The sequence below is a fragment of the Arachis hypogaea genome, chromosome 18 (assembly GCF_003086295.3).
Source record: "Arachis hypogaea cultivar Tifrunner chromosome 18, arahy.Tifrunner.gnm2.J5K5, whole genome shotgun sequence".
Lineage (NCBI taxonomy): Eukaryota > Viridiplantae > Streptophyta > Magnoliopsida > Fabales > Fabaceae > Arachis > Arachis hypogaea.
In genome coordinates this window covers 128,395,862-128,467,950 of record NC_092053.1, presented here as the reverse complement: position 1 = coordinate 128,467,950, position 72,089 = coordinate 128,395,862, and the positions used below count along the sequence as shown (strand labels likewise).

General features: G+C 35.1%; 4 protein-coding genes and 1 long non-coding RNA gene across 5 annotated transcripts in view; 2 read left to right on the top strand and 3 right to left on the bottom strand.

The window, feature by feature from the left end:
• The window catches only part of LOC112770511 ((-)-germacrene D synthase-like), a 7,503-nt gene extending 7,426 nt beyond the window's left edge, over positions 1 to 77 (bottom strand). Inside the window, exon 1 of the mRNA XM_029294954.1 lies at positions 1 to 77. This exon is cut by the window's left edge and continues 58 nt beyond it. Coding sequence (XP_029150787.1) covers positions 1 to 77 — 77 coding nt within the window.
• A 32,898-nt stretch (positions 78 to 32,975) lies between these two features.
• On the top strand, positions 32,976 to 33,481 carry LOC112770654 (uncharacterized). The gene is made up of 3 exons (XR_003186615.3): positions 32,976 to 33,115; positions 33,207 to 33,296; positions 33,431 to 33,481. It is a non-coding gene; the product is annotated as an uncharacterized lncRNA (long non-coding RNA).
• Positions 33,482 to 34,231: 750 nt separating this feature from the next.
• LOC112770509 (alcohol dehydrogenase-like 6) lies at positions 34,232 to 35,413 on the top strand. The gene is made up of 4 exons (XM_072225090.1): positions 34,232 to 34,294; positions 34,633 to 34,707; positions 34,948 to 35,109; positions 35,297 to 35,413. Exons 1-4 carry the CDS (start codon positions 34,232 to 34,234, stop codon positions 35,411 to 35,413), a joined length of 417 nt encoding a protein of 138 aa, XP_072081191.1.
• A 335-nt stretch (positions 35,414 to 35,748) lies between these two features.
• On the bottom strand, positions 35,749 to 37,502 carry LOC140181184 (SH2 domain-containing protein A-like). Its single transcript, XM_072224505.1, has 3 exons — positions 37,305 to 37,502; positions 37,073 to 37,162; positions 35,749 to 36,610 (listed from the first exon to the last, which is right to left on the bottom strand). Exons 1-3 carry the CDS (start codon positions 37,491 to 37,493, stop codon positions 36,572 to 36,574), a joined length of 318 nt encoding a protein of 105 aa, XP_072080606.1. The 5' UTR covers positions 37,494 to 37,502; the 3' UTR covers positions 35,749 to 36,571.
• A 4,218-nt stretch (positions 37,503 to 41,720) lies between these two features.
• Positions 41,721 to 58,036, bottom strand: LOC112770650 (probable terpene synthase 2). Its single transcript, XM_025814975.3, has 7 exons — positions 57,781 to 58,036; positions 57,411 to 57,693; positions 56,950 to 57,322; positions 55,987 to 56,205; positions 54,744 to 54,882; positions 42,260 to 42,508; positions 41,721 to 42,156 (listed from the first exon to the last, which is right to left on the bottom strand). Exons 1-7 carry the CDS (start codon positions 57,913 to 57,915, stop codon positions 41,860 to 41,862), a joined length of 1,695 nt encoding a protein of 564 aa, XP_025670760.1. The 5' UTR covers positions 57,916 to 58,036; the 3' UTR covers positions 41,721 to 41,859.
• Positions 58,037 to 72,089: the final 14,053 nt, after the last annotated feature.

The following is a 72,089-nucleotide window of genomic DNA, read 5'->3' as shown; positions in this document are numbered from 1 at the left end:
GCAGTGTTCCGATCACGCGTGTTGAATTTTGCATCAGGTTTGAAGCAATCAAGTACTGAAGTGTTAGTATTAGACATCCTTGATTTTTTTATGAGGATTGGATTATTCTATGTTATGGCTTCTATAATAGATACCCTTAATATATATAGCGATGGAACAAGTTTTAAAATTCCGTGCCATACAGGGTATAAAATTATAAGAGGAATGATAAAGGGTAATCAAAATTTATTATTTTTATCTATTAATTAGTTATTAATATTTAAAAATATGGAATAAAGTATATTATTGAATTATTAGACTAAAAAAATCTCATCTTGCGCATGTAATAATTTATTGGTTAATGGTAAATTCTTAAATGGAGTTCAGTACCGTGGCAAATTAGTCTTTGGCCTGTCGAACTGGGAGATACCGTAAGAAATCAAAAAATAAATTACTAGACTAAAAGAACTATACTAAAAGAATTGAGTTGATAGCTAAGTAATGACTAAAAATAAAAAATTCTGATAGTCTTTTAGTATTTCTCTAATTATAATTTATAATAGATAAAATAAATTAATATGCCTTTTATATAAAGAGTTTGTTTAGGTGTAATTAAATTGTTAAAAAATTATTTTATTTTATTTTATTTTTTAGTATGTTTGATAAATTTTTAATGATAAAAATAAAAATACTAAAAAATATTTTTTTTATAAGCTATAATTTACATCTTTTTTAAAAAGATCTTTATACTTAAAAAATAAATTTTTTACATAATAAATAAATAAAAATATATTTTAATATTATTGTACTTAAACATAATTAATAGATAAAATGATCTATTTATATAAAATATTTAAATATAAAATTATTTTTATTTTTTTAAAAGAATACCTCAAAAAAAATATTTTTTAAAAACTCAACCAAGTCCAAATTATAACTACATAGGTTTTAAAAAATGTAATGAGCATTTTTAATAGAAAACGAAATATATGATATATGGTCGTTGGAAACAATAATTAAAGTAGAAGTTGTTATAATTTTGTTGGTATATGTACAAAAAATATATATTAACTTACATTACTATAAAAAATTATTGGAATAGCGACTGATTCTGATAGTCGCTAAAACTTTGGTCATTAATTTAAAAATAGCGACCAATTTCGGTTGGTAGCGACCAATTTTCTACCATTGCCACCAAACTAGTACTAAACGATATTGGTGGCTAAATCGGTTGCTAATAAAATCGGTCGCTAAATAGCGACCACTTTTTTTGTTGCTAAATTGGTCACTGAGAGAATCAGTCGTTGATAAAATCAGTCGTTAAATCGGTCGCTGATGTCTGGTTTGAAAATCTAAAATTGGTAACTAAATTGGTCACTGAATGTAATTTTGCGACCGATTTAGCGACAAAAATTTTTTTGCTCCTAAAAATTCTATATCAATCGCTAAATCAGTCGCTATTAGCAACTAATTTTTTCGGTCGCTATTCTGATAATTTTTTGTAGTGCATAAATTAATTTTAATTTATTAATTGAAAAATCAAATAAATAGAAATTATAAAATTTTGAAAAGAAATAGAATTCATTAATGATAATAAATTACAATTATTTTTTTTTAATATTTCTTTAGTTAAAATGTTCTATTTTAAAGAAAACTAAATAAAAAGAATATTTCATCTCATACTAACATATGATATCAGTTATGATTTACGTTAGTACGTCATGTCAGCACATCTTTAATGAAAAATATTAAAAAAATTAATTTAAATAACAGATGTTAATTTTAGAAATTAAATTGACTAAATTAACTACTAAACTAAAACTTTAAAAACAGTTTAAAGCACGAATAATTTCAAACACCAATATTAATATTTACTCTGTGGAGATTTTATCATAATTCACACACATGTTTTTTACTTCAATATTCAAGACATGCCTCCCATTTAATTTTGAGTACCACTTGTTGTTTCGTATAAGGAATTTTCTATAGCACTAACGTGTCTATCATTTAATGTTCATCTCGGATTTATATTTATAACCTAACGATGTTTTCTTCTTTTTTCCACCATCATTTCATCCAAAAAATTCTATTGGTAAAAAATTAAAGGATAAATTACTAAAAATACATTTGAATTTTATTATTAACAAAAATATCTTTAAATAATTTAAAAACGTGTTAAAAATATCTAATATTAAATATATATTTCTAAAAATATTTTAGAAATTGAATTTTGATGCGGTTATTTGTAAATATGATTAAAAAATTACATATTTTTATCTTTAAAATTTAGTAATTTTTTCGTTAAGTATATTTTTGTGACTTTTTGTTAACAATCAATAATACTTTTTAAAAAAAATTCAAATAAATTTTTTATCTAGGATTTTGTGTATATTTTTTAAATAGTTACCTAAATATTCCTATAAAATTTTAGATTAAATGTATATACAATTTGTCAAATATAAAAGTCATTTTCTACTTAAAAAAATATTTTTTTTGAGCATTTTTGTCGAGTTTTTAAATTATTTGAGAACATTTTTGTCGATAAAAAAATTCGAGTACATTTTGTCAGCGACAAAAGTATTTAGGTGCATTTTTAGTAGTTAATGTTGCCAACTTTAGATTTAGGATTAACTTTTAAAATAGTATCCAAAATTTGCATGGCTGAAAAAAATAACCTAAAAGAATACAAACGATAAATAAACTTTTAAAAACGCGATAAAAATAACTATATATTCATATATATATATATATATATATATATATATATATATATATATATATATATATATATATATAAAATTTAGATATTAGATTTTGATGTAATTTTTTTTAAGTATTATTAGAAAAATAAATTTTTTTATCCTTAAAATTAGTAGTTTTATATCAAGTGAATTTTTTTGAAAAATTATTGTATTGTAAATGACTAAATTTTTATTGGAAAAAATAGAGATCAAATTTTGTCCCAATTTTGCGTATATTTTTAAATAATTATTCAAATATTGTTATAAAAATTTAAATAAATGGATAAGTTGTTTGTTAAATACAAAAAATTTTGTTGTTTATAAAAATATAGTATTTATTAGTTATTTTTATCACATTTTTAAATTAATTTATTGTTTATATCTTTAAAGATTATTTTTATTAGCAGTCTAAATTTTTAAATATTATTTTAATAGCTTACGGTTAGATTTAACAAAAACAATGAAGTTATATTATGATCTACAATAAAAATAATATTTAGGAGACTACTAAAAGAATCGAAAATTATGTGTAATTTAATTAAAGTATCTTATGTAATGAATAGAAAATTGTAAATTTCAGTTCAGCTGGTTTAATTTATGACTTACAATAATTTAATATTAAAAAATTTTATAATATATAAATATTTTATTTTAATTAATAATTAATTAAACCATATATTTTTTATTTTTGTCTAAAAATATATTTATTTAATATGTTATTATTTTAATATATCATGTAAAAATAAATAAATATTAAAATCATTTAACTTTTATGTATATATTTTTTTATTATTCAATTAGGATTTATTATAAAAATTAAAGCCTTTTTCATATGATAATAGATGCATGAAAGAATTAAGGGGAAAAAATAAAAAATAAAAGAAACAATAAAAAAATCGTTGAATAAAATGGTTAGAAGAAAAGTTAAAAAATAGAAGAAATAATGAAGATAAGGTTCATTGAACAAAATAAATGCTCCATAAAAATTTACCAATAAGTCAATTATTAAATTCGGGACACGTATAATATATACTAAGTTTCAAATTTTTTGGGGCCCATGGCTCCCACTCACTCGCCCTTGAAATCTGTATGTGTTTATTCTTAGCTTCACGTTTTGTATATGCTAAAATTAAAATCTTAAGGCGTCTAACTCATCGGTTTTTGCCTCTTGAGGTACCAGACATAACAATTTTATGTTTCCTACCTATTTGTATTATGTATGGAGAGATTATCTCAAACTATCTCGATGTCAGTAAATTATAAATTTTAGAAATCAATTATTCTTAATAGAGGTAGTCTAGAATTATCTCACATTTACTTTGCATATGATAAATTATTGTTTGAAAAAATATTCCTGGATCAAGTTGAGATAGTGAAAGGTATTTTAAATTTATTTTGCCAAAGTTTAGGTCAGAAGGTATGTTATGAGAAATCAAGTATCTTCTTCTCTGACAATGTATGTTTAGCGAAGAAGTTGGAATTGAATAGAGCTTTGGGGATAAGGCTGATGTTCAATTTGGACAAATATTTGGGAGTCCCCTTACTGCATGATCGTACAAAAAAAAAAAAAAGATTTTCAGTTCATTCTTGATAGAATGGCATCTCGACTTAGCACTTGGAAAGCCTAAAACCTCTCTCTTGCGGACAAGGTCACTTTGGCTTAATCAGCCTTGGCAACTATCCCTATCTCATGCAAACAATGAGGCTGCCACTTAGTGTGTGTGACAAGATTGATCAAGTCTGCATAATTTCGTGTGGGGCGGTAGCAGAGCTGGTAGCAAAGTCCATTTGGTTAGTTGGGAAAAACTATGTTTGCCAAAAAAGTTTGGCGGCTTAATGTTCAGACCGGCTAGAGTAGTAAATAATGTTTTTTTTCAGAAAGAAGTACTTTTTGCTGAGAAAAACCGTCTCTATCATCAAGAAGTTTCAATCTTGTTCAAATGCTTGGAAGGATATCGTTCAAGTATGGCCCAAATTTGAAAGGAATTTGGTATGACGGACCGATGATAGTGATAGTCCTCGGATTTGGAAAGATCATTAGATCCCGAGCGTGAATAAATTTAAAGACTTTGCTCAACCAGATATATTGGAGGATATGATGAACGACATTGTTAGTGATTCTGCGATGAACGACAATTGGGATTTGGGTCAAATTGAGGCAGTTTTAGGAGAGGATTGAGTCCCTGTTTTCTCATCCTTGAAGAAGCAAACTTAGGAGACGATCAGGTAACGTGGCTTCTTAATTCTAATGGTAAATTTAGTATTAAGTCAGTGTGCTCCTTCTATTTAAATGCCCAAGAAGACTCTAAGGTTAATTTATTTTTGAGAATTTAGAAAGCTGAACCTCCCCAAAGACTGCGCACCTTTCTTTGGCTAGTTGCTAATGAAGCCCTTTTGACAAATGAGGTTCGAGCTTGCAGGCACATGACCTAAGAGGATACTTGCCCGGTTTGTAGTTCCTCTTCAAAGTCTTTGCTCCATGTACTTCGCGACTGCATAGCCACAAAAATACGTGGAAGAACATTGACGTTTCATTGAGTTCTAGTACATTCTTTAGTCAACTTCTCTTTCTCTGGTTGTTAAAGAACTTATCAACTCAATCCTATTACCAAGGTTTTTCTTGGCCATTGTTGTTTATTTGTACCCTATACTCTCTTTCGTCGTAACAAGCATATTTTTAAGAGGAACAATGCAGTAGACAAAGATAAGATCCATGATTTGGATGTGCACATAACCAAAGAGTATAACTCAGCACATGAAGAAATAGCTTGAGTAAAGAAAAGGGTCGGTTGCTTTTCTAAAAAAAACAAATCCGTTGGATCCCTCCAAACCTTCCCTTCATTAAGCTGAATTCTGATGACTCTGTTATAAAGAAAGGTCATGCGGATTGCGAGGTCTTTTAAGAGACCATGAAGGTAAGTTTTTGGCTTGTTATAGTGCGAATCTAGGTAGTTATACAGTGACTTTAGCAGAGTTCTGGGATATTCTATTGGGTTTGGACTTGGCTCTAAATCTTGGGTACATGAATGTTTGTATGCAAGTGAAATCTAAACTAACAGTAAGTCTATGCCTACAAGAAACTGTCAACTTACACTCTACAAGAGCGTTAGTTTTGGCTATTAAAGAATGTTACAGTAGGCTAAGTAATTGGAACATTCATTATGAGTTCCAAGAAGCCAATGCTTGTTCAGATAGATTGGCATGACAAGAAAATGAACTTTAGCTAGAATAATGTCATTTTTCTTTTCTATTCTCTTGTATTTCTTTAAATTTTCATGAAGACTTCATTGGAATTATTGCATTTTCTAGAATAATTTCTGTCTAATTTTTCTTTTTTCTGGGCTTTATGCCCGTTGTCTATAAAAAAAAATATTTTAGCATTTCATAAGTAGCAAAGGTTTGCACATTTTATTATTACAATATCTAAGTGTAAAAACTAAATAATTCAAAGGGTAATATATTAAAGAGTATATATCTATTTTGGTCTCTAAAAAATTTCAAATCAAATTCTTTAGTTTCTAACTAAAATTAATTAGCTTGTTAGTTCTCAATATTTAATTTCATAATTCGTATTGGTCTCTGACCCACTTTGTCCTATCAATTTTTAACGAAGTTGTCCTACGCGTCACGTTAAGTTACTGCATCAAATGTTAAGTGTCACGTGTACAAAAGAGGCAAATTGATCCTTCGACAAATTACAGTCAATTTGGTTCTTAAAATACTAATTATCAGATAAATTAGTCTCCAAAATTATTCATTATAGAACAAATCAATCCCAAAAATATTATCAAAAAAATTATAGGCCTTCTCATTACGAATATATCTTTCCCTTGCTAGTTTAAGAGTTTTGTAAATCATTTCGTCATTATAGATTAGATTAAATTCAATCTTTATGTAATCAAATACCTCTCCATGTGTCAAGTGGGGCTGAATAAGTAGCATTGGTACTCCACTTGGTACTCCTTGGCAATGAACCAATAAAATAATTCTAGAATTAACAATTAACACAGAGAATCACAGTAATAAGCAATAACATCAAATAAGAAGAATTAACAGAAATATGTGTGAATTATATGGACGGTGGAGATAACTAGATAAGACAATAATTTTCTTTTTGAGTAAGGGAGACTCCTCAATGATACATGATATTTTCTACATGCCTTTTGTGGCTCCATTTCCTGCTATATATGACTCTCTCTACTAGGTGGTTACATAACTAACTTTTGCTGTTGTCTTAAGCATTATTCCATCGCTACGCATTCCTTCATGCTTCGTAGTCCTTCATCCAAACTAGATGCCTCCTTTCTGTTTTGTTCTTCTGCTGCGGACTTGAATTACTCGACCCAATCACCTCTTCATCATCCATAGTTTTCTCCATTGGGCTAGGATTGGTACTTGGTCTTGTATCAATCACTCCCCCATAACAATGAGCTTGTCCTCAAGGTCTTCATTAGAATACAGCCTTCAAAGCTCATCCCAGCTAACCCAAGTTGCCTCTTCTCGGGGAGTACCCTGCCACTTCACTAAGACCTGCACTTCTTTGGTATTATCATCTAGCTGTAGGATGTAACTATCAATAATCGCAGCAAGCAGTGGTTTGAATGGGAGTGTCAGCGGAAGGTCATGAATGGTAATACCAGGGATAGGTGCACCCTTAAACTCTTTCAGCAGGGACACATGAAAAACTGGGTGAATGGCACTTTCTTCCGGCAATTCGATCTTATATGCGATTGCTCCAACCTTCTATAGCACCTTAAAAGGACCATAATACCTCTTGCTTAGCTTCAAATTACCATGAGCAAGTGTAGAACCCTGCCTATATAGCTGAAGTTTCAGAAGAACCCAATCTGGCAATCTCCCACCTCAAAAACCTTTTCACGACAGTGAGAGTCAGCCCTTCTTTTCATGCATTCCTGAATCCTCTGTAGCTTATACCCAAGCTCCATATCCAAAGCTTTCCACGCACACATCAAATCATCAACATCTTGAATAGGAGATGTGCGGCCTATATATTCCAAAATGGTGGGGGCAACAACCCCATACAAAGCCTCATGTGGAGATATTTCAATAGTGGAGTGGAAAGAATTATTATAACAATATTCAACCCAAGTGAGGTATGCAAACCACTTATTTGGATAGGAATGTGTGAATAGTGGCAAATATTGTTCCAGAGTCCTATTAACAACCTCCGTCTGTCCATCCGTTTGTGGATGGTATGTTGTACTGTACAATAGCTTAGTACCACAATTATGAAATAGATTTTTCCAAAAACGGCTCAAAAAGAGTGGGTCGCAATCAGAAACTATGGTAGTGGAAAAAGCCATGAAATCAGACCACTGTGTTGATGAACTTCTGAGCTATCACTTTCGCTATGAAACTGGTTTTCAAGGGAGCTATGCGAACTATCTTTGTAAAATAATCAACCACTACGAGCAGTGCAGTGAAGCCGGATGAGTTCGGCAATTTGGTTATGAAGTCCATACTCAAATCATCCCAAGGTCGTGCAGGTATGGGAAGTGGTTGGAGCAATCCTTGAGGGTTAGCAGTGACATATTTGGTGCTCTGGCATTCCACACAATGATCAATGAAGCATATAATGTCTTGACGCATACCTGGCCAGAAAAACAACTCTCCCAACCCTTAAAAAGTCTTTAAGATACCTCTGTGACCCGCAATTACAGCACAATAAAAGTGTTGGCGGAGAAGATCCCTCAAATTGGCAAACTCGGGTACCCAGATTTTCCCTTAATACAAGGGTAACCCATCATGAAAGTTGTAATCTGTAGCCAACTCCTGGTGCACGAAATTTGAACTCGCACAACTTAACCGGCAAGTGCACGGGTCATCCAAGTAATACCTCAGGTGAGTGAGGATCGATCTCACAAGGATTCTTGGACTGAGCAAGCAATGGTCGTCCTGTTGGACTTAGTCAGGCAAATAGTAAAAAGAGTTGTATTGTTGTAAATGCATAAACAAGTGAACAAGAAAATAAAGAAAGCAAATAAGGGTTTAGTGTATGTAACACCCTAATTATCCTAAGCCTTACCTCATGCCGTAAAGCAAAGGTTAATCAAAGGTTACGAAAAATCTAAGGCTTATGCACACACACACACACACACACACACACCTCATGCCGTAAAGCAAAGGTTAATCAAAGGTTACGACAAATCTAAGGCTTATGCTAATTCTAGAAGCCCGATGAAGAAATAAGCTCAAAGACAGAGTTACAAAAGCGCAAAACGTTCACACAAAGCTAAAAGCATAAGATACAAGGCATAGGTATAATAGAATAGAACATATATAGATATAAGAGTATAATAATCATAAAGAACTAGCCGCAGTCCGTGGAGTTTAAGCCGACTAGTAGATACAGACATACAGAGTTTTGAAAGTTAAAACAGCGTATACATATTGTCTCTCAGAAAGTAAGCCTCTAAGGCAAATAAAATACAAAAGTGAGAGTACCAATAAAAATAAATTAAAAGACTCCAAAACACGATAAAGGTCCTCCGCTCTGTCACCATCAAGCAACTCACCGAGGTGGGTTGTGACCTACATCTGAAAAACAACAACAAAATATGGTATGAGAATCGGAGATTCTCAGTATGGTAACAGTGCCCAGTAATGTAAGATATAAGACTCCGGGACGCCAGAGGCAATCCTAGAGCTTCATATCAGTCATAAGATTCAACTTAAAACATAACTAAAATTAAAACCATAACTTTAAAACCTTTTATAAAAAGGGGGTAAACTAACTTAAGGGATTTCTAACTATCAGTTCATCGCTGTCCCACAGCCTTCACCAGCCTATTCGCCATGTGATCCCATTGCCACTGCCTTCCGAACCTCCTCAATCCCAGTAGAAAACACAAGTAGTAACAATGCAAGTAAAACACAAGTATAGCATGTATATCAAGAAATTCAAAAAGCAATTAATCATGTTATACAATTAGGCAAGCAATTCAAGTCGGCAAAGCAAGCAAACAAATAGAAGATGCACATGATGAATGCCTGTCCTATTGGCTGTGATATCACATTGTTGGTTCAACTGCCAACCGGACACATCTCCATGGAGATGTCGCCTTTCGGTCACGAATAAAATGGGTACCCCCTAGGGATATCGTGCCCCGGTCCACGGTCTAGGGACATAGTGCCCGCACACACTCTTGTGATTCCGAAAGGATGCGAGCGGAATACTCTGCCATAGACCTCACATCTCAACGTAAGCGAGACTAACATCCGCCCTTATACCGCCGCCGCAACCTCGACAGGCGGGATCCAACCAAACCGTCCCTGCCAGGCACATAGCGTCTTAACAATTTCAATTTAAAAAAATATTACATAAGTGGTTTTAGAAATCATATATTTCAGTACATAAGTAATCCATAATTCCACTTCGAGTCCAACCACAATCAATTTGTAATTTCCACAACTCACTATGTCAATCGTTATTACAGTACTCCGTCATCTCTCTCCACTAATCCATCCTCAGTACTCCAGAAACCTAAGCCTCCGTTTTCTAAACATTTTTACAAGAAAATACCTAATTAATTTCACCTAGAGCCTTCTCTATGTCTTGACACCTAAAAACAAGCTAAACAGTCATAGATAAGTGTCAAGGAAGTTTACAAGCTTGCTGGGGAGGTAAAACAGTTGAAAACAAGGTTTTTATTGAAAAATAAGGTAGTGTGCATATGCATAGGGTTGTGCGTACGCACGCCCAGAAGGATTTTCAGAAATTGTGCGTACGCACGAAAGGTAAAAGTTTTCATAATAAACGCGCGCACAAGTACGTGCGAGTGCCCTGAACAGATTACAAATCCCAGGGTGTGTGTGCGCACGAGGTTGTGTGTGCACACAGAGCGTGTTAGCGCTCCCAACAGTAGGCATCTCACTGTGTGTGCGTGCGCACGTTTTCAAAAAATACACAGGGTGTGCGTATGCACAAGTAAAAAAATAGCCACTTATCAGAGCACGCGCACAGTAGTGTGCGTGCGCACACAAACCAGAAATCACAAATTCTGCAACTTCACAGAATTCAGATTTCTGACCCAAACTTCTAACGATCATATCTTTCTCTACAAAATTTAGATTTCTACAAAATCTATACCGTTTTAAATCTCTTTAAAGTATCTTTAATTTGATATAAAACACATTCAATTTTAAAAATTGTAGCTCAAGATATGATCTGTCGAAGTTCACTAAAAATCTATTTTTACCAAAAATCTCTAAACCTCAATTTTACCAAATTTTCAATCCAACATCACTTATTCCACATTCAAAGTAGTCCTAATGTACTTAATTCATATTCATATACCTTTTCATCATTCCAAAACCTAGCAACACATAAATCATCCATTCCATACCCACATTCTACTTGTAAAATTTAAACATCAACAATATACATCACAAAAATATCATTCCACCATCCTACATCCACATCACCAAACCTCATCATTCATTAACATCCACAAGCATACAAACCCAATATCACTTCCCAACATTATCATCATTCAACTTCCTTCTTAATAATCAACAACAATATTACAATCATTAAAATCATCATGCATCACAATTATCATCAATCCATTTCAATCCTATCCTATAGTTTACTAGCCTAAGTGTCCAGAAATATTATATATTACATAGAGAAAACCGAAACCATACCTTGACCAATTCTCAATATGAACTAAATCACCAAATTGAATCCAACTCAAGCCTCCAATCACCAAAAGTCTCCAATTCAAGAACCAACGCTCCAATAATCACAAATTCCAAGCTATGCACAATTAATATACACAACATAAATTCTAGGGTTCATAAATAATCATAATTTCATGAGAGTTTAAGGCAATCTTACCTTACCTACCACAAATTTGGGTGAAACCCAATAATTCCTCACTATTGGTTGGCACCTAAACAACCAAATCACAAAAATCCACTCAAAACAAAACCTAAATTTCAAAATTCTTAAGGGCTGAAAACTGGGCAGAGATTTGCAAGAAACTTACCACAATACCTAGCTAGAAGTGATGGGCTCGGCAAGAGCTTCGCATAGTCACTGACGGCACGCGAATCGGAGCACCGTAGCTCAAGTTACAAGAGAAAGAAGATGAATGTGAATAGTGCTTCTTGTAACCCTCACCTCTCTTCTCACTTAGGTTGCAGCTGCTGTGTTGTGTTATTATGAAGTGTGGTGAGGCTGAAATGACCTCACTTAAGGCTATGTATATGTTGGGCTTGGGCCCAACTTAGGTCCGATCCAACCCGTTAGCGTTTTTGGTCCGTTTGGCTCAACTTAGGGCCAAACCTTTTAAATTAGTGTCCGATTTTTAACTTTAATTTGTTTTCTAAGTTTTCTACTGTTTTTATCATTCTCGCACAATACCAGATAGATTTAAGCTAGTATTGTTGGCTAATTTACCGGTACGGGGTTTTATGCAATTTTTATGAAAAAATTACATTTTCCAACTCAGAAAAATCTACCGAATCCAAATATTATATTTATATTTTCTAATTAATATTCTAAAATTTTGAACCTATTCCGGGCAATTAAGTTATTATTATTTTACGTTAATTAATCGGTTAATTAATTCGCGGTTCTTACAGTGTAAAACAGTACGAGAAAATAGTTAAGTCTTCGGAGATGTTTATCTTTCCGGATTAAAAATTCTTAACAACTATTTTAATAATGTATGATTCATTCCATGGCAAACCATATGTGATTAAACCCTAATCTCTTAATGAATTAATCTTCTCTAATCCTTATCAATCAACGCCACTCTCGTGGTCACTCAATTCCGATTAGAGGGTTAAGTTCAGAAAACTAGTTTAACGCCACAAAAATCCTAATTACCCAAAGCTAACAGGATTTTATGTCACATATCCCAATTAGTTCATGTAATTAGCAATTTAGGAGGAACTTATTTTCAAACTGTAGTTCAAACGAGATAACTCTCTCGAGAATCACAAGAACTCAAGTAGAAAAGGGTCATACTCTCGTTCCACCCAATTCATAAGATTAAGAACAAAAACAATCCTTAGAATTGAATCAAAATATTAATTAAAATAGAAGAATAATAGTTCTAATCCATAGAAATAAATAGAGCTCCTAACTTTAACCAGGAGGTTTAGTTGCTCATAACTTATAGAGAAAATCGGGTTCTGAAAAGTGCGAAAGGAAGAAGATAATGTTCGAACCCTTTACTAGGGCTAATCTTTTCCTTTAAATACTAATCTAAAAATAATAAATGCTAGACCTAGAAAGATATTGTTTAGTAAAAATTACAAAAAGGAAATAAAATAAAACTACTAAGTGCTAAATCCACTTGGAGGCCCAAAGAGATGTGAAACGGGCTGCTGCTGGCGTTCAACTTCAGGAATGGGCGTGAGACGCTAGGGGAGGAGTACAACGTTGCTGGCCTGTGCCCCCTACTGGCGTCAAAGGCTAGGTGGGCGTTCAGCGCCCAGGGAGGGTGCTGCTAGCATTTTCCTTTCTTGCTCCAGGCTCCTCTAAACTGCTCCGAATTTCACCTAAAACTATAAAAAACACAAAAAAAAAAACTCAAAGTAGCATCCAAAGGTGATTTTTGTACTAAAATTGAGTAAAAGTAAATAAAATCTAACTAAAAACAATAGAAAAATAACTAGAAAAAGGGTATAAAAGGCTCACGCATCAACTCCCCTTTCCGTAACCTTTCTTACATTGTTAACAACTCTTCGACTTCTTGATTAGCCTGGAGAATCGCTGAAATAATGGATGACTGAACAACAAAGAAATCTTGGAAGTGAAATTTCTCACCCTCTTCATCTTGTCTTGATAAGGCATCAGCCACCTTGTTGAATTTTCCTGGTCAAAATTCAATGTCAAAATTATACCCAAGCAACTTAGAAAGGTAGTGCTGCTGCTCTAAGGTTAGGATCACTTGTGTCAAGAGCTCCCGAAGTCCTTGGTAGTCAATCTTAATAGAAAATTTTCATCCCAAAAGGTAGTGCCACCACTTGGCTACTGCATGAGTCCCTGCATGGCTGCATATAATTCCCTTACATAAGCTAAGACATGTGCTAACCGAAACCCAAGCTTCTTACTAAAATAAGTCACAGGATGACTCTCTTACAAAAAACAGCTCCGACACCCGTGCTGGACACGTCCATCTCAACCACAAATGGCTTTGAAAATCTGGCAGTGCAAGAACCGATGTGTGGGTCATAAGTTTCTTTAATTGGAAAAGGGCTTGGTGTGCTTCCAATGTCCAGTTAAAAGCATTCTTCTTCAACAACTCGGTCAAGGAAAAAGCCAACTGAGCATAATTCGCCACAAATTTTTGGTAGTAACCGATTAACCCGAAGAATCCCTGAAGTTGTTTATTGTTTTGGGAACCGGCAACGCAAGAATTGATTCTATCTTTGTGGGATAAACCTGAACTCCAGCCCTAATTATAACATGCCCCAAGTACTCAACTTGTTGTTGGAAGAATGAGCACTTGACCTTTTTGCAAAAAATTGATTATCACGCAAAAATTGCAATGCTTGACTCAAGTGCGCCATGTGCTCCTCCTTCGATCTGCTGTATACCAGGATATCATTAAAAAATATGGCAATAAAGCCATCAAGTAAGGCTGAAAAATTCAATTCACCATCGTTTGGAAGATGGAGGGAGCATTTGTGAGCCCAAATGACATCAAGACTAATTCATAGTAACCAATATGTGTTCGTAAAGTTGTCTTCTCTATGTCTTCCTCCTGCATTCTAATTTGATATTAGCCACTCCTCATATCTATTTTAGAAATATAAATAGCCTCATGCAATTCATCCAATATTTCATCTATGGTTGGTATTGGAAATTTATCTTTTAGCGTTACAACATTCAAAGCCAAGTAGTCAACGCAGAATCTCCAGCCTCTGTCCTTCTTTTCACTAGCAAGACCGGACTTGAGATAGCACTCTGGCTATCCCTGATGACCCCCACCTATGGCATCTCATCAACAAGTCTTTTCATCTCTACTTTCTGAAAGTGGGGATATCTATACGGTCTAACACTCACCGGCACATTCCCAGGCAATAAATAAATAGTGATCCACCATCCTTGGTGGTGGCAACTGTATTGGCTTGTCAAAGACCCCTGAGAAGTTCTCGAGTATCTGCTGAACTTCATCATCATCAGTCGTAAAAACCTTTTACAACCTCTAAGTGGAACAATGATGCAATAGCTTTGCTTTCTGGTAATTTTCTTAGTTCTCTACAGTTGAGGCTAGCTTCCTTTAACAATATTTCACCTTTGAAAATCACCCAATTGCCAGAGACCTTAAACTTCATAAATAATTCCATGTAATTTATCTGAATGGTGCCAAGCCTCATCATCCAGTATACACCTAGAACCACATCTGCTCCTTTCAAATCCAAGACATACGCATCCACTGCAAAGTCATACCCCTGCACTGAGAAAGCTAACCTCGTGCATTTCACCCCGCAATAGATAGAATCCCCATTGCTCACCATCACTTGCAAGGTCAAAGTTGGTGTGAGTGGAACATTCAACTTTCGAGCCACCAAACCCTTTACAAAGTTATGAGTGCTGCCCCCATCAATCAAAATCAATAGAGAATTATTTCCATGAGTAGCTCAAACGCGGAGGGTTTCGGAGTTGAACGCTCATCATTATTCCCTTCATCTTCGGAATCAGAACCAGCATCACCGACCTTTCCCTCCGCCTTCTCTTGTAACGACTCGCGAAGTTCACCTTCACCCAGCAAGAGTTAGTAAGTAGCTTTACAACGGTGGCCTGGCGCATATTTTTTGTCACAATAGTAGCACAACCCATTTTCTCTTCTCTCACGGATATCAGCAGCGGTAAGTTTCTTGAATGGAGTGGGGGTCATCTTGGGTGAAGGGGAAGAAGCTTACGATATGATTGATGCAGAAGCGGCATGAGTGGAATTTTGTGTTGCAGTTCTTGGGTTGGGGCTAACTGAGTTTAGGGTCCTGTTGGGGGGTAAATCTAGTTGAAGCAGCGGCTGACGGGTTGTACCGGGTTGCATTGCTCTTGGATAGGCCCAGGGCCACTGCATGTTTCTGTTCATTCATTTTAGCAACGGATACAACTTGGATGTATGAACTGGGTTGGGACAATCACAATTCATACTTCAAATGCTCTTGAAGTCTAGTAATGAAGAGGTCTATGATCCACTCCTCACTCAGTGCAGTCAAATGGTTGGCTGGTTGCTGAGCTCCTCAAACTGACATTGGTATTCTTCCATAAATCCTTCTTTCTTCAGCTCCTTGAGGGTGATGCGGTGATCATAGAAGACGTTTTTAGCAAAACAAGAATTTAGGGCGTCAAGAAAGGTCTCCAGGTGTAAGCGATGTTATTGTTGACTCTCCAACAGTACCATCCATACGCGGCTCCGACAAGATGGAAGGAAAGTACACAGATTCTCTGCTCAATGGGAATGTCAAAAGTTTCAAGATACTGATAAGCTCTAAAGACCCAGTCTTCTACCCCCTGTCCATCAAACATAGGTAAGTTGGCCACCTTCAACTTGCGTGGCCAGTGCGGTCCCCACGAGGGCTTGGTGAGCCTGAACCAGAACCAATCATTGAATCCTCCCTTGGCTGAATCTGATCACCTCTTGGTCTTTAACTTCATATTGTCGCGAAGAATTTTTTCGATGGTGGTAAGCTGGTATTATGTCTCCATAATGCGCTCATTAGCCTCAACAAGCCTCTGACTCAACATCTCAACTTTGTTCTTATTAGAGAAAGTGAGTTCCTCCAACCAATTTAGGCGAGTTCCTTCCGCCGTTGTTGGCCTTTCAATGAAAGCACTAGTTGCTCCACTTGGTACTCCTTGGCAATGAACCAATAAAATAATTCTAGAATCAACAATTAACACAGAGAATCACAATAATAAGCAATAACATCAAATAAAAAGAATTAACAGAAATGTGTGTGAATTATATGGACGGTGAAGATTAGATAATAATTCCCTTTTTGAGTAAGGGAGACTCCTCAAGGATATATGATATTTCTGCATGCTTTTTGTGACTTCATTTCCTACTATATATGACTCTATCCACTAGGTGGTTACATAACTATCTTTTGCTATTGTCTCAAGCATTATTTTCCTGCTACGCATTCTTTCACGTTTCGTAGTCCTTCATCCAAACTGGCTGCCTCCTTTCCCTTTTGTTCTTCTGTTGCAGACTTGACACTCGGTCCAATCACCCATTCATCATCCATAGTTTTCTCTATTGGGTCATGATTGGTACTTGGGCTCATATCAAGCCTCTTCTCCCACTGGACTGTTACCCAATTCTAATAAACTAGACTAGATTAGAACTCTCTTGTACAAGTATGATTTGGATTATAAGTTTTGATTTGGAAGCAGTCTCTTACACTATTCCAGATGCAATAAATAAGTCATAGCCATTCATTTTGTGAATTTCCTGCTTTGTTGATTGTTATAGGAATTTGAGGTTGAGGTCCTCCAGTTCTAGCCCCAACATACTCCATGTTACTAGTAGCTAACTGTCATGAGTTCTTCCTGTGTTTCGGTCTCAACTACTACTCCCTGTGCCCCAATTTGAGTGGCGGCTCCCTATGTTCCTTCATCACTTTTTGGTGAAACTCCATTAATATTATATTATCCAACCTCTTCAGCATTAGCCTCACTCTCCCTCTTAATCTTGTACTTTGTCTTAATCACTTCTACGTGATTGTGTATGCTGTAGTAAATAGTGAGACTAAGAAAAGCTGAAAAAAGTTCTCGGAGCTATTGTAAAAAATGACTTAGGTGACTGTGCTATTGAAGGGTCAAATTTTATCTCTAATCAGCAAAAAGTAGATATTCTAATAATGAATATTTTTTGAGATTGATTTATCTAATAATAAATAATTTTGGAGACTAATTTATCTGACAATAATATTTTGAAGGATCAAATTGACTGTAACTTTTTCAGAGACTAATTTGTCTTTTTCGTACATGTGACACTTAATATTTGATGCGACAACTACGCAAGATAGTTCTGTTAGGAGTTGACGGAACAAAGTGGACCAAAAACTAATATGACCTACAGAATTAAATATTGAAGACTAACGAGTTAATTAATTTTAGTTAAAGACTAAAGTGTCTAGTCCGAAATTTTAATTTTTAAGAACCAAAATAAATAAATACTCTATATTAAAAAAGAAAATTATCTTACAATTTTGTTATATTTTGTTTAGGCATATATAAAAGGTTTCATATCCTTCCTCATATTATTGATTGGCACCGGATCAACAAGCAAAGCTTCAATGCATTTCTTCATTTTTTCCTTCAGCATGAGTGTAGCAATCTTTATCTTTGTACATCACATCTATAAATCATGCCATGTTGACAACATGCGTTAGAAATAATATTGGAACTTTGGTTGGCTTGAGGCATTCCTCATTTATATCCTTCCAAGCATCTATAACTCCCTTTTGCAATTTTTGAATGGCTTCTTCTTTGGATATACCATATTCTCTCCTATAGCATTCTAAGAGTGGAACAACATGTTCTCTTTCTTGTTCAAACTGTTTAATATAATGAGATTTAGTTTTTAAAATAATTTTGACATGATTAAGGAATAAGGAAAAAATTCAAAAAAATTATTCAGTAAAATTCAATTATAATATAAATTGAACTTTCAAAAATACATTGTGCACATAAAAGTCAGCACTATATATTTCTGTAAAACCAAAATATTTGAAAGACAATAAAAATCAATTTAAAATAGTCCAAATTTTTTTTATTATTTTACATTTCTTAATTATTGTTAAAATACAACAACAACAACAAAGCCTTGTCCCATTAGGTGAGGTCGGCTACATGAATCAAACGACGCCATTGTATTCTGTCATATATTATGTCTACAGAGAGATCGTTTACATGTAGATCTCATTTGACCACCTCATGGATGGTCTTCTTAGGTCTTCCTCTGCCTTTCGCCCCTTGTCCATCTTCCATCTCATCCACCCTGCTGACTGGGTGTTCTATCGGTCTTCTTCCCACATGTCCAAACAACCTGAGACACGACTCAACCATCTTTTCCACAATGGGTGTTACTCCAACTCTCTCCCTTATATCTTCGTTCCTTATTTTATCCAATCGCGTATGACCACTCATCCATCTCAACATCTTCATCTCTGCCACACTCAGCTTATGTTCGTGCTCCCCTTTGGCCGCCCAACACTCCGTACCATAAAGCATAGCCGATCTTATAACGGTGCGATAAAATTTACCTATAAGTTTTAAAGGCACTTTTTTGTCGCATATAAAACCAGATGCACTCCGCCATTTTGACCAACTTGCTTGGATCCTATGATTTACATCTCGTTCAATCTCTCCATTATCCTGTATGATGCACCCAAGATACTTAAAACTTTTAACTTTTTGTAGGATGTTTTCTCCAATCTTCACCTCTATATTAGGGTTTTCCCTTCTCAGACTGAACTTACATTCCATATATTCCGTTCTGCTACGGCTTATGCGCAGACCATATACTTCTAGAGCTTTTCTCCATAAGTCCAACTTCTTATTTAGGTCTTCCCTTAACTCTCCCATAAGGACGATATCATCGGCAAAAAGCATGCACCATGGCACAGGCTCTTGGATGTGCTCTGTGAGTACTTCCAAGACTAATGTGAAAAGGTATGGACTTAAGGATGATCCCTAGTGTAATCCTATACCAATAGAAAATTCCTCTGTCACACCACCTTGAGTCTTCACACTAGTTGTGGCCCCATCATACATGTCTTTAATTGCATGAATATATGCGATCCTTACTCTCCTCTTTTCTAAAAACTTCCATAAGACCTCCCTTGGCACCCTATCATACACTTTTTCCAAATCAATAAACACCATATGTAGATCCCTTTTATTACTACAATACCATTACTACAATACCTCTCCATCATCCTTCTTAATAGGTATATCGCTTCAGTGGTATATCTGCCTGGCATAAATCCAAATTGGTTCTCTGTTACTTGTGTCTCTTTTCTCAACCTCTGTTCTATCACCCTTTCCCATAACTTCATGGTATGACTCATGAGCTTGATCCCTCTATAGTTTTCGCAACTTTGTATATCCCGCTTATTCTTGTAGATAGGTACCAAGGTGCTCTTTCTCCACTCATCAGGCATCTTCTTTGACCTTAAAATCTCATTAAAAAGCTTGGTTAACTAATTGATGCCTTTTACTCCAAGGCCCTTCCAAACCTCAATCGAGATATTATCAGGTCCTACTGTCCTGCCATTTTTCATCTACTTTAGAGCCTCTTTTACCTCGAAGTCTCAAATCCTTCGATAGTAGTCAAAGTTTTGATCTTCTTCCCTTGTGCATAACCGACCAAGGCTCGGAAGAGTCTTCTGTCCCTCATTAAATAACTCGTAGAAGTAGCTCTTCCACCTTTCATTAATCTTCTCCTCTTGAGCCAACACCTCTCCATCCTTATCCTTTATGCACTTAACCTGATCCAAATCTCTCGTTCTTCTTTCACGGCTCTTTGCGATTCTATATATACCTTTTTCTCCTTCTTTCATGCCCAAAGACTGGTAGAGACCCTCATATGCTCTTGTTCTTGCTTCACTTACAGCCACTTTTGTCTCTTTCTTAGCCGCCTTATATTTTTTCCCAGTTATCTGCGTTGCGGCATAAAGACCACTCTTTAAAGCACTCCCTTTTTATCTTTATCTTTTCTTGTACACTCGCATTCCACCACCATGACTCCTTGTCTCTTGGTCCTATTCCTTTAGATTCACCAAAGCTTTTTTTTGCTGTTCTTCTAATAACTTCTACCATCTCCCTCCACATCTCTTATGCGCTTCTATTCCCATCCCACTTTGCCTCTTCTCCTACCCGTCTTAGGAAGCTTCTTTGTTCCTCACCTTTCATCTGCCACCACCTCGTCCTTGGGTTCTTCGTATGATGTCTTTTTCTCAACTTTTGCTCAACGCGAAAATCCATGACGAGCACCCTATGTTGCGTTGTCAAACTCTCTCCCAGGATAATTTTACAATTAATGCAAAATTTTCGGTCGACTCTCCTCAACAAGAAGAAGTCGATTTGAGAGCTTGTCATGCCACTCTTATAGGTTATAAGATGTTCGTCTCTCTTTTTAAAACATGTATTTGCGATGAGAAGATCAAAGATTGAGAAAAAGTCCAAAATAGTTTTACCCTCGGCATTGATCACCCCGAAACCATGGCCTCCATAAATACTCCCATACCCAGTCACTTCTCTCCCAACATGGCTATTTAAATCTCCTCCTAAGAAAATCTTATCTCCCAAAGGTATGTCTTGAACCAAACTCTCTAGATCCTCCCAAAACCTTATCTTGTGTTGTTCGTCCGAACCCACTTGCGGTGCATAGGCGCTAATTACATGGAAAGCACCTCCCTCCACCACAAGTTTGATAGAGATGATCCAATCTCCAACCCTCTTGACATCTACTACGTCCTTCTTCCACTGCTTATCCACAATAATTCCAACCCCATTCCTATTCTTCACCTTTTCTGTATGCCAAATTTTGAAACCAGAAGTATCTAACTCCCTAGCCTTCGTACCAACCCATTTTGTTTCTTGTAGGCACATAATGTTAATCTTCCTCCTTGTCATGGTGTCCACCACCTCCATATACTTTCTTGTTAGAGTGCCTATGTTCCATGTCCCAAATCTCAACCTTCTGTCGCTCCGACCTTTACTTTTTACTTTGTGAACTAGCTTATTTACCCTCGTCCGTTCATGAAAACGCGAGAATCCTTACTCATTTAACACTATATCCGGGCACCGATGCAGTGGCCCTTGCTCATTTGACACTATACTTGAGCCATACAGTGCGTTGCTTCCGGATAACGACCTAGCTTTAACGCAATAATGTATTTGATTCATGTCATGGGGATTCAACTATATTTTTATGTTAGTTGTCGAAGATCTAACACAACCCTCCTCCTTTATCCGGGCTTGGGACCGGCTATGTACCGCAAGTGTAACATAGGCAGAGTTTAATTATTGTTAAAATAAATAGGTAATTTTAAATATAATAGGTTAAATTACACAGTTAGTCCCTATACTTTCACTGAAATTGCAAATTAGTCCCTACACTTTAAAAGTTTGTAATTGAATCCCTAAACAAAATAAAATTTGTAATTAGATCCTCAATAACGTTTACCATAAAAAAATGCACATTTACCATATTGTCCTCTTCTTCCTTTTTTCCCCTTTTTTTCCTCCTCCTTTCTTCAGAATTTCTGTTCTTCTTTTTTAACAACAACAACACGGCTTTAACAACAACAATCCCAGAATCGTTGAATCATGAATCATGAATCATGTCTAAACTCAATTCAACTCAATCCAATTATATTTAAATTAGCAATAATCAAGGACTTCACCTCATCACAAGCAAAATCCTTCTCTCTTGTATTATTATTCAAATTCGTTACTTGATAAAATATATATTATAAAGTTTATCATTTTCTCTTTAATAATAACCATTTCAGAGTTAACAGTGAGATCAATCAAGGATGGTGGCATCAGAGGCATTCGTGGAGATCCAGGTTCCACAGTAGAAGGTCTACGATGGAGTTAGGTTTCCAGCGGTGGTGGCTCCTCCTGCAGCAATGACAGTGTCACTTACGGAGTCTATCAAGCACAATAGAGAGTACCTGGATTCTCTAATTTGGAAAAGAGGTCGTGGGGTTCAGGGGATTCCCGATCCAAAACCCTTCTGACTTCAACAACATCGTAGAAGCCTTTGGCTAGGAGGAGTTCCCCTATCACGGTGGGTGCCGCTCCCCGTAGCAATGTTATTTTCCGTGTGTTCACCGCCAATGAGTCCCCACCAAAGCCGTTCACAAAGTAGCCTTCACAGGAGCGGGTAAGAAGGGAGAATTGGCCATGGCTTTGAAGAGTGATGGTACGATTGTTGTTGCTACTGCGATCTTAAGAGAGGAACTTGATTATGAAGGTTGGCATTGGAGTGTGAAGAATTGGAAGAGTATGCGAGGAAGTAGAGGAAGAGAGAAATGGAGTTGAGGATGAAGAGGAAGAGGAGAGTGTTGAGGAGCAATGGGTTCCTTCAATTCATGACGCTCTTTCCTCTTTTTCCTCTGTTTTGAAAAGTGGAGAAGTGATAGTGAGAGGGGTGGGGAGGGGGTGATGTGGGTTAGGGATTTTTTGGTCATTTTTAAATAGTTAAATTATAGTGTTGGTCCCTATACTTTTACTAAAATTACAAATTAGTCCTTACTGTTAAACACGTAGAACTCACATGTTTAAAATAGCGAATATGCTGAGGAATATTCTGTTAAATCAAACGTTGTTTGAACGGCGGGGACTAAATTATAAATTTTTATTTTGTTTAGGGACCCAATTACAAATTTTTAAATTGTAGGGACCAATTTACAATTTCAGTAAAAGTATAAGGACCAACTGTGTAATTTAACCAATATAATAAGTATGTAATTATAAATGCATATATGAAATTTTAGATGTTAAATTAAATAAGATCATTTTAAATTATTGTCTTTCTAGTCTTACTTTTTATATAAATACATATATTTTTTAAATTTATTTTCAATATTTATTTAATATTTCAATATATATTTTATACGAATAATTAATTTGGTGACTAATTATTGTATATACCTAATATGATAGTTGAATTTTTTTATGTTGTGTTTGTATATTTCACATAAATATACCTCATTAGAGACAATGTCATCCATGAACCTACAAATAATTGTGGAAGCTGTAACAATTTTGGGTTTACTTGTTACCCATTTGAAGATGTCTTCTATGGCGATATCTCCCATGCCAATGTAAGAACTTGTCACAAGGGATGGATAAGCAGATGATAATGTTGATATCTGGATGTACTCTGTTATTGTTGGTATATACTTGTTATTCAACCATTCAGTCTCAGTCATAAAGGCCTGGGTTGTCTTCTGAAGCTGCCATTCCACACATATTATATAACAAAATTATTATTGCTAATTTTTTATGGTATTTTTTAACTCAACAAATTAAGAACAAGTGAATTAACTATTTAATTAAAACAAAATTTAAATTTTTAATATTTATTTATACAGACGAATAAATTAATCATTCAATCAATTCAAATTTATTATAAATTCAATTATTTTTAGTAAGGATGAACATGCCAACTATATGAACCAAAGAAATTCATGAAGTATTTAGACTAATGTACAATTGGAGTGTGAAATGTGTCAATTTATAATTGTTCAATCTTTAGTTATTAATGAATTTATATTCACTAAAAATTTTCAAGAATTATTAAACTAGTCTTTCTTTCATTTTCAACCAAATTTTGAGTATAAATAAATAAATTCTTAACAAATTTTATTATAAGACAATTAAATCTCTAAAAAAATTATTATAAAATAAATTAATCCATTCAAAATAACAAAAAGACCAATCTATTTCATGATAATAATTTTCAAGAATTTATAAAAAATGAAACTTGGTTACGACCAACATGTCTAATCTAAAATTTGTTGAGATTGCTCTTTTTTTTTTGTTTTATTGACAAAGTAGTGACTAGTGAGGCAGAGGATCTTGGTCCATAGATAATAAACCGATTATACAATAAAAAAGAATATTATATGATCATCAAAATTTATTATTTTTTGTCATCAATTAATAATTAATGTTTAAAAGTATAGGCTAAAATATATATTATTAAATTACTAAACTAAAAACATTGAAATAATAGCTAAAAATAACAGCCAAAAATATAAATTTTGATGAATCTCTAGTATTTATTCACAATAATTAAGTGTTATATTATAGCATTTTATTAGCAGCAAAGGTTGCTACGGTACGATGATAAATTCATACGTACCGATACGTTTAAAATATGGACAAGTAGTAACAAGCCACGTGGAATTTATTTTCCACGTCAGCATTTAATTTTTTTTAAATATATATTATATCACCACTTTTACTAATATACTCCTTTAATTAAATAAAAATAAAAATATATTTTTTATTTAATTTTATAAAAAGTCTTAAACATCCTTACTTTATTTGATTAGACAAAAATACCATTTTAAATCAATCAAATTTTAGAATTCAATTAATCCTAATTTTATAGTTTCAATTAATTTAAACAACAAACAAAAACATATTAAAAAAAAACAAAAATCAATCGTTCTTCGTCTTCTTCAATTCCCCTAATCATTCATCCCCCTCTGAAGCAAAGGAAAACATATCAAAAAAAATAAAAAATCAATCTGTTCTTCACCTTCTCCTAATATCATTCATGCCCTGCTCCCCTCTGAAGCACACTATAATGGCAAAACCCTAACAATAATTGACTGCATTGATCTCGGTAGCTAGCCACCCACGAAATTTAAAGAACCTAAAGGAAAAGGAAGACTAAACCACTCAACTGGACATTTTTCTCCTCTATGGAAGTTCTTTGAATGCCCCTTCGCCCTCCATCGTCGAGCCCCGTCCAGCCGTCGTTGTCCAGCGCCTCTCCCTTTCTGGCGCCTCTCCTAGTGTGTCTGGTTCTGCCACTCAACAAACTTATTCCCATATGGCCAACAAGAGTAGAATGAATGAAAGGCAGATATTGAGTAAAAACCATAAAGGTATTGAAGAGATGTGGTTAGAGGTTCTTGAGAGGATTCAAGTTACTGGACTGAGAGAATTTTTGTATAAAGAAGGCAAGCTGATCTCTGTCAGTTTTGGAGCAGGTAAACATCAATTCCTCGCTGTTCATTTTTGCATGTTGCTTTGTGAAGAATTAGGTAAACTGGTTTATGTATTTGATTACACTTAATGTTAGTCAACTGAAGGGCCTTGTAGCAAAATGCATTGAAAACTTGCTTTTGGGTTCGTCATAAAGTTAACAGTGATTTTTAATCCAGTTATGCAGCTTTTTATTTGCTTTCATAAGTAGCTTTCTTTTTTGTTTAATGTGTTGATATTGTTGTTATTATTATGGTAGGTTGTTTATGTGTCTCCATCCTGTTTTTGTTGTTTGTATTGACAATTAGTTACCATTTATCTAATGATAGAGGATGCAATATTGTGCAGCTCCAACTGTACAGCTAATGTTTAGTTCTCAAATGACGAAATCCACGGCTGAGAAGTTCACAGGTCACATTTTACAAGCATTTGAATCTGTCCTCGGAACATCTGTAACGATAGAAATTAGATGCGAGTCAACTAGAGATGCAGGCTCAGCTGTTCAACTTCCTCTTACATTGCCTGCTACTGATGATAGTTCGTCACACATTAGAGAATTAAGTGGTGTCGGTGTCGGTGTCGCTCGAGCTCATCCAAGGCGTGAAATCATAGAAGAAGCAGCTTCTCCAGCAGAGCACAAGAATGATGCACATCAAGTTGATGCTCATGCAACATCTTACAGAAGTGTAGAAGGTTCAAGTATAGGGCAAGCATCAGCTTCCCAAAGAAATCCAATAGTTAAGTCTCACTTGGACTGCAGAAAGCTTAGGGAACAAGGTCAAAGTAAAAGTATTGTAAAAAGTAAGGTATCTCTTGCTCATGTAATCTAGCAGGCGGAAAGCCAGCAAATTGGGTGGTCGAAACGCAAAGCGGTTTCCATTGCTGAAAAGCTTGAACTAGAGAATCTGTATGTTGCTTCTTTATCCATTTTCTTTCAATGTGTACACTTTGTAATTCAAGGATGGTAGCTTGCTTAGAATCTCCATTAGCCTGGGTACTAGTAGTGTTTTTCTGTTTCAGTAAACTAGTAGTGTCTCTTTTGTAACTGCCTATTGATTCTAAAATTCTTACTCTGCAAGAAACTGGAACCAAGATCAAGGAGCTTTGATGATTGGACTTTTGTGTGGTTTAGAATTTCACAAATGAAATCTCGTTGTAAAGTATAGTTTCTAAACCAACAATAATCCTTTCATACAAAAATTTGTTTGTCACAAGTACAAACCCCTAAAATCTATAAACCGAAGTATTTAAACCTCGGGTCGTTCTCCCTAGGAATTGCAATAAAATGTCTTGTTATTGGTTATGGAGCATATTTTGGGGTTTTTGATAAGATACATGAAATGTAAATGGAAATGAAATTCAAATAACAAAAAGGTCTTGGCAAAGGTTGGTGGTCAAGGATCTCTATCCTAATCACTAACCACAACATGAGAATTGGAAAGGATCAACCTCATTAAGTCATCCTCTAACTAATAAAGGAAAGTTAAATGAGCTATGTCAATCCAAGTCCATGAGTCCTAGTTCTCCACCAATTCAATTAGTGAGATCTAGAGTTAATGGCTCCCAATCGTCAATCACTTGGACATTAGTAACTCAAGAGTTCCTAAGTTACCTTCCCAAGCCAACAGCACTAAAATCTACTCTAAAATCCAACCAAACATTTCATCAAATACTTGGAAGGCACAAAAGGAAAGCATAGTAAAATTGCAAGAATTAAAGGAATCTACAACTACAAAAGTAAGAGATTAACAATAAAAAGGCAAAACAATAGAAAAGTAAACTCATAATGAAAGAAGCATTTTAACAAACACATAGAAGGCAATAAAAGTAAACAACATGAATTGTAAGAAGTAAAGAGAGATCTAACTAGAATAGCAAGAGATCAACAATAGAAAAGGAAAACAATCATGAAACAACAAAGAACTTACCAATTGCATTGAAGAAGAAATGTAGATCTACAAAAGAAAGCTCATAAACTACAACTAACAATACAAAGGAATTGCAAGAGAAGAAGAATTCTACAACTACAAGAGAATAATTAAGGAAAGGAAAGGAAAATTAGAAGAGAGAAGAAGAACTAGATCTAGATCTAAAACCTAATCCTAATTCTAGAGAGAAGTGAGAGCTTCTCTAGAAACTAACTAAAGCATCATAAAACTAAAATAAAACTAAACTAATGACTTGATGATTCATCCCTCTTCAATCCTTGGGTTAAATAGCATCAGAAATGAGTTGGATTGGGCCCACAAGGCTTTAGAATTCGCTGACCACTAATTGCTTTTAATGAATCTCGTCCAAATCGGCACGTACGCATACATGCCGCGTGCGCACCCCCTAAACATGATGCAACTATAGCAAATCTTATATCATTTCGAAGCCCCAGATGTTAGCTTTCTAACACAACTGGAACCGCATTATTTGGACCTCTGTAGCTCAAGTTATGGTCGATTAAGTGCGAAGAGGTCGGCTTGACAGCTTTTGCGATTCCTTCATTTCTTCATGAGTTCTCCATTTTTACATGCTTTTCCTTCATTCCCTTGATCTAATCTTTGCCTCCTAAATCTGAAATCACTTAACAAACATATCAAGGCATCTAATGGAATCAAGGTGAATTAAATTTAGCTATTCTAAGTCCTAAAAAGCATGTGTTCACTCTTAAGCATAATTAAAGGAGACGTTATAAAACCATGCTATTTCATTGGATAAATGTGGGTAAAAAGGTTATAAAATTCCCTAAATCAAGCACAAGATAAACCCTACAAATGGGGTTTATCAAGCTTACTTTGCTGGAAAGCATCAAGAGCAACCCGTCAGAAGGTAATCATATTTTGCATGATCTAAATTTAATGTTAGAATTCATACATGAACCTTTTTCCTTTGAAGTAAATAAAAATAATAATATTTTATCCACCATCAAGAATATATTCAAACTTTTCAGGCAAGATTATTAACTAAAAATACAGCAGTGTTGATGCATATGTTTGTAGTTTTTATGCTTTAGCTTCATATTTTGTGATTGTGTTGGTGAAAGTGCATATTTTTAGATTTTGTTTTGCATTTGCTTTGATTACTATACACATTATTGATTTATTTGATTGCATTGGCAGCTGTCCCGCTTGAAAATTCGAACCCGAAAACCAAGAGCATTGCTGAAGTTAGTCTCATGTGGGAGATGTCTCTCTTCAAAATCTCCAAGATAGTTTTGGGAATCTCTCAGAGGATCCATCCCACTGCCATTGTAATTTGTATTTGCCTGTATTTAGGCCGGTTTTTTTTTTCATCCTCATGTTATAGGGTCCAATTTCATAAGGCCAATCCTTATTTTCATTTAGTCTAATAAAAAGCATGTAGTTATATATCTAATGAAGAAAAATTAGGAATGTAGTTGATGTAGTTATTCCATTTTAGCGATAAGATGTTGTAGGAAATATGACATGAAGTCGGTCAGCAGGCGAGTCGTAGGAGCTACACAAATATAGCAATTGAGAGATCTTATATGCACTACTTAGTACTTAGTATACACTTCTCTTATATACCTATTAAAAGTGATTGATAAAAAGTGAGAGAAGATAAAAAAATTCCTCTTTTATATCATAAACGAAAGGTGTACAAGAAAGGTGCACAATAAAAGTGGTACATTTCTCCATTGACAAAGTATTAATGAGTGCCATATAGCAGTAGTAGTTGATAACATCAACATTCAAGCCCTGAGATGACCAAGACAAGCACTAATGATCTTATGATTAAAAAGGGAAAAGTCAATTTATATATATCTATAGATAAATAAGTTATTATAGCTTCATGCATCACTTAACAACAGTCTAACTAAGGGACTTACTTTGAAGATGTTGCTATGAAGGTTTCAGATATCCTGCTAATCCATCTCCTCAAGAATAACATATTTGCCAGCAAAATCTGTTGTGTGAAGCACTGCCACCTCGCCTTCACCAAAATGGCCCTTCTGAAGCTTTAGATATCTAAAATAGAAAAATAGAAAGAAAAAACATATAAACAAGCATAATAGAATTAAAGGAAAAAGAATTTTGGAAGCCAAGTTTGCTGATGACTTACTTGTACCAGTTGAATAAACTGACACCAAACAGAATAGTGCAGAGACCGAGTCCTTTCACCCATGTAAATTTATCATGAAAGTACAATACCGCAACCTACACATAAACAGCATATAATCAGAAAGGGCAAGTAAATCTACAATCAGCAACCGCAACACTAAGAAACCTCTATCCTATTCGAACATAACATGCAACAGTTATAAAAAATATAGTACTAAATTAATTCATATACTGAAGCAATGTAATCTTGACAAAATGATACCGAAAGGATCTGGTAATAAACATACAAGATTAAGAGGAACCACTGGATATTCATATCAAAAGATAAGAACAATATCGAAGCGTAGTTCATACCAATATGGTGACGGCCTCCTTGATTACCCCTGCTATTGTGACTGTGGCTGCACCGGTTACTGAGACCAAAAAATATTCGGTTAACACTTGGAACAAGAAAAAATATCATATAGTTGCCTGTTGAGACTATAAGTTTTAAGCAGAAGAGAAAGAAAAGAGAAGAAGAAAGATTATTAAACAACATGGACGCATTAGTCTAATAGAACATGATGTGTTTACAAGAGAGGAATACTATCTCTATTTATAACGAAGTGAAATCCTAATCCTAATTAAGGATTAAGGAAATGAGTGACATAATCAATCAGAAACCAAGAATTTATCAATGGAATTAAGATTTATGAATTCATCGAAGCAAGGCAGCAACTAGAGTTTAGTGGGCACTCTAATATTACTTTTAGATCAAGACTATACTTTAAGAAAATGCATGAAATGCCACTTTGATTCTAGACATATTATGTTTCGATACAAGGTTAAGGGGCCAATGCTTCATCCATCCTTCAAGTCTAAACAACTTCTACTTATGTGAGGTATACCACATATAAGAACCATTCCCAACCCAAGCAAAATGTGAACTTCTAAATTTAAGTTAAGCAATCATTATTTCAGGCATTCAATAAGCCCAACAACACATGAAGTCAGTATTTTGTATTAACAACTTCTGGAGAGGCAGCAGTTATGTATGAGCATGAGAATCCATCAACCCAGTTAAATAGTTTCCAGTAAGTAGCAGAACAAGAAAATTACAAATACAAGAAATAGAAAGCCTAAGATCATTATGAAACTATACTTACTTTTAAATCATGTGAAAGTTTTAAATTTTCTTCAAGATCGCTTTTTCTTTTGACCAACTCATTAGATGCAGCTGTGATAGCTTCATTTTGCTTGTCATCGACTGCCTAATAAACAAAAAATATGTGAATTTGGGAATTGTAGTTCAACAAACTGCTGAAAGATAACCATAAATAACAAAGACATCAATAGTGATTTACTGAGTGAAACATAATAGATTAGTGAAAGACACACATATGAGCTGAGTAACTTTACCTTTTTTCCCTGATCATGCAGCATATTCAAAACTGAGCATAAATGAACTTTTAATTATTTAAACAAAAGCTGCATCAACCAGCCCCTTCTCTCGGGTATAATCCAAATCACTCGAACTCACACTTCCACTTCAAAATTCCAGAAAAAAGGGAAAACCCCACTTGCACTAGAACTCCCACATCAAGAGGGAATGATCAAAATGCAAAGAAATATCCCTCAGAGCTAATAAATAAATAAGATAAAACAAAAGTAAAAGGAAAAATTTTCACTTCAAATCCCAACAGAGCTCAATTCATATATCAAAGATACTAATATTAGCTAATATGTATTGATTCTGAATCTATCTAATTATGATCAAATCAATCATAATGTCAAAATGGCATAATAATAAGCACCACTAGCGAAAAAATCATAAAACATAAAAGTAATAATGATGGTCAAGAAAACCCACCCTTAAAAATAATAATACTTATATCTCTAGTCAAATGGAGACATTAAATAATCCGGCAAACAAATACCAACACAAATGTAAACAAAATATAATTTCGTATGTCACTAGACGGTTCATATGCCCACAAGAAAATAATAAAAACAAAAATAATAAAAAATATCCTATGTTGTAAATCTAATTCTGTAGAACCAGCCCTAATTTTTATAAATTGATAGCACAAGTTATTTATTTTGCAAATAAAAGTATCATCTTCTTCTCTTCTTATTCTTATTTATGGCAACTTTTTCTTGCTTTTGTTGAACTTCAACTCTACAAATTGTACAAATTAAGTTTTCCAGAGAGAGAAGACAAGAATTCAACCATTCTCACAATGGCACCACTGAAGGATATCCTTAAATATGTTGGCTGGTTTATAGGTATAGTAGTTGTATAGTTGTATTGTTTCTAGGGAATATAATAAAGCGACTAATTTTCTAGATCAGCAACATAATAGATATGTCACAAAATTTGATACCATCTATCTACCAATATGCAACAATACAAAAGCTATGGGATCAAAGGCATACAGATCACTACGACTTAGTGAGGAATATGAAAGAATATATTCACACATCAACAAACAAAATTACTAGGATCAACAAACAAAATTTTGATACCCAATTTAAAAAAGAAACTAAAAAGTTAATTCCTAAAGTGGGTCACAAGATTTACATCCTTAATCATCACAGGACCAACCTCAGAGAGAAGGTCCAAGCATGGTGGTAGAATCTCTTTGGAAGCATGGATTGAGCCATACTAAACCAATAGGAGCAATTTTAACATGGCAGGAGCAATTTTACCATGGCAAGTTTTCATCTTCCACTCAATGAACAATTTATTAAATCAACCACAGCAAAACACAATATAACAATCAAAAGGTAGAGAACAACACCAAAACAATAATTTATCAAATTAACAAGTTAATAAGATCAATTAAAACTGAAAATCAAAATAACAAGAACAATTAACATTTTAAACTACAGCAAACTAACAACAAAATAAGAACTAGAAAACATACTAACCATGAAAACAACAATAAAAAAAACAATAACTGAATAATTAATACAAGAAAGAACAAGAAGAAGGGAAAAAATCACCCTAGGACGGAGCAGTTCTGAAATTCAAACAGTATAGGGAAAGGGAAGAGCTTTAAATCGCGACGGAGATGGTTGAATGGAGGCAGACAATGGCGGAACGATGGCTGAAAGGCCGCAGAACAGAGGCTGAATAGAGGCTCGAACACGCGGCGTAGAGGACTGAACAGAGGGCTAAGCAGCTCGAACAAGGGTTGGCCAAAAAGCGCAGAACAAGGGTTGGCAAAAAAACAGACGCAGAAGCTTGGCCAAAAAGGAGGCGGATGCGCGGCGAACAAGGGCGACGTTGCGCCGAAGCTGTAGCAGCGGCGGTGGCTGGACGTTGAGATGAATAGATGGTGTACACTTATTTTTCAATGAAAATCTCTAACTTGTCCCATGTATTCTTTTCAATAATGCCTTACTGGAACAAAAGTATAAATACCATCTCTTTGTGATGAGTGGGAAGCTTATCTTTATTATTTTTGTGATGCAATTTGACTTTTGACATTGGCTTGCTTTGATGAAATTTGAATTTCCAGCGTGTGGCTTCAGAACATGGCCTTATATTGGTTGACACAAAGTATGAATTTGGGAAGGCAGAGGACGGTTCAATTATGTTGATTGATGAGGTTCAGTGAATCCCTGATGTTTATTAGATTCTGAAATGCACTCCACACAATTTATGAATATAGAATAAAGTTTCATTTTTGAAAATTGTAGGTGCACACTCCTGATTCAAGTAGATATTGGATTGCCAATTCTTATCTTGAGCGCTTTCAAAATGGTTTGGAGCCTGAAAATGTTGATAAGGTGCTCTATATATTTTATTTTTTTACTTAAAGGTTTAGGGATATGTTAGCTTATTCTAAATTACTAGTCTTTGTTCTCTTCATAAAATATGGACAATTAAATAATCTGTTGATCTTTAAAAAATAAATTTTTAGGAGTTCTTGAGGCTGTGGTTCAAAAATCACTGCAATCCTTATGAAGATGAGTTATTTTTTATTTTATACTTGTAACTAACTAGATTGTATGCTTTAATAAGGTTTCAAATCACACTAACGAATCTTGTTTAGGTTCTTCCTGAAGCTCCTGAAGATCTTGTTTGCGAATTGTCTTGGCGGTATTTCTAAATCTTCCTCCTTTTTTTCCACTTGATATGTGCTTCTTTGTGATAAATACACAAATAAATTGCCTATAGAATTATGTGTTTCTTGGTTTTCGGAACCAGAATTACTTGAATTAATCATTCAATTTTTACACAAGGATGCTTCAACCATGGTTTTGGTTGCATGGCATGTCTGTCATGTCTAATCCTCATCCAAATAGATCTACCTGCTGCTTTATTTCTCCAAACCAACATGTAATCTTGTCGTTATACTAATTCTATTGGACAGATACATTTTCTTGTATGAGACTATAACAAAATCAAAGTTTGAAGTGCTTTCGTCTGAGGTAATCCATATGTTTCAACATTTCGTTTTGGCTATCTATTATCTGATAAAGTCATAGGAATATAACTTCATTTCCTTTTGTAGGAGCCAATACATGAGCGAATATCACGAAATGTTGCATCTGCACTGGCATCTTTGAAGTAGCCTGGGAATGTTGGGACTTTTTCAATTCTGTATTCTATAGACCCCTTTCTGAGGATATATTTAAAACTTACAAGCGGCAGAAATTCTACCAAGAAGTATTTTTTTAAATAAAAGAAATTCTACCAAGAAGTGTTTCATCTGGAATCGATGCTTCGGTTTACTCCAGTAGCCGGTGTAACAGTTTGGAAGCCAATTGGGGATCTGTTTCAGGTATATACACCTTTATTTTCGTAAAGGAAAACAATTTAGTCACATAGAAACATTATTTTTATCTAAAAAAACATTGTGTAGATCTTGTCTCTTTTGCATCAATAATATTGACCCATTGTTATACCTGTGTTGGGATCCATGTAAGTCATTTTCCTTCATCCTTATGTGATGTGATGATGAGTTTTACCTTGGTGTACAACATTTTGGCTATGATACAGTTTATTGATATTCGTATGCATTTTGAAAATGCCATAGTGATATGGTTGTCGATGTGTTGAATACTACTTTTTTGGCCCCTGGTTTCCTCACCTAAGTAATGCTCTTGCACTATGTATTAGGCTCTGTATGAAGCTCTAATGAGGCAAGAAGAACTGCTTGCTTACATTGACAGCCAAGAAGAAGCTAGGCTAAGGGTAAGTTGTCTAAAATCTTCTTAGAACACAGTTAAATCATATAGTTTCATTTTCCATCTGATTTCTGATAGTTCTATTTCCTTATTTCCACCTAATTTCTGATAGCTCTATTTCCACTGCATTGCATTCCTGTTGTGATGTAATACTCATTGTAGCCAAAACTCTCCTTGTGAAATTTAAAGGCTTTTATTTAATAGACTTGAATTTCATTCTGCATTTTTTCCTCCTTTTTTCTCCTAGGGATGGGGTTTGACAGTAACACTTGGTGTGCCAAAGGTGAAGCCTGAGATGTCAGCTCACTATGGACTATTCTTAATGGGAAGAACACTCGATGGATCTCTATTTGGAGGATGGAAACCTAAATCTGATCTTCCTTTATTAGTAGAGAAGTATGTGAACAAGGTAATAGCAAGAGTACCGTGATAATTTTGTTTGATCATTGCTTTGTCTATATTTATTTTCATGTGGAACATGCAAGTCCTCACTTCAAGGCCTCACTCTCTCATAACTTTTAAGTTCCAAACTCCAACCTACTTTTAATTTGATATTTCAGCAAGAAACATGTACTAATATGATGTTTAATATGCAGGAAATTCAAATTGATGACTACATAAGACACAATTTGCCATTTGATGACATTAACAATGCTTTTGATCTCATAAAGGAAGGAAAGTGTCTGCGTTGTGTTATTCACATGCCAAGATAATTCCTGTGGATTTCTATTAGTATTTTCTTTCAAGGAAAACGGTCCAAAATCCAATCATTGTAGAAGGAACTAATATAAGAGGTATTCTACTATTATAAGAGTTATTCTCCTTAATTCTTTTTAAAAAATTGAATTGCAATTCTTTAAAAAGATAATTTCTAGAATACCCTTTTTGGAATATGAAATATTTTATCATTCCTCCAAGGAATGTAGAAACTTTATCTGGCAGTTATAAAAAGTTACACGTCAATCTTTTAGCATGGCATAACTTGGTACTTAGCATTAGCATCAAAAGGATGTAAAATGGCAGCAACTCATTGCACAATAAAAATTAGGGAGACTGAACTATAACTATATGTATTTTAACCAAAAAGTATATAGGTTCTCTCCTTTAAAAAGAACACTAACAGTATTTTCATAAGTCAGAGTCCGATAAGGAAACTCAACATAGAGCAGCAACATTATATTATTTTCATCCATTGTTCAACTGAACTAAGCTAAAGGTTGTAATCACAAAAAATGAAACTACAAAAACACTCTTTTTGATATTTATGATAGATAATCAAAGATAGGATCCCCAGTGTAGAGGTGGAAGCACCTTGATTCCATGACCACCAACAGCTCCCCTGGTAGTTCTCAAGGGGCACGGTATGAGTTCATATCATCCTCCATTACTAAAAATGTATGCCAATACACTTAAAGAGTTTGCTTTTGCAAGTGCACTTTTCCCTTGTTGAATCAATTACCTAATCTTCAGTCAAATCTTCTCAACTTCTGAACTGACGGCACAGGATAAGTAATCTTAGACCAACTTTTCACATGACAACGAAGAGTTTGTTGTGAAGTCCAAAGCATACAACCCAGATACAAATATTTACAGTGAGAAAGGACGAAGACTGATACAAAATACAAAAATACTGGGCTATGTGAAAGGTCTATGCCACAGTTTTTCCAAGATCATCAGAACAATACAGTGGTTAATGTGCCCTTCACTGGACAAGTACAGTCTGCAAGCACCTTGAAGATCCCACTGCTGGTTACAACAGCAGACAGGAGACATTCCATTTAAGTCAATGTGCCCTTCACTGGACAAGTACAGTCTGCAAGCACCTTGAAGATCCCACTGCTGGTTACAACAGCAGACAGGAGACATTCCATTTAAGTCCCCCAATAGACATCAAGCTTGAAAGGTTGGAACTGAGGAAAGAAAGCATTGGTTGAATTTTTATCAGTGGTAATGAAAAATTCCTTTTCAGTTGGCATTATGCTCTGAATATTATCCTATAGTTGCAAAATTTCATGTTGTTTCCAAGATTTAGACTTCTCTGAACAATAAATAGCTTTATTATTACCAAACTAATATTGATAAAAATAAATAGCTATATTAACAGTTCTTTAAAAAATTGGTTGTGTTTTTAATTATTATTTATTTTTACATTTACAGATAAGCTATTCTTTCTGTGTAATACTCATTTAAGGAAAATGTAAAACTATGTATAGATAGCAGTAAGCTAAAAATTTAGTGTACAAAAGACTCATAAATAATGCAAGTGATATTCAAACTGAAAATATCATGCTCCCGCAAGAGCATTCTTCTTATGATTCAAAACATTCAGCAGATAGATTAACAAAGTGCCTAGAACAAAACATATCCCATACCTTGCCACCAACAATGCTCCAAACACCATCACTTTCTTCTTCAATCTCAGAGGCAGATGACTCATCAATAGATAACTTTAGAGGAGGATCCTGGCATCAAACATTAGAGTTGTCAGGAAAGGAACAACTTATGTTTTATGCCTAATTCAGATACTCAGAGATATGGAAATTACAAAACTGAAATGAAATTACGGTGCCATTTCAAGGAACAAAATTATAATTACCCAATCACCTTCATATGGTGATCTTTAATAGATGAAATAGAAGGGAAAACTTGAAAATTGTACACATAACCGTGTGAAATATTTCCATCTCCACCAATATTTGCCAAAACTATTTTCCTCAAATCATTTGAACTGGGTTCCTTATTTGATGACAGCGGTTTTTCTCCAACAATCTCTCCATCAATCTGTAGTTTCATGTGATTAGGGCAAACCTGTAATGACACAGATAGCTACATCATATATGTGGAATCGCAAGAGAGGGGGGGGGGAAGTAAAGAGAAAAAGAGAGACAGTGGAAAAGAATTAGTGTGTCAAAGTAAAAGCAAGAAAAATGCCCTGTTATTTGCTAACTATTATGTGCTTAAAGGGAAGGTTTATCGTTGAGAAAATTGCAAGTCTTTTCTTTTTGTTCAACTTTGTTTACTTCTTGTTTTTAATTAAATAAAGTAAACACACAACATCGAATGCAAATTGGTCAATGTCTTAACAATAATAAAATGTAAGTAAAGCCAGGTCATAGTTATAGCTCAGTGATGAAAAGGCTATACACCGAAGAAACATACAATATATTGGACACAACACAATCCTCAAGTAATCATAGAAGATACCTCACATCCAATGTGAACCCAATTTTGCAATAGAAACTCAAAATTTACAGTTGCATATGCAACTTCTGTCAAGGAATTGATATTGCCAGTATCAGGAGCTTCTTCATGCAAGAGAAGAAGCAGTAGAAGATTAATTCTCTTGTGATCATGCATGTTGTGAATCCGACCGTGGCTACAAACTTGCATTATATATATATAAAGAAAAGAAAAGAAAGTATCTACACTATGTGACCTTATACCTTTTTAGAAGTTGCAGTTCTTTCAAAGTTGGAGTAACTGGACTAGCTTGTATCTCAGTTTTTCCTTCTCCATCTGTTTGTACAATTGAAAAAAGCATGACTGTTGGCACATATTATGTTGATACCCTACCATCTAAATTGAGTTGCTTCATATGATTGTAGATATTATACAACAATTGCAGCCATATGACACAGCATGTATATTATGAAGGCAAAATCCAATCTTAAAGTGTACCACTTCAATAACTAACAAAATTTTGGTTAAATTATTACTTTACTTGGCTTATGATGAAAATAATCAAACAGCTTTAGACTAATAAAGACCCTACTAAATTAACTGGTCAAGAACATTTGTATCCCAGGACAACTCTTTTGTTCAACGAAAAATATCATAATTTAATCTTTCAATTTTGTCAAGTCATTGTGAAAAGAAAAGTACACCATTGGCAAGCAAGTTCTCACCCATGCAGCGTTGCCATCAATGGAACTCTCTGTAGCCAAACTGTTCATATTATCATTATAAACTTCGTTATCCATGGGAAACTCATAGAAAGACCAACTTATTGACTAGTCTTCTAGATAAGGGATAAAATTAGAGTTCAATCCCACTAAAGAGTGTCTGATTTCCCCTCCATCACCCCAAAACATAACAAGTTAAAAAATAAATTAAAATTTTTTTGTTGTTGTTGCCAAAATTTATATAGAAAGGAAACAGATTACCAAACCTATGATAGCTCACTTTCGGTTCTAAGCTCTGCAGTATCAATGTGGCCATTTCTAATTGACATTGCAAGCCCATCAAACACTTCCAATTTCTTGATCAAACCTTGATCATAAATATTCGAATTATCTAGGTACACAAACAGCTTTCTCTTTCACTAGATACGCATTAAATACTCACTCTCCAAGTAAGGAACACAAAAAAGTAAATAAAAAAGGAAGCAATAAGGAAGATGTAATTCTTTGTACTAGTATTATCAGTGATGTGTTTCTTACAAGGGAAAAGAAGTAGAGCCAATTGGGTCTCAATTGCTCAAGTAAGTAGGGAGAAAAGAAACCGAAATATTGAAGAAAAATAAGAGGGAAAGGGCGACCATTCACATTAACTAAACACACCCTTCCTGATATCTTATTCTCCTATTAATACCATCAACCTATTACAAAATCATCATGTCCTGGGTGGGATCCTCAAATCCTAGAACTGTGGCGGATCGGATCTCCTTGATTTCAACTTCTTTCTCCACGTGTCCACCAATAGAGAATAGTCCAATACTAACGGGTATTTTCAGCTCCTGAGTTATAGAGAGGTGTGACGCTATCCAATTGAGAATAGCCTTGAGTAATTACACTTCACATACATATCACAATAATATTCTAAGTGTATCATATTTATAATCCAATGATACTCTTACTTCTAATTTGACAAACAGTACACTTGCATATCTTACTTATTGGTTTTTAACACAAGAACAAAATCAGAATACAGAACATAATAACTCAACAATTATATGAAAATTAAAAAAGGAACAAAAGAACAAAACTATCCTCATACATTAACACCAAAACTAATCTCAGTTCTCAATCAATTGATTCAGCACAAAATTAGCTTCTTAAGAGAATAAAATTAACTCAAGAACAGAATAGAAAAACAAATAGAAGCAGTGAAAAATCAGACCAAAAAAATCAAGAACCAACCTGAGTCAGAGGCTCCATTCTTGATGATGCAGACAGGGAGGAGTGGAGGAAGAAGCGGTGGCTGCCAGAAAGGGAGAGGCGCTGGGCGACGACGGCTGGACGAAGCTCGATGATGGAGGGCAAAGGGGCATTCAAAGAACTTCCATAGAGGAAAAAGACGCAGCGTTTAACCAGTTGAGTGGTTTAGCCTTCCTTCCCCTTTAAGTTCTTTAAATTTCGTGGGTGGCTAGCTACCTAGATCAATATAGTCAATTATTGTTAGGGTTTCGCTGTTTTGGTGTGCTTCAGAGGGGAGGGGGACACGAATGATATTAGAAAAAGATGAAGAACAGATTGATTTTTTATTTTTTTGATATGTTTTCCTTTGCTTCAGAGGAGGATAAATGATTAGGGGAATTGAAGAAGACGAAGAACAATTGATTTTTGTTTTTTTTAATATGTTTTTGTTTTGTTGTTTAAATTAATTGAAACTATAAAATTAGGATTAATTGAATTCTAAAATTTGATTGATTTAAAAGGGTATTTTTGTCTAATCAAATAAAATAAGGATATTTAAGACTTTTTATAAAATTAAATAAAAAATATATTTTTATTTTTATTTAATTAAAGAGGTATATTAGTAAAAGTGGTGATATAATATATATTTAAAAAAAAAAATAAATGCTGACGTGAAAAATAAATTCCACATGACTTGTTACTACTTGTCCATATTTTAAACGTATCGGTACGTATGAATTTATAATCGTACCGTAGCAAACACCAAAATTTTAATTAAATGTTAAATTAAATAGTGGCTAATTTTGTATATATTTAGTATGGTAGTTAAACTTTTGTGTTGAGTTTGTATATTGCACATAAATATACCTCATTAGAGACAATGTCATCCATGAACCTGAAAATAATTGTGGAAGCTGTAACAATTTTGGGTTTACTTGTTACCCATTGGAAGATGTCTTCTGTAGCCATATCTTTCATGCCAATATAAGAAGCTGTTATTAGCATCGGATAACCAGATGTTATTGTTGATGTTTTGATGTATTCTGTCATTGTTGGTATATACTTGTTATTTAACTATTTGACTTCATTCATGTAGGTCTGGATTGTCTTCTGAAACTGTTATTCAACACATTATATAACAAAATAAGCCCATATATTTAAATATAGGAGTAATCATTATATGTTTATATAAATATCTCTTTCGTCTCAAGTATTTTTCAACTCTAATTTACTAAAAATTAGTCTAAAATCTTTGTTAACTTAACTATCAGAATCCTTTATATTACTATTTCATACCTTTTCACAAAATACTCAGACAAAAGCATGTATTTTTTCACTTAAAAATGTTTGGACTTCACATTCAAACTTAAATTACCGTAGTTTTTAGATAAATTTCGAAATAGTTGTAATGTGATGAATTCAATTATTTTTATATACACGCCAACCCAGGAACAAAAGAACTTCATGAAGTATTTAGACTAATTTATCATTAGAGTGTGAAATGTGTCAATTTATAATTGTGTGATTTGTATCATGTAAAAGCTATATGAAATTTTAGCGTATTTTCCTTATATAAAGAGGTCAAATATTAAAAAGAAGTCAAAATTCTAGCAAATACTACAAAGCCTTCACTTGATTCGATTTATGAGTTGCGCCAATATATCAAGATTGAAGTTCAGATTTATGAGTTGCGCCAATATATTTTATTAGATATTACTTTTGCTTAGGCATATACAAGGTTTAGTGTATTTTCTTCATTTTGAGAAGGAAAGGTTAAATATATACAAGGTTTTAGAATTTGTTTGGATGAGCTACAAACAATTTTATGTTTAGATATCTTATGTAAAAATATTTTTTTATTTAACAATTATATTTGAGTACAATATTAATATAAAAATATTTTTTATTTTTTTAATATTTTTACTTTAAATGTTAAAATTTTGCCAAATACACTAAAGAATTAAATTTTTTTTCTCATTTCTAACAATTTAATGGTCCAAGCAAACAATTAAGATGCTTCTTTCTCATATTATTGGCACTGGATCAACAAACAAAGCTTGAATGCATTTCTTCATTTTTCCTTCAGCATGAGTGTAGCAATCTTCATCTTTGTACATCACATCCATAAATCGTGACATGTTGAGAATATTCATTAGAAACAGCCTTGGAACTTCTGTTGGCTTCAGGAATTCCTCATTTATATCCTTCCAAGCATCTGTAACTCTCTTTTGCAATTCTTGAATGGCTTCTTCTTTAGATACACCACAATCTCTCATGTAGCATTCTATTATTGAGGCAATATGTTCTCTTTTCTGTTCAAACTGTTCAATGAGATTTAACTTTTAAAATAACTTTCACAAGACTAAATAATAAGAAAAATTCAATTATAATATCAAAATAAAGAACTTTTGCACATGACTATACCTCATTAGAGACAATGTCATCCATGATCCTGCACATATTTGCAGAAGCTGTAACAATTTTGGGTTTATTTGTTACCCATTTAAAGATGTCTTTTGTGGCTATATCTCCCATGCCAACATAGGAAATTGCTATGAGCAACGGATAACCAGATGATATTGCTGATGTTTGGATGTACTCTGCCATTGTTGGTATATACTTGTTATTCAACCATTTGACCTCAGTCATGTAGGCCTGGATTGTCTTTTGAAACTGCCATTCAACACATATTATGTAACAAAATCATTATTGATAATAGTGTATTTGAAATGTTGTTCATATCTTAGGCTAAAACTAGAAGTTAGATCCAAAAGTAAGATAAGACCAAATTCTACAATGACTTTGTGTAAATCCCGCTAAAATCGATAAATAATTAGTTAATAAATTGAATTTTAATTACGAAAATTAAAAATATAAAACTAATATCAAAATAGGATAGAGCTCGTCAAAAAGAGAATTTTGATACCAATTTCGAAAATTTGGCCCAAAGTTGGACCGAATGGGCCGAACCAGTTGAACCGGGGCCCAAAACAGGCCCGTGGGTCTAACCGGACCCATAATTTAAAAGAAACAGAAGCTTCTTCTTCCTTATTTCATACCCAATGAAGCCAACAGATATAATTTAAAAGAAGCAGAACTCCCAAACCCTCATCAATCTTTGATCCACCATAGCTTCCTCGTTTGAGCTCCGATTGCCGCACTGTTTGCGGCCACGCGTCCAGCGCGTCGAGCTCTACAATTCTGTTGGATCAATTTCACCGGTAAGCTCCATTTTTGTTTCAGAATCTCTACCCCCTTTCTTAAGGTGAAATTGAACCCTTGTGATATAATCTTACCCAATTTGGTGTTTTAGGTTCGATTTAGCTTCTGGAACATATTGGGCTTGAGTCGCTATGCGTGTGGGTACAGTAAGAGTAACCTAAACCCTAATCAATTTGTATTTTAGTATGAAGAAATTGAATTTGGGGTATATATGTATATTAGGTGTGAATTGAGTTCATATATATGCATTGGGATTGAAAAGTGAGCATTTGGAGGCTTATTGGTGAGTAAAGCTCGGTTTGTGGCTGGTTTCTTTGAGTTTGGAGGGCTGTGTTCTAGCTTGTGAGGCTGCTTTGGGTTGAATAAAGTGATCGGCTAAGGTATGGTTTAGGTTTCGCGCGTTTAACATATAAGGTTTTGTGAAAACTAAGGTTAGAGCATTCTAGGATAAATTGAAATGGTTGCATGTTCTAAATGACTGGTTTTATGATGTTAATAGGTGGATGTTGAAATTATGTTGAGAAATATGGTTAGTTGATGGTGCTTCTTGAGATTTGGTTGTTGATTGAGTGTGTTTATATATGTATATTAGTATGATAATGATGGATGAAGGAATCATGATTTTGGCAAAGTAACAACATGGTTGTGGTTGAATGGCTATGCTATGGTTAAGGGCTGTTTATATTGATGATTGTGGTATATTAGGTTGGCTGGAAATGAGTTTTGGGAGGGATATGTGGTTTTGGTGAAAATAAGATTTGGGGTATTTTTGGTAAAAAGTGAATTTTAATGAACTTTGGAAGTCCATAACTTGCTCCTCAAATTTTAAATACAAACGAGGTTTGTTTTAAATTAAAGGGTGTTTGATAAGCTTGAAATTGATGTAAAGTTTGCGGAAAACTGAATTTTGTAGAGAAAGTTATGGATGCCGAAAATTTGGTACGAAAAATTGAAATTTTAAATGTTGCAGCAGAACCAGATTTTCTGATGTGTGCCCACGCACAGGTCTGTGCGCATGCACCCAACAAAGAAAAAATTCAACTTGTGCGTACGAACGCCTCTCTGCGCACGCACACCTAGCATTTTTCATAAAGTGTGCGTACGCATACGCTAGGATGAGCCTTCTGTTGGTGGCGCTAGCACAGCTGAGGCGCATGCACACTAAGGAATGTGTGCGCAAGCACGTATTCGTGCGTATGCACACGTGCTGCTTTCTTGTTAAGCTGTGCGCATGCACAGGTGTGTGCGTACGCACACGCCCTGTTTTCCAGCACCTTTATTTTTCTGTTTTAAACATGATTTAAATCCTAAACTCCCTATTTTTGCCCTGTTAATCCTAGATCCTACTAGTAATTTTAGTAAATAGCAGAAGATAGGAGGTTGAGGTAACTTGGGAGTGAAGAAAGAGGTAGATATGATGAGAAACGTGAAAGGGTAGTTGTTAATGAAATGAGTTAATATGCCATGGCTTTGATGAATGGCTAAATAATGATGATGATTATGAATTGGCTTATAAATAATGATATCTGAGATACGAGTTTTCCTGGGTAAGAACCGTGGCTTGCCACCTCGTGTTCCAGATTGAATCTCGATACTCTGTTGACCCTACATCGTAAGGGTGACCGGGAACATATAAATTCCCGGGTATGGATAGCCCCCAGTGAGTGATTTGAATGATATATGAATGTGAAATCTATGCATAGACTCATGGGGATGCGCAACGGGGGACAGTTTAAGGTTTTTGGACTTGTCGGGTTGGCTGGATAACCGACAGATGAGCCTCATCAGCCATAGGACAGGCATGCATCATGTGCATTTGTTTGTTTTGATTGCTATACATTATCTGAGATTGCCTACTTGAATATATATATATATATATATATATATATATATATATATATATATATATATATATATATATATATATATATATATATATATATATATATATATATACTGCTACCTGCTATTCTTGCTATCTGCACTATTTGCTTATTACTTGTGTGTGAATTTGTTTGGTCGCTTGTCTCTACTGAATTATGGAAGACGGAGGGACGGAGGAATGGTGAATTGGTTGAGTGTTAGGTGTTAGGTTCAAGGCAAGTGATTATAGTGTACTTAGAACACCTACCCCCATTTATGGCTTTTACTTAGAAATTAAGTTCTGTAATTGTGATAATGGAGTTCTAGGATTGCCTCTGGCATTCTCAGGATCTTATTTATTATACGCGTGGCACCTTTACCATGCTGAGAACCTCTGGTTCTCATCCCATACTGTGTTGTTATTTTTCAGATGCAGGTCGAGAGGCTCCTCGCTAGGCGTCTGGATCCTTGAAGTGAAGTAGTTCCTGGGTGTTTTTTGGGTTTCTATTTATATATATATGTATATATGTTTTTAGCTTGCTCTCCAAGAAAATTGTATATGTTGCTCTTCATAGAGGTTGAGGGAGAGATAGGGCTTTATTATATATATATATATATATATATATATATATATATATATATATATATATATATATATATATATATATATATATATATATATATATATATCTTCCGGCCAGAGGCTGAGTCGGAAGCTAGTTATGTTGTATTGTTAGCCTTCTTTTACTCTGTTATCTATTCTTATCCTCATCTTCTAGGTTTCTTAGCACTCAAGTAATCTTATTCCTTGAGTGTTGCGCTTTTCATTTTGCGATAATTGTTTACCCGTTTTTCAATGCCCCTAGTATATTATCTTTTCCATCATTATATGTATATATTTTACTTTATAGAAGTCCGTAACACCACACTACCTCTGTTCTACGACTTAATCATAAAACTCTATGTAGTAGGGTGTTACATTATGGTATCAGAGCAGTTCGTTCCTGTAGAGCCTGAGGACGGACTGACTGTGCTTCTGTGCATTCTCTGTGTATGTGTCTATGTGCTAGTATGATATCTAACTGATATATATGGCATAAATGTTCGTGAGCATGCATTTGGGACTTAAAGCACTAGACTTGCGATATTGAGACTGATCAACTTGATATCATTTGTTTGGTGTGTATAGGGACCAAATGTCGACTCGCGGACGCGGACGCCGGCGAGGTAGAGGCAGAATAGGCAATGCTATGCTCGAAGCTTCAAGAAATACTCTCAACCCTGTAGACTTCATGGCCGCCTTAGGTAATATGGCAGCAACAATGCAAGCTACGGACGAGGCTCTGGAAAACCAAATGAATAACGGAAACAATGGAAACAATGGAGAGAATGGTCCTATGACGCTTTCCTCTTTCCTGAAGGCTCACCCTCCGACCTTCAGAGGGACCTCGAATCCTACTGATGCTGATAACTAGATACAGGCTATTGAGCGAGCATTATAGGCCCAGCAGGTTCCTGATGAGCAGTGGGTTGAGTTTGGAACCTACCAGCTGCATGGTGAAGCTCAGCATTGGTGGCAGGGCATGAGGTGCATTCTGCAGCCTGACGGGGTTGTGATCTCTTGGGAGTTGTTCCGAGAGGAGTTTTATAAGAAGTACTTCCCCAACTCAGTTAGAAACGCAAAAGAACTTGAATTGCTTCAACTGAAACAAGGCCAGATGACCATTACTGAGTACATCAGTAAATTTGATGAATTGTGCCGCTTTTCACGTATCTGTCAGGCAGCTCCTGAGGACTTTGCTGAGTGGAAGTGCATAAAGTATGAAGGAGGCCTTCGGAGTGACATTCAGAGCTTTGTAGCACCTATGGAGATTCGGGTGTTCTCTGAGCTTGTGAATAAGAGCAGGGTGGCTAAGAATTGTGTTAGAAGGGCTGCAGCAGAAAAAGGGAGTATGAGGATGCCATTCTAGAGGACCACAGGGAGGAATTTTGCACCTAGGGGCAGACAGTTTAAGCGTGGCAGCTTTGTCCCTCAGAATAATCAGGGGCAAGGCAGCTTCAGGAGGCCAAATGCCAATGCTAATCAGGGAAGGAGACAAGGAAAGCAGCCACAACAGGATGTGAGTTGCCACAGATGTGGGAAGTACCATTCTGGGCCATGCAGGTTTGGGACGGAAGTCTGTTATTCCACTTGGCTAATAGTTGCCCAGAGAAGAAGAGGTATGAGACAGGTAGAGTGCAATAGCCAGGGAGAGTGTACACTACTTCTTCAGTAGGCATTGAGGGGTCAGAGACATTGATCAGAGGTAACTGTGAGATGGCTGGTAAAACTTTGAATGCTTTGTTTGATTCTGGAGCTACACATTCTTTTATTGAATTTGAGAAGACTGATGAGTTAGGCTTGAAAATAGTAGTCCTGGAGTATGATTTAAAGGTGTATAATGCCACCCACGAGGCTATGGTGACTAGGTTAGGGTGCCCCCAAGTTCCCTTTCGAATACAACAGCGTGACTTCGTGCATAACTTAATTTGTTTGCCGATGACTGGTCTTGATCTCATTTTGGGATTGGACTGGTTATCCAAGAACCATCTTCTACTGGATTGCTCTACAAAAATAGTGTGTTTCATGCCTGAAGACACTGAGGGGCCGATTGTGGTGAATAACTACTACCTGAATTCCATGACAGTGAATTGTTCTGGGGCCGAATGTCAAGGAATATTGTTGTTAGCTGTGGGTGTTTCGGGTGATATTCAAAGCTTGGAGCAAATTCCGGTTGTGTGTGAGTTTCCAGAGGTGTTTCCGGATGATATTAAGGAATTTCGACCTAACCGAGAAGTTGAATTTGCTATTGAGTTAGTACTTGGGGCCGGACCAATCTCGAGTGCTCCTTATAGGATATCACCTCTAGAAATGGCCGAATTGAAGTCTCAACTGGAGGATCTGTTGGGAAAAAACTTTATCCGACCAAGTGTTTTTTCGTGGGGCGCGCCAGTGCTACTGGTGAAGAAGAAAGATGGGAGTATGCACTTATGTGTTGACTATAGGTAGCTAAATAAGATTACTGTGAAGAATAAATATCCGTTGCCAAGGATTGATGACCTGATAGACCATTTACAGGGAGCCGGTGTGTTCCCTAAGATTGATCTACGATCCGGATACCACCAGATAAGGGTTAGAGATGAGGATATTCCTAAAACTGCCTTCAGAATGCGCTATGGTCACTATGAATACACAGTGATGTCCTTCGGACTAACTAATGCTCCGGCGATATTCATGGATCATATGTACAGGATTTTCCATCCATATCTAGACAAGTTTGTTGTTGTATTTATCGACGACATTCTTATCTACTCTAAGACAGAAGATGAGCATGCAGAACACTTGCGAACAGTGCTGCAAATCCTGAAGGATAGGAAGTTGTATGCCAAGCTATCCAAGTGTGAGTTCTGGAAGTCTGAAGTAAAATTTCTTGGTCATGTGGTGAGTAAGCAAGGAATAGCAGTGGATCCTACTAAGGTTGAGGCGGTGATGAATTGGGAGCGATTAACTTCAGTAACGGAGATCAGGAGTTTCTTAGGATTGGCAGGCTACTACTGGAGGTTCATTAAAGGGTTTTCACAAATCGCTTTGCCTTTGACCAAGCTGACTCGGAAGGATGTTCCTTTTGAATGGACTCCTGAGTGCGAGGAGAGTTTCCTTGCGTTGAAACAGAGATTGACTACTTCACCCGTATTGGTGTTGCCTGAGCCGAGAGAACCATTCGAAGTATGCTGTGATGCGTCCTTGAAGGGTTTAGGATGCGTGTTAATGCAGCATCATAAAGTTGTAGCTTATGCCTCATGTCAGTTAAGGCCACATAAAAGAAACTATCAAACTCACTATTTGGAGCTTGCAGCCATTGTCTTTGCTTTGAAGATTTGGAGGCATTATCTCTATGGTGTGAAATTCCAAGTCTTCTCAGACCATAGGAGTTTGAAGTACCTATTTGAACAAAAAGAGCTGAATATGCGTCAGAGGAGGTGAATGGAACACCTAAAGGATTATTATTTCGAGTTGAACTACCATCTGGGAAAGGGGAATGTGGTGGCGGATTCCCTGAGTAGGAAATCCCTATGTGCTGCTTGGATGATGCTAAGAGAGGAAGAGTTGCTAAGAGCCTTCCAAGGATTGAAACTGGGAATCAGAGAAGAGTTTGGGACTTTATGCCTAAGCCAGTTATAGATTTCAAGCGACTTCAAGGCCGAACTACTAAAGGCTCATCAGAATGACCAAGAATTGTATAAGATTTTGCCGGCGATTGAGAAAGGCAAGCAGTGGAGAGTGTCAGAAGATAAGGATGGATTGTGGAGGTTCAAGGGTCGGATAATTGTGCCAGATGTCGGGGATTTGCGACAGAGCATACTGGAGGAAGCTCACAAGAGCGGGTTCTCCATTCATCCGGGAAGCACCAAGATATACCAAGACCTAAAGACGATGTTCTGGTGGCCAAGGATGAAAAATGATGTGGCATTGCATGTTTTCAAATGCCTAACTTGTCAGAAAGTTAAAATTGAACACCAAAGACCAGCAGGAACCCTTCAACCATTGGATATTCCACAGTGGAAATGGGAGAGCATTGCTATGGATTTTGTGTTGGGTTTACCTAGGACTCGGACAGGTTGTGATGCTATTTGGGTGGTTGTAGATCGACTGACCAAGTCAGCTCATTTTCTGCCTATTCGGATAAGTTGTACTATGGAGGAGTTGGCGCGGTTATACATAAAGGAGATTGTGAGGTTACATGGCGTACCTTCCACCATTGTATCTGATAGAGACCCTCGCTTTACATCACGGTTCTGGGGAGTATTTCAGCGATCTTTTTGCACTCAATTAAGCCTAAGTACCGCATATCATCCTCAGACGGATGGCCAATCAGAAAGAACAATCCAAACCTTGGAAGATATGCTACGAGCTTGTGTTTTGGACCAGCCGGTGAGTTGGGATCGATATATGCCTCTGGTGGAATTCGCTTATAACAACAGCTATCATGCAAGTATTGGAATGGCTCCATATGAGGCTTTGTATGGAAGAAAATGTCAGTCTCCATTATGTTGTTATGAAGCAGGAGAAAAGAGCCTGATAGGACCTGAAATGTTAAGTGAAACCACTGAGCAAATAAAGAAAATTCGGAGTCGAATGCTTGAAGCTCAAAGCCGTCAGAAGAGCTATGCTGACCGAAGGCGGAAGCCTTTAGAATTTGAGGAAGGAAAACACATCTTCCTGAAGGTTGTTCCAACCACTGGAATAGGGAGGTCCATCAAAACTAAGAAATTAAATCCCCGTTACATTGGGCCGTTTGAAATCCTGAAGAGAATTAGACCAGTGGCGTATAGGATCGCTTTACCACCACATCTTTCGAACCTGCATGACGTATTTTACGTATCGCAGCTTTGTAAATACATTTTTGATCCTAGTCATGTCCTAGAGCCGGAATCAGTTCAAGTGAGAGAAGATTTGACGCTTCCAGTAACTTTGGTTAGGATCGATGATACCAACATCAAGCGTTTACACGGAAAAGAGGTTTCTTTGGTAAAAGTAGCTTGGAGTCGGGCTGGTATTGAAGAACATACCTGGGAGCTTGAGTCTGAGATACGGAAGGACTACCCACACCTCTTTTTAGGTAACTCACTCTGAATTTTGAGGACAAAATTCCTAATTAAGTGGGTAGGATGTAAACCCCGTTAAAATCGGTAAATAATTAGTTAATAAATTAAATTTTAATTACAAAAATTAAAAATGAAAAACTAATATCAAAATAGGATAGAGCTCATCAAAATGAGAATTTTGATACCAATTTCGAAAATTTGGCCCAAAGTTGGATCTGATGGGCCGAACCGGTTGAACCGGGGCCCAAAACGGGCCAGTGGGTCCAATCGGACCCATAATTTAAAAGAAACAGAAGCTTCTTCTTCCTCATTTCATACCCAACGAAGCTAACAGATTTGGGGAGGAAGAAGAACTCCCAAACCCTCATCAATCTTTGATCCACCAAAGCTTCCTCGTTTGAGCTCTGATTGCCGCACTGTTTGCGGCCACGCGTTGAGCTCTACAATTCTGTTGGATCAATTTTACTGGTAAGCTCCATTTTGTTTTAGAATCTCTACCCCCTTTCTTATGGTGAAATTGAACCCTTGTGATATAATCTTGCCCAATTTGGTGTTTTAGGTTCGATTTAGCTTCCGAAACATATTGGGCTTGAGTCGCTATGCGTGTGGGTACGGTAAGAGTAACCTAAACCCTAATCAATTTTGATTTTAGTATGAAGAAGCTGAATTTAGGGTATATATGTAAATTAGGTGTGAATTGAGTTCATATATATGCATTGGGATTGAAAAGTGAGCATTTGGAGGCTTATTGGTGAGTAAAGCTCGGTTTGTGGCTGGTTTCTTTGAGCTTGGAGGGCTGTGTTCTAGTTTGTGAGGCTGCCTTGGGTTGAATAAACTGATCGGCCAAGGTATGGTTTAGGTTTCGCGCGTTTAACATATAAGGTTTTGTGAAAACTGAGGTTAGAGCATTATAGGATAAGTTGAAATGGTTGCATGTTCTAAATGACTGGTTTTATGATGTTAATAGGTGGATGTTGAAATTATGTTGAGAAATATGGTTAGTTGATGGTTATTCTTGAGATTTGGTTGTTGATTGAATGTGTTTATATATGTATATTAGTATGATAATGATGGATGAAGGAATCATGATTTTGGCAAAGTAACAACATGGTTGTGGTTGAATGGCTATGCTATGGTTAAGGGCTGTTTATATTGATGATTGTGGTATATTAGGTTGGCTGGAAATGAGTTTTGGGAGGGATATATGGTTTTGGCAAAAATAAGGTTTGGGCTGTTTTTGGTAAAAAGTGAATTTTAATGAACTTTGGAAGTCCATAACTTGCTCCTCAAATTTTGAATGCAAATGAAGTTTGTTTTAAATTTAAGGGTGTTTGATAAGCTTGAAAATCGATATAAAATTTGCGGAAAATCGAATTTTTTAAAGGAAGTTATGGATGCTGAAAATTTGGTGCGAAAAACTGAAATTTTAAATGTTGCAGCAGAACCAAATTTTTTGATGTGTGCCCACGCACAGGTCTATGCGCACGCACCCAACAAAGGCAAAATTCAACTTATGCGTACGCACGCCTCTGTGTGCACGCACACCCAGAATTTTTCATAAAGTGTGTGTACGCACACTTCTGTGCGCTTGCACACACTAGGATGAGCCTTCTGTTGGTGGCACTAGCACAGCTAAGGCGCATGCACAGCTGAGGTGCGCACACGCCCTGTTTTCCACCACCTTTATTTTTCAGTTTTGAACATGATTTTAAACCCTAAACTCCCTATTTTTGCTCTGTTAATCCTAGATCCTACTAGTAAGTTTAGTAAATAGTAGAAGATAGGAGGTTGAGGTAACTTGGGAGTGAAGAAAGCGGTAGATATGATGAGAAACGTGAAAGGGTAGTTGTTAATGAAAAGAGTTAATATGCCATGGCTTTGATGAATGACTAAATAATGATGATGATTATGAATTGGCTTATGAATAATGATATCTAAGATACGAGTTTTCCTGGGTAAGAACCGTGGCTTGCCACCTCATGTTCTAGGTTGAATCTCGATACTCTATTGACCCTACGTTGTAAGGGGGACCGGGCACGTATAAATTTCTGGGTATGGATAGCCCCCAGTGAGTGATTTGAATGATATATGAATGTGAAATCTATGCATAGACTCATAGGGATGCGCGACGGGAGACAGTCTAAGGTTTTCAGACTTGTCGGGTTGGCTGGATAATCGACAGATGAGCCTCATCAGCCATAGGACAGGCATGCATCATGTGCATTTGTTTGTTTTGATTGCTCTGCATTATCTGAGATTGCCTACTTGAATATATATATCCTGCTACCTGCTATTCTTGCTATCTGCACTATTTGCTTATTACTTGTGCGTGAATTTGTTTGGTCGCTTGTCTCTGCTGAATTATGGAAGACGGAGGGACGGAGGAATGGTGAATTGGTTGAGTGTTAGGTGTTAGGTTCAAGGCAAGTGATTATAGTGTACTTAGAACACCTACCCCCATTTATGGCTTTTACTTAGAAATTAAGTTCTGTAATTGTGATAACGGAATTCTAGGATTGCCTCTAGCATTCCCATGACTTTATTTATTATACGTGTGACACTTTTACCATGCTGAGAACCTTTGGTTCTCATCCCATACTGTATTGTTATTTTTCAAATGCAGGTCGAGAGGCTCCTCGCTAGGCGTCTGGATCCTTGAAGCGAAGTAGTTCCTGGGTGTATTTTGGGTTTCTGTTTATATATATGTATATATGTTTTTAGCTTGCTCTCCAAGAAAATTGTATATGTTGCTCCTCATAGAGGTTGAGGGAAAGATAGGGCCTTATTTTGTGTTTTGTGTATTTTGGAATATATATATATACATATATCTTCCGGCCAACCTTGGCTTCGCAGGCTGAGTCGGAAGCTAGTTATGTTGTATTGTTGGCCTTCTTTTACTCTGTTATCTATTCTTATCCTCATCTTCTAGGTTTTCTTAGCACGCAAGTAACCCTATTCCTCGAGCGTTGCGCTTTTCATTTTGCAATAATTGTTTACCCCTTTTTGAAGGCTCCTAGTATATTATCTTTTCCATCATTATATGTATATATTTTACTTTATAGATGTCCGTAACACCACACTACCTCTGTTCTACGACTTAAGCATAAAACTCTGTGTAGTAGGGTGTTACACTATGCATCCGACCTCTTTAAACTGACTTCAGCGCAGAATCTAAATTGCACCTACAAATAAGTCTGTATATTTAAATATGGGGTCATAGCAGTCCTTAGATAAAAGGGGAAATAACTACCTACCAGAATAGGGGGGTTACAGGAGTAATCACTATATGTTTATATAAATATCTCCTCCATCTCAAGTATTTTTCAAGTCTATTCTATTAAAAATTTTTCTAAAATCTTTGCTAACTTAAATATCAGAATCTCTTGCAATACTATTAGATAAAAATGTCTAGAGTTCACATTCAAATTCAAATTACCGTAGTTTTAGATAAGTTTCGGAATAGTTGTAATGTGATGAATTCAATTATTTTTATATACACGCCAACCATAGGAACAAAAGAACTTCATGAAGTATTTAGACTAATTTACCATTAGAGTGTGAAATGTGTCAATTTATAATTGTGTGATTTATATCATATAGAAGCTATATGAAACTTTAGGTTCAAATCTTATTATATATATTTATATTATCAATGTATCCAAAAAAAAAAATTAAAGAACCGAATTTCAATTCTTGAATTCAATGTTGCATCTAATTTCAAATGATTATTAATTCGAGTTTGGCTATAAAAGACCTCAAACGAAATAAACTTTCTTTTTTTTTTTACTAAAGATATGAGATTCGAACCCGCAACCTCTTAAATGAGTATGGGGAGATTATGTCATTTGAGTTATAACTCATTGGCTCAAACGAAATAAACTTGATCGGCCGTATAGTATCTATTTCATAAATTTAGCAAAACATGATGTTATCAAATTTAAAATGACCACATGTCATTAATTTACATGTTTGATGCACTCTGTTTCCAAATTGAATAAGTTTAACAACAAAACAAGTAATATATTATCAAAATCAATTTGGATTAGTTTATTGATTAACTCACTCGTTAGTTTAACCAAGTGTTATAAATTCGAATTTTTTTTTATGCAAAAATATCGTGAACAACCAAAATAAAAAAAAAATAACATATTGTAGAAAGGTCAAAAGAGGGTCTTACTTCTTTTATGACATATTTAATGCAATGTGTTCTTCCTTGCTTTTCAAGTTCTCTTTCTGCTTCTTCAAAAATATTGAAGAGAGAGTCATAAATTAATTTCATGTATTCTGGAAGTTCATTCAAACAGCCAATATCCCACCTGAAATGAAACGACATAGAAAGTTTGGTACCAATAATATCCTATCACAAATCTCCTGACCATTAATTCTAAATTAAATTTCAAATCTTAAAACTAAAAAAGGCATGATATTTTCCTTAAGAATTTCAGATATGAAGAAATAAAAGTTTTGGTTGTTGAGTATGTTGGATGGTTTTTTACTTTAACTCTTTAAAAGAAAAAATTAGAAAAATTTTGGAAAAATGTACAAATGGTTGGAAACTGAAATTGATTGAGTTGCAACCTCAATAGATTTTTTAAGAATTTTGAAATTAATAAAAAGAAGAAAATTCAAAATCAATTTAAATTGATAATAAACTAATGAAATTAATTAATTCTGTTAATAAATGAAAGAGATAAAAATAACAAAAATCATGAGTTGAGAGAGAAAAAACTCGAAAAAAGCGAGAATCTAATGAAAATAGAAAAATTGATAATATAATTAATTTTATTTAAAGTTAAAGTATAAAATATTAGGTTGGCTATCTAGCATAACAAAAACTATTATCTATTTATAATTTCGGGTAAAGTATTATATTGGTTTTTTACTTTGGCCGTAATTCTGTTTTGGTTCTTAAGATTTAAAGTATTCTATTTAAATCCAAAAAAAATTTATTTAGCTTCAATTTAGTCCCACCGTGAGATCAAAGTTAAATAATTAACAGAATGTCCTACATTACAGTAGTATAAGAACAAAGTCGATAATCGGGAAAACAAGTACATGTTTCAGAGATACAAAATTAACAGTAAATGCATCAATACATTTATTTATCATTCTTTTTATAATTTAAATGAAATATTTTCTATAGAACTAAGGAGAATGATAAATAAATGTATTGATACATCCACGGTTGATTTTGTGCCTTTGAAATTTATACTTGTTCTTTAAATTATCGACCTTGTTCTTATACTGCCGTAATGTAGGACATTCCGTATTTAACTTTGACCTTACGATGGGACTAAATTAAAGCTAAATGAAATTTTTTTGAATTCCAACAGGACACTTTAAACCTCAAAAAACAAAACAGGATTACGCCCAAACGTAGATAACCAATTTAATACTTTACCCTGTCATTTCTTACCAACCTTTCAATTGCCTCAGTGAAAAGTTTCAATTCATCTATAGTTCCATAAGCATCGTATGTATCATCAATAATTGACGTAACAGCCACCAGTTTTGTCAATATTTTTCTAGCTTGAAAATATTGGGGCTCAAAATAAACCGCTAGAACCCAGTTACAACATTCCACAATTCTATCTCGAGCATATGGAAAATTTGCAGCAACATCAAGCTTCTTCCACCACCTAAAATTAAAGAACAACAACACAATGACAATGACAAGAACAAGAGGCATTCTTGGAAAACAATATAATAACAAGGTTATAAATTATAATATGGTGTGTTTAGTTAAATAAATAAATTTAGTGATTGATGTGATTGATTCGGTTAAGACTTACGAGAGAATAAAAATTAGTTATTTAATAATTGGCAAAAGAATCACCTCCAAAATTCATGCACATTATGAATTCAAAATTCAAAATGTAATTATCAAATTAATTATGTTATATTTATATTAAAAATTAAACATCAAATTAGTCGTATAGATAGAATATATATTAAAAATAAATTATATAATAATATATATTTATATATAAAAATATAATAACTAATTTATTAACTAATTATTTTGTGCGCATCAGGATGCAACTTGCACAAGATATGGTTAATCAGGTGTCAACGAGCTATAACTTAAATATCTTAATCTTATTATTCTCACCTAGAGGTCTCGAATTTGAGTTTCACTCCTAACTTTTTATAATAAAAGATATGGTTAATGAGGTGAGTGATAAGTCCAGCAATCCTATAACATAAACATTTAAAAAAAAAAAAAACTAACAGTCTAACTCTCAATATATATCGAAACTAAACATTTTAAACTTTTGTGGAACAATATAAACATTTAACCAAAATGATGAATTATATTTGAAACTTATTTAACCGAGTAGGAATAAGTAGGATGGTTTTGTGGTAAAAATTAAAGAGCTTACTTGCAAATGTTGCCAAATTCTTTCCGATGCAAGTTTTGTAGGAAATTAAAATCTAATTTTGCAAGAGTGAGTAGAGTGTGATTATGGGTTGGATCTTCTTCATATATTGAAATAAAACGGCGTGCCTCCAATCTCGGCAAACCTCGGTGTAAAGATTGCTTTAAACTATAATTGACTTGTGCTGCAAGTGAAGGCTTCAATTGGGTCGCAATGGATTTAAGTTTAGTGGAAGCGAATGCATAAGCTTCATCTAATATTTCTTCTCCATGAATTCTGAGATGACATGCTTCATACAACTCTACCAATCCCTCCACATCCTTCACAAGTTTTTCACTGAAATTTCCATTCTCATCCTTGTATTTGTTGAACACATCTAGATATTGTACAAAAATTAAACTAAGGTTATTATTTAAAGCCAAAATATAAAAATAAGCTAAAAAGAATAGGAAAAAGGTATATACTTGGTGAAACGTGATATCCTTGTTGCCTTAATAACCTAAAAAGCAAAGCAAGTAAATGGAGGTTATCATCAACAATTATTATTTCTCCATTTTTCGTATAATTCTTGTGAATTTGTTGCAGCACTTCATCAATCTCGCTTTCAAAGTGATAATGAATCCCCAAATGACATATTAAATCAATCAAGTCAACTATTTCTTCAATAGCCTTTGAGGCGTCAATAAGCATTTTGACAACTTCTTTCTTCAGATTTTCAATTTGTGCCTTCGTTTCATCATCAAATTCCTGCATTATATCCATATAAAAGATATATCAGTTGATTATTATTGCATTTGCATGCATGTATAAGCGAGTATATAGAGAGATATATACCATGGATTGTGAAGCATATTGAAGGAAATAATCCTTCCAAATACTAGGATGAAAATTTGCAGTGTTTCGATGACGCATGTTGAATTTTGCATCAGGTTTGAAGCAATCAAGTACTGAAGTGTTAGTACTACACATCCTTTATTTCTTTATCAATATTGGATTCTATGTTATAATTTCTATCATGCCTACTCATCATATATAGGAAAAATCTGTGGTCCAGAGAGAAAAACGGATATATACCCACCGACACACGTTTGGTTATTAGAATAAAATAAAATATGACACTAAAGATAAAACATAATAGATTAAGATATAAAATTTAGTGTTTTTATATTTTATTTTGTGATAAATTAGAATAAATTATGAAAGTTAAATTTATTTTTAATTTTTTATATAAAAAATTTAGAAAAAAATATAACAATAAAAAATATAATTATAAAAATTTAATAAATATAATAAAAAATAAAAAATAAAATATATTTTTTGTTAGTGTTTTTAAGTTATTTTTGTTAAAAAAGATACAGAATACATTAATTTAATGTCTTTAGACTTATTGTGGCTCAATTTTTTTGTTATGGAACCAAACAGCGTGATGTGCTTCGATATGGAATTAGAGCGTGCTACACCAATGAGTGGGACAACTTTATGTCATTTGCAGGGGTAGAACTCGCATGGTCCGAGTTCTTTGCCTTTAAAACATATGCCAACAACTCGGAGGGGAGGAGTGCTAGGAGGCCAGCAATTTTTGTGTTTTGTAATCATCAATTGGCTATCAATAGTATTTTTAATGGTGTGAGATTAAATCCAATGATGTGGGATCATTCAATTTTCTTTGGATGGTTAAATGCTGACCAACTTTTTAAAAAGTTGCTAGCCCCCTAGACTTTTCTCTCGGAGGGTCCGATTTGACAATTGCTGGAATTTGAATTTCACAGCATACAAATCGGACCATGGGTTTTGTGTATATATATATATATATATATATACACTAAAATGAAGTCGCAGGGTCCGAGTTAAATTTTTTAAATTTAATTTGAATCAGATCTCTCTAATCGTTGGGTCCGATTTAGGGTTCTTGTATATATAAAAGCATGTGTTCTCGTTGAAGAGTCTTAGATCTGGTCATTTCTTCATCTTGCTCGCCTCTTCCTCTAGTTTCCTCCATTTCTGTTTCTCTTTATTTTGGTATGTAGGCCAAAAATCTGATAGTGTTATTTTTATTGTTATTTAGTGGAGTGAGAGAAATGGATGATAGAGTTCTTTTGAAAGTGTATTATTTTGGTGAAATTTTGTTACAAACATCTGAAGGAGTAAAATTCATTTGTGAAAATTCGTTAGATGTTGTTATTCCCTTCACAATCTCATTTGAAGAGCTCAAAGGTGTGATCTGTGAGAAGCTAGATTTTGAGATGTCAAGGAAAATATCTTGTATTTTATATAGATATCCCATACCGGTGTTTGGTGGATTTGTCCAATTTCAAGTCAAATATGTAACGGACGAAGCTAGTTTGCAAGAGATATTTTCGATGTATATTGAAAGTCGTGCTCAAATCCCGTTCATCGAGTTGTACATTGAGTTCGAACAATCTGAGGCCTACCGGAATATTCTACGCGAAGATTACAATAGTGACAGTGAAGAAGAGTTCGAAAACAATTACGAAGTTGTTGGTCTAGATGGTGATGAAGATGAAGGTGATGGCCTCATGGCTCCAAATGTGACGGACATGGCAAATACACTCGCAAACGAAGAGCCGTTTGAGGAGCCATCTTTCATTCGAGTTTTGGATTTGGATGCCATGCATGTTCCGGAGTTTCTGGAATATATGAGTGCAGGTACGTGGTTGCGTATATTTATAAATAGGATTAGAAGCTTGTAATAATTTAGATTGATCGATGGACCAAATAGTTAAGTGAAGTGTGACAATTTACTCAACTAGCATTTGTTTATCGGTTTATTTAGTTAAGTTTAAGGTAATGATATTGTTAGCTAGTTAGTGATTTAGTTTATAGAAATTAGTATTCATTAATCAGTATTTTATTATGTGTTTATGTTGTTATTTTGTTTAGAATAAGAGAATGACCAGATGTACAGTCTATGTATATTGTAATTGATGCTATGCGTATTGATTTACTTTTAGTTTCGATTATTAAATATTCGTTTATTAAGTATTTTCTATTCGGCTGCCTTCGCCGCAAAAACTCCTATTGTCACAAATGGTGAATTTGCCGTTAGGATGGAATTCAATTCCAAGGAAGCTGTTATTAAGGCAATGAAAGATTATACCATCTGAAGAAGTGAAGACTACCGTGTGTATGAGTCGGAGCCGTTGACATTTTATGCCAAGTGCACACAATATGGGTCAGGATATGATTGGCTTGTTAGGGTTAGCATGATCAGCAGGAAGTACTGTTGGGTTATAAGGAGGTATAATGGTAGTCACACCTGTACCAGAGCCACCATTTCTCAAGATCATTCCAAGCTGGATTCGATCACAATTGCAGAAGCCATCAAGCCGTTTGTCGAGGCTGACTCCTCGTTAAAGGTAAAATCAGTTATTGCAGAAGTGCAATCGAAGTTCAACTACACCGTCAGTTATCGAAAAGCATGGTTGGCTAAGTAAAAGGCAGTGGAAAAAATATACCGAGGTTGGGAAGCATCGTATGAAGCATTGCCTATATGATTGTCCTACATCTGCAGCCATGAATCCAAGCAACTGACTAAAAGAACCTCCTTCTCCTGTGTCAAACTGTGGCATACCCCAATGCTGCTGATGTATTGGGTACGATTGAGTAAACTTTGTTTGAGGTATATATTGACTTGAGGACATAGCGTTGTTCTTGTGGAAGTGGATTCAGAAGTGGAGGGGATGGTGGAGGTGACTGTGGCTCCTGCTCTTAATTGTCAACATCCATATCTTGATTACCCTCATCATTCTCTTGAACAACAAGGCTGGACAAATTCAACCGGTCCCCAAATTTTGCCCGGTAGTACCAGTACTTGTAAGTATCCAAGGGATGCTGTGAAGGCACGGGAAACTCAGTCATAACGTGATTATACCTATTTGTCCACTGCATCACCCAAAATGAATGAGTCGTGGCCGTGGCTCAGTTAAGATTCTTAGGACCAGTGAGGACTTCTCCGTGTGCCTTGTCTAGATTCCGTTCCTAATGAGGAACTCCCTGAACAAAACCAAACTGTCGCCTATACCTATCAGTTGCATGCCACTCAATGCATTCAAAACTGACCAACGGCACCGTAGCGCTCCAACAAACCGAGTGCATGTAGATGTCTGGGGGAATTATGTCCTGATCCACACAATCGACAGCATAAGCAACCCATACAAACTGGAAAAGATAAAGTAAACTCATGATTTCAATCCACTTCACAATCACAATGACAAGAACTATAACAATTACAATAAAATTAACACTATGGCTAAACCCAAAAAAAATTATTCTTCAATGAAAACACACCTGACCTTCTTGAAGATCATCCAAGGTCTTCCTAAAGTGAGCAAGCGTAAGATATCTATAGCGATGGTCTCCACGTTCCTAGTTACGCCACCTAATATGACTTATTTTATTAACACAATTGGATTCTAAATAATAAGATACGGGTTGACTGTAAGATAATATTACCTGTTTGCAAGGGGAAAACTGCGGGGTTCCCTAGGAAGTGGCGCTAGATATGGTAGGCGGATCCAAGCCCAACCAAGCAGAAGTGTTAGCGGACCATCGATCTCCTTACAGTCATAACGAGATGACCTACATAACGTCCTGTATAGGTGTGCTAGGCATGCGATCCCCAACTGTACTGTCCAATACTCCCAAAATCACGAAGCAGTGGTAGATACTTTCAATGCACACCTGCGCCAGACTTGTCTCCAAACAAGATCGTTCCAATCAACAACATAATGTGAAACTTCACGTAGCTCTGTATACTATTTTCATCAGTCAACTGTAAGTTTTATTTTAAATCCCGCAGTCAGGTCAATTTTATACAGCTTTCTCTATATGCCGACTTACTGGGTGCCACTCTAAACTGGTGTAAACACTCCGCCTCCAAGGCTTCAAAACTACTCATTGTCATCCATGTGACTGGAAGACCGTCCGTCGGAAGACCAAGAATTATTGCCACATCTTCAAGCGTCACAGCACATTCACTGATCGAAAGGTGAAAAGTATGTGTGTCTGGATGCCACCTTTCGATTAGAGCATTCGCCAGTACTTTCTGACATTGGACTACCCCAATCTGAGATGCATGATAAAAACCAGTTTGTCGTAAGTGCCCCTCCATCCTTTCATTGTATCGATCCGGAGGGACTAGGTGATCACATGTCAACATCCTTAAACTCTATAAAAATATAACAAATTATTATTAGTCAACTCGTTAATCTGTTTCCTAATTACAACATATAGTAGTAAACATGTACTAACCCACCAATTTATTAAGTCTCATTAGTAAAATTTTTTTACAGTAACTCAACAACATATTGATTGAAACCACACAACTATCATAAATTATCTTACCAAAACTAATTAAAACAAATCATTTTAACTTCTAAATTAACTTACTAATCCTAAAAATTATTCATAACTGACTATTAACAATAACAACTAATATATAATTCCAATTCTTATTAAACTAACAACGCTCCTATTTAATTAACAATTCTAGCTTAGTTGTCTATTAATTCACGGTAACACAAAAAAAATGTGATAATATCTAAAACCATAATCTCTAAAATTAATTATAAAATTTAATTAACTTCCTACTATTTTTACATATAATTCTAAATTTTAAAAAAAAATAATTATTACTCAATTTAAATTTCTAAATTCAATTTCTAACGACAATAATAATAATTAACTTCCTAACAATAATAATTATAATTATAAAAAACTAGAAAAATTAAAAAAATAACATAATCAGGTAAAAATAAAAATAATTATTTACATTCCTAAGTTTAATTTTCTAACAACAATAATAACAATTAAATTCCTAACAATAATAATTATAATTATAAAAAAACTAAAAAAATTTCCAAAAAAAAAAACAACATAATCTAATAAAAATGATAATAATTATTTACATTCCTAACTTCAATTCTAACAACAATAATAACAATTAACTTCCTAACTATGATAATTATAATTATAAAAAACTAAAAAAAAAATTCCAAAAAAAAGATAACATAATCAGGTAAAAATAATAACAACCATTTACACTCCTAAATTCAATTCTAACAACAATAAAAATAATAATTAATTTTTTAATAATAGCAATTATAATTAAAAAATACTAAAAAAATTCCAAAAAAAACTATAACGTAATCACGCCTAAACCAATAATAAATATTCTAAGTTCTCACAACAACAATAATATATGAGATGAAGTTCAGGACGATCAACTTCTCTAAATTTTTTTTTCTTTGGCATTTTAAACTTACTTTCACGATGCAAAGCAAGAACCAGAACGAATAAGGAAGTAGAGGAAGCAGTGGCTCTTCTTTGGAGGAATGGAGTGAAAGTGAAAATAGATGCTGGATATGGGTTAATGTTGAAAAAAAGTGCACCGTTGGGGAGTCACCTGCGGGCGACACGTGGATAGGGAGCCACTAATTAATCGCATGGTCCATTTCCCATATACAACTTGGACCGTCCGAGAAGCACACTCAAAATACATGGTCCGATTTTTTCCTTGTCTGACACCACACACAGGTAAAGCTCTCCCCTCCTCCATAACCGGGTCCAACACAAATTTGTCCTCCATATAGAAATTAAAAAGCGACTTATTGTTTCTATCCATATTTTATCTGTTAAATATGATTTTATTTTCTATATTTCTATTTCAGTCTCGTGTCTATAAATAAATACAGCCTATCTAATATATCAATCTTTAAAGAGGTTAGATGTGTGTAGTGTACAAATATTTCTAAAAGCCACTGACATATATAATATATTTTAAAATTTGTTAAAATAAAATATTTTTGTTATATAATTAAATTATAATAATTATTCAAAATTAAAAAAAATAAATTATTTTATTTAACTTAACATTTTTCTGAAAAAAGGTTTCATGTTTTAAAAAAGTAACATCCATGCTTACATGAAATTTCTTAATGTGTGGATTGAAACATTTATAACCCTTTTGACTTGGAGAATAGCCAATAAAAATATATTTTTCTGCCCTTGGATCAAGTTTACTTCGATATGAAGGTGTATGTAAAAATACAGTGCAACCAAATACTTTTAAAGGTAAGTCAGAATGCAACCTACATGCTGAAATTTTTTTTTAAAAGTATCCAACGGTGTGCAGTAATTTAACACACGTGTGAGCATTCGATTTATGAGATAGGCTGCTGTTAGGACAGCATCTCCCCATAAATACTTTGGAACATTACCCTCAAACATAATGGCACGTACTACTTCAAGAAAATGTTTATTCTTCCTTTCAGCAATGCCATTTTGTTGGGGTGTATTGGGACATGTAGATTGATGTTAAATACCTTTCTTTAATTTTGAAAAAATTCACCAAGATTTTTATTAAAGTATTCGGTGCCATTATCACTTTTTAATATTAAAATTTTTGTGTCAAATTGTGTTTCTACCATTGTTGAAAAATACTAAAAAATTTTTGAAACCTCAGATTTTTTATGCATGAGATAGATCCAACATAGTCGTGTGTGGTCATCGATAAAAGTTACAAACCATTTTTTTTCAAATTGAGTTGTTATTTTTTATGGACCCTATACATCACTATGAATCAAGTGGACACAAACACACACACATATATATATATATAAGGGAATAATATATTCTAGAAGCCTGATGAATGATTAATAATCAAATTACAGAATTACAGAAGCGTGAGGCGTTCACACGAAACTAACGCATAAGATACAAGGTATAGGTGTAAGAGAATAAGACATCTATAAATATAAGAGTATAATAATCATAGAGAACTAGCTGCAGCTTGCGGAGTTTAAGCCGACTAGTTACAAAAAAGATATATAGAGTTTTAGAATTAAAATAGCTTATACAACCTATCTCTCAAGTAAGCCTCTAAGGCCATAAAGATAAAACACAAAAAGATGATAAAGTAACTATAACAAAGTAAAATAAATTAAACCAAGGAGGAACCATACTCCGTTCTGTCACCATATCCGCAATATCACCGAAGTAGATTACAACCTGCATCTGAAAAATAACAACAAAGTATGGAATGAGAACCGGAGGTTCTCATTATGGTAAAAGTGCCCAATGATGTAAGATGTAAGGCTCTGGGACACCGAAGGCGATCCTAGAACTCCACATCACATACGGATAATCAAGCTTAGAACAAAATAAATAAAAGAACTTAAACTATAAACCAGGGTTGTCTAAACCTAGGGGAATTCTAACTAATACTGTTCACACCGCTGTATCCCACAACCATCACCAACCTAACCTCCGTGCGATCCCATCGCCACCGCCTACCTAACCTCCTCAGCACCAGTCAATTACAATATAAATGCAAGCAAGTAGAACACAAGTAGAAGCATATAGAGCAAGTAGTTCAAGTAAGCAAATAGGCATGTTATTCATTTAGGCATACAATTACAAGTCACAAAGCATGCAAACAGATAGAAAATGCACATGATGAATGTCTATCCTATTGGCTCGTGATATCACTTGTCGATCCATAAATGCCAATCCGACACATCCTTTCGGATGTCGCTTTTCTGCCGCCCTGATGAATGCCCAATTGCATGGGTTAGAAAATTGATTATCAAAATGGAATTGGCGTTGTGAGTATAGTCCTAACCCAACAAATTGACCATCAATCAAATAATAAAATCAATACAAAATAACCAAGAGTATTTAGCTCCCGAGTTGTCTTTCCTAGGAGTTGCAATGAAGTGTACATTTATTGGCTATGAGAGAGAGCATGTGGATTTAGGAATGAAAGCAAGAGAGCAAGGAAATGTAAATAGCAAGGAAGCAAATGATCATGCAAGGAATTAAAAGGAAAGCAATTAAAGCAATGGAAATCAAATAGTAAAAAGAGCTATTGGTGAAAATTGGGGAATTTAGGATTTCTATCCTAGTTATGGACCACAAACATGGTAATTGTGTGGAATCAATCCAAATTAGTCAATCCTCCTTGAGAATTAGTCAAAAGCATAATTGATCTCAATCCATAAGTCCTAATCAAGTCACTAATTACTTAGTGAAAGACAAGCGTCAATGGAAACCAAACCAATTAACTATTCTCACACAATACGGAATGGACATCCACAACTCAATTCTACCCAAACATCTAATTTCTCAACCAAGAGTGTGAAAACTAAACATGTAAGAAAGTAAACATCAAAGCAATAAAAGTCAAAGCAATAAAATCTCAAAGCAAGAAAAATTAAAATGCAAGAAACCTCTTGGCAAGTAATTGAGAACTAAGGCTACCTATCCTAGTCATTAACCACAAACATATGATGATTATGAAGAGTTAATCCTACTTAGTCAACCTTACATCGAAGATAAGTCAAGTAGGCATAGTTAATTTCAATCCTTAAGTCCCATGTCAATGCTAAGGGGTCACAAAGAGTCAAGGAAAACCAAATCAACTAACTACTCTAATGTATCAAACAAGAATGGACATCAATGACTCAAGGATCACCAAAATGAACAATTCCAAGCCAAGAGTGGAGAAAAACTAAGTAAAAACTAAGCCAAGCATTTTATCAAACACTTGGTGTGCATGAGAATAAAATAATATTAAATTACAATAAAATAAATTCTAAAACTACCAAAGCAAGAAAGTAACAATAACAACTAGAGAAAGCAATAAATGACATGAAAATATAAAATTACATTAATTAGAATTAAAATGACAAAAGTGTTCATAAAATATAAAAGTGACAAAATAAAGGAAATAACAAGAGAAATGAAGAAGAACAAGATGCAATAACAATAAATGACAAGAAAAAGTAAATGAAAACAAGAATTAAAAGTAGAAATTACAAGAAATTAAACTAAAGAACCCTAATTCTAGAGAGAGGGGGGAGCTTCTCTCTCTAGAAACTAAGAGAAAAGCATGTAAAGCTAAACCTAATTGCCCCCCTTCATTCCTCTTCACTTTAGCCTTAAATAGCTTCAGAAAATGAGTTGGACTGGGTTTTGGAGGTCCAGAATTCGCCCCAGCGATTTGCATTAATGACCTCACACATATACACGCGTGCGTACACACGACCTACTGTGCCTACGCACAATTGCGCAGAATTCCATCGTGCATACACATGACACTTGGTGCGTACGCATCCTTGCACGAAGTCACCGTTGTGCGTACGCACGCATCACTGTGCGTACGCATCTTTGCAGCAGCTTCTAAATCTCATTTTCTTCATGATTTCTCCCTTTTGGATGCTCTTTCTTCACTTCTTCAACCCAAACTTGCCTTGAAAACCTAAAATCACTTGACAAATACATCAAGGCACCAAATGGGATTAAAGTGAATAAAATTTAGCAATAAAAAGGCCTAAAGAGCATGTTTTCACTTTCAAGCACAAATTAGGGAGAAATCTCAAAAGCATGCTATCTAGATGAGTAAATGGGGGTTTATGTGATGAAATCCACTCAAATCAAACCAAAATATATCGTAAAATATGGACTCATCACACACCCACGAATATAGTGTCGTGCACACTCTACTGATCCACGGATATAGTGCCGGGCACACGCTATTCACCCACGAATATAGTGCCGGGCACACTTGCATACATAACCCAAGGATATAGTGCCTGGCACACTCTTGCAGCAGAAAAGATTATCAATCATAATTCAATCCCAGGGACATAATACCCTGCGTACTATCATACTTAACCCAAGGATATAGTGCCTGGCACACTCTCATTATTCAACAAGATCATCATTCCTCTTTGAGTCTTCAACTCATCATAACCATCATCAATTCATCACTTCCATTCCGAGCTCATTAGTTCATCGATTTCCCAAGTCATTGTCAACAATCACCATATGCACAACTCTTCCTTCTCTCTCAACTAACTCATCTGCAATACACCAGAAACCTAAACTTCTGTTTGCTAACTTTTTAAAAGAAAATCCAACTTAAACCCCTAGGACCTTTCCCATATTTCAATGCTCTAAAATAAGCCCAAGAGTCTTAAAATGGTGTTATAGAAGCTTACAACCTTGTCGGGAAGATGAAATAGTTGAAAACAAAATAAAATTTGAGAAACAGGGCGTGTGCGTCCGCATAGGGGAGTGCGTGCGCACGCCCAGGAAGATTTTGACAGTGTATGTACGCACAGGGTTGTGCGTACGCATAGGTACAAAAATTTATAAGGTCTGTTCACTCGCACAAGCTGTGCGAGCACCCCTAACAGACGTCCCTTCCCAACTTGTGCGTGCGCACAGGGCTGTGCGTCCGCACAGGTCGTAATTCTTCATTGATGTGCGCGCGCACAACCTATGCTAGCGCTGCTACCAGAGCCCTTTCCTCTGCTTGTGCGTACGCACAGATCTGTGCGTCCGCACAGAATAACATTTTCACAGATTGTGCATGCACACAAGACTGTGCGTACGCACATATCAGAAATCTTGAAATTCTGCAACTTTGCAGAATTTCATATTTTCAACACCAACTTTTCAATAATCTTCAAATATAAACCAAATTCAACAAATTTTGAAAATCGAGGCAAAAGTTATGATCAGACAAAATTCACCAAAAATTCATTTTTACCCAAAAACCACATAACCTTAATTTTAACCAAACCTCAATCCAATACCAATCAATCACATTTCAACCATACCAAAAACAACCCAAAATTCATACCAAACACTACTTCAACCACTCAATTAATCTAAATAATTTAGTACTCACCTCATCCAAATCTAAAATTCAACCTAACATCACATCCCTTTTTTTAATACCACCATTCAAATTCTCAACATTAATCAATGCAAGCACCAATTCCTTTATTCCATTATTATCATCCAATCCATTCAATTTTCAACCACTTCACTCACTTACTTCCATTATGAACTATAATAACCAATAATCAAAATCATCACCAACACCCAAAACTATCATAACATTCATAATCAATATCAATCATCAATAATATCAACAATCACTACAATTCCTCATCAATTTTAATAATCATCAATCCCTCATCAATTACAATTAAATCACACATTTATCATCAAACTTCGTCATCATTAAATACCAACAATCACCATCAAACTCATATGCTCCTCATACCAAAACTCCATATCACCATCACCATCGTACAAGTTATCCCCAAACATCAAGATCACATACAATTAAGCATACACCCAAAGCATTCAATCCTATCTTAAGGGTCAACTAGCCTAAGTGTCCAGAAACATTACATATTACATAAAGGAAACCGAAATCATATCTTGGCCGATTTCTAATATGCTCAAACACCAAACTTGATTCTAATCAAGCTTCCACCAAACTCCAAACTATCAAAGCCACACCAAAACCCACCACCAACTCCAAAAACAAGCTTCATACATACAACATAACCATACATCAACAACTAAAGCTCATACTATACCAAACCACAAGGATAAAGAGGTTCTTTACCTTATCCAACGAGATTAGGGGTAAAATCCATTAATTACCTGCTACTAGAGATCACCTAAACAACCAAAACCATAAAATCTACTCAAAACCATAACCTCAAAAATGCAGAAATCTAGGGCATGAAACTGGGAAGTGAGACTCGGTTTCTTACCAGGTTTGCTTAGATAAAAACGTAGATCTTGATAAGAGCTTCGCGTGGCCACAAACGGCTCGTCAATCGGAGCTCCGGATCAAAAGTTATGACTTCCGGAAAATGGAGGTGAATAGTGCACTCTCTTCCTCCTCTCCTCTCTTCAAAACCGCGGCTCTCTCGTCAAAATGGGGGAGAATGGGCTGAAATGCTCATTAAATGAGCTTATATATGTTGAACCTTGGGTCCGGTTTGGGCCTGGTCTAACCCGTTAGCGTTTTTGGTCCGTTTGGCTCATTTTGGGCCAAAACCTTTAAGATTAGTGTCCAGTTTTCGATTCTAAATTATTTTTCTCCTTTCAAAACAATAAATTAATTTTCAAACTATTATTTTTCAAAATACGCGGTACTGGATAGTCTAGAGCCGGTACTACCAGCTTAAACGCCAGTACGGATTTTTATAAAAATCTTTTCAAAAAGGTACATTTTCCAACTCAGAAAAATTTACTGAAATCAAATTTCACATTTATATTTTCAAATTAAAACTTCTAAATTTTGAATCTATTCTGGGCACTAATATTATTTTATTAAAATGGTTTTACGTGAAAATACGGGTTCTTACATCCTCCCCTCCTTAAAAGATTTTCGCCCTTGAAAATCTGAGTTATGCAATATATCCCCATCACAGAGTCCTACCATGTCTACGTTCTCTCTCACCATCTCCTCCATTAAACAGTTCACTCGGATAGGCAGAAAATGAGCGGATTTGGTTAAGCGAACCACGATCATCCAAACCGCATCATAGCCCACTTCCACTAAGGAATCTCAAGAGGCTGTATCGTTCCTGACGGCTTCTAATGCTCTATCTTCGCCTTCTAACACGTCAAACACTTGGATGCCGCTGTAGCTACATCACCTTTCATCCCAGGCCACCAGAACATCTTCTTTAAGTTACAATACATCTTCGTGCTTTTGGGATGAACAGAAAATCCACTGTAGTGTGCCCCCGACAACAAGTATTGTCTCAAACTTCCGACATCCTGTGTGCAAACTCTCCCCTTATCTCTCCTTAATCTTTCACCCTCCTTAGCAAATTTTTCACGCCTCTTATCACCAACTGGTTGCAACAATTTCTGAAGCTTCAGCTCATCTTGCTGAGCCCTCTGAATCTCCGTCTTAATCGTGCTTGAAATCTGCAACTGGTTCAAACAAGTTCTTCCGGCAACCTCACCAATGTCCAGCTTAAAATCCACAAACTTATCCATTAGCTCCTCTTTCTTGATTCTTACCCAGGCAATTGTTAAAGATTTCCGACCCAATGCACCTGCGACCACCTTTGCCTTTCCAGGGTAATAACTTTGTTCAAAATTATAATCCTTTAGCAACTCCATCTGTCTTCTCCAACGCAATTTTAAGCTCTTTCTGATCAAAGACATACATGAGACTCTTATGATCAGAAAAGACGCTAAACGTCACTCCGCACAGGTGGTGCCTCCAAATCTCCGGTGTAAACACAATCGCCGCTAATTCCAGATCATGAGTTGAATAGTTCCCCTCATGCGGTCCCAGCTAACGCGATGCGTAAGCCACCATACTCTGGTGTTGCATCAACACGCAGCTTAAACCCTTCAGAGAAGCATCATAGTATACTTTGAACGGTTCATGCGGTTCCAACAAGATTAAAACAGGTGCTGAAGTTAACTTCTGCTTCAAAATTTGAAAACTCTCTGCACACTTTGACATCCAAACAAAGACACTTCTTTTCTTGTCAACTTAGTCATCGGTAGTGCAATTCAGGAAAACCCTTCAAAGAATCTCCGGTGATATCTGGCTAAACCCAAGAAGCTTCTGACTTCCGCTACCATTGTTGGTCTTTTTCATTCCATCACCGTCTCCATCTTAGAAGGATCTACGGTTATTCCTCCTTTTCTCACCACGTGACCAAAGAACTTCACTTCCTCATTCCAGAACTCACACGTTGACAACTTAGCGTATAACTTCCGTTGCGTCACTCTGATTATCGTCATTAAGAATCCAGAAATTTTCCTTAAACCAAATACCGATTTTGTAGTATTTGTCAAAATCTTTAAAACAACTTCAATCTAAATGAGTCCATTGTTAAAATCTTATCAAAAGAGTCAAAAACTTTTTATTTGTAAATCAATCATTTTAAGGCACGATTTTCCCAAATTCATTGAAACCCTTAAATCGAAATCTTTAAATTTGAATCCATTTTGATAAGTTAGATTTACAACCAAAATCACAAGCCAACAAAATCTTAGGACTCACTTTCCTTTTAAAATCGTAACATTTGATCAAAAGTTCAAATCCTAGTTTCAAAACCAAATCAGTTAAACCAAAGCTCCAAACCAGATTTGAAATCACTCTAAATCTTAAAACGGTAAAAATCATAGTTAAAAATCGCAAGGACGTTAGTCGGTATTCCTGTTGCTACTCGTGTTGAACCGTGACCATCGCCCACATAGGGAACCGCCAAGACTTCTAGTCATACCTGGTAACCATTCCGGCACGCCAACTCGGATCGTTCGTCATCACAAGTCCAAAA

What these genes read in the sequence shown, in the direction of transcription:
- LOC140181184 (XM_072224505.1), bottom strand. Translation starts at nt 37,493, where the DNA reads ATGAAACTACAGATTGATGGAGAGATTGTTGGAGAAAAACCGCTGTCA. An exon ending in TTAAAGATCACCATATGAAG is followed by an intron (nt 37,163 to 37,304) that starts GTGATTGGGTAA and finishes GTTTGATGCCAG; the next exon opens with GATCCTCCTCTAAAGTTATC. An exon ending in GGAGCATTGTTGGTGGCAAG is followed by an intron (nt 36,611 to 37,072) that starts GTATGGGATATG and finishes TTCTTTCCTCAG; the next exon opens with TTCCAACCTTTCAAGCTTGA.
- LOC112770650 (XM_025814975.3), bottom strand. Translation starts at nt 57,915, where the DNA reads ATGTGTAGTACTAACACTTCAGTACTTGATTGCTTCAAACCTGATGCA. An exon ending in AGGATATCACGTTTCACCAA is followed by an intron (nt 57,323 to 57,410) that starts GTATATACCTTT and finishes TACAATATCTAG; the next exon opens with ATGTGTTCAACAAATACAAG. An exon ending in GAATTTGGCAACATTTGCAA is followed by an intron (nt 56,206 to 56,949) that starts GTAAGCTCTTTA and finishes CTTTAATTTTAG; the next exon opens with GTGGTGGAAGAAGCTTGATG.
- LOC112770509 (XM_072225090.1), top strand. Translation starts at nt 34,232, where the DNA reads ATGCTTCGGTTTACTCCAGTAGCCGGTGTAACAGTTTGGAAGCCAATT. An exon ending in CAATTGGGGATCTGTTTCAG is followed by an intron (nt 34,295 to 34,632) that starts GTATATACACCT and finishes ACTATGTATTAG; the next exon opens with GCTCTGTATGAAGCTCTAAT. An exon ending in AAGAAGAAGCTAGGCTAAGG is followed by an intron (nt 34,708 to 34,947) that starts GTAAGTTGTCTA and finishes TTTTTCTCCTAG; the next exon opens with GGATGGGGTTTGACAGTAAC.